The sequence below is a fragment of the Haemaphysalis longicornis genome, unplaced genomic scaffold (assembly GCF_048455015.1).
Source record: "Haemaphysalis longicornis isolate Haplotype H1 unplaced genomic scaffold, Haemaphysalis longicornis Haplotype H1 scaffold_4, whole genome shotgun sequence".
In the NCBI taxonomy this organism is placed as follows: Eukaryota; Metazoa; Arthropoda; class Arachnida; order Ixodida; family Ixodidae; genus Haemaphysalis; species Haemaphysalis longicornis.
Genome location: NW_027526361.1, coordinates 210,164,363 through 210,234,118, shown reverse-complemented (window position 1 = coordinate 210,234,118; position 69,756 = coordinate 210,164,363). Strand labels below are relative to the sequence as shown.

Below are 69,756 nucleotides of genomic sequence, written 5' to 3'. Positions count from 1 at the left end.
GCTACACGCATAGCGAGGGCCTCTGTTCTGGCAGTCTTGGTGCCATTGGGAGCTGAAGAGGCTTGAACGCTGGTTGGCCACTCTCGACATGTCGTAGACGCTCGAGTCACGGCCCGGGGGTTAAAAAGAAGGTCCCCTTCACCCCGAGTAGTCCGAGTGGTGCAGGATACCAGCCCCAAGCGCAGGGAACAAAAACACCTGAACATAAATACCCCAGAAAGTGGAGGCGAAAGTAGCCCCGCCGGTAGCGTAGTGGTTATCGCACAAGACCGGTATTCTTGGGGTCGTGGGTTCATATCCCACCTGGCGGTCATTTCTTCTCAGCTTTCTTGTTTTCCAAATTCTTTATCTTCAGCTACTACATCCTCCCCTTTGCTTTCCGAGGTATTCTTGACTGCCAATTCTTATTTCTGTCTTGTTTTGAACTAGCCCCTCATTTCCTATTCTGATTCGCTACATGCATAACGAGGGCCTCTGTTCTGGGAGTCTTGGTGCAATAGGGAGCTTAAGAGGGTTCAACGCTGGTCGACCACTCTTGACATGTCGTAGAAGCTCGAGTCACGGCCCGGGGGTTAAAAAGAAGGTCCCCTTCACCCCGAGTAGTCCGAGTGGCGCTGGCTACCAGCCGCAAGCGCAGGAAACAAAAACACCTGAACCTAAATACCCCAGAAAGTGGAGGCGAAAGTAGCCCCGCCGGTAGCGTAGTGGTTATTGCACCAGACTGGTATTCTGGAGGTCGTGGCTTCAGATCCCACCTGGCGGGTATTTTTTCTCCACTTTCTTATTTTGCAAATTCTTTATCTTGAGGTACTACATCCTTCCCTTTGCTTTCCAAGGCCTTCTTGACTGCCAAATCTTTTTTCTGTGTTATTTTCAACTAGCCCCTCATTCCCTATTCTGATTCGCTACATGCATAGCAAGGGCCTCTGTTCTGGCAGTCTTGGTGCCATAGGGAGCTTAAGAGGGTTCAACACTGGTCGACCACTCTCGACATGTCGTAGACGCTCGAGTCATGGCCCGGGGGTTAAAAAGAAGGTCCCCTTCACCCCGAGTAGTCCGAGTGGCGCTGGCTACCACCCCCAAGTGCAGCAAACCAAAACACCTGAACATAAATACCCCAGAAAGTGGAGGCTAAAGTAGCCCCGCCGGTAGCGTAGTGGTTATCGCACCAGACCGGTATTCTGGAGGTCGTGGTTTCGGATCTCTCCGGGCGGCCATTTTTTTCTCCACTTTCTTATTTTCCAAATTCTTTATCTCGAGCTACTACATCCTCCCCTTTGCTTTCCGAGGTCTTCTTGATTGCCAATTCTTATTTCTGTCTTATTTTCAACGAGCCCCTCGTTTCCTATTCGGATTCACTACACGCATAGCGAGGGCCTCTGTTCTGGCAGTCTTGGTGCCATAGGGAGCTGAAGAGGGTTGAACGCTGGTTTGCCACTCTCGACATGTCGTAGACGCTCGAGTCACGGCCTGGGGGTTAAAAAGAAGGTCCCCTTCACCCTGAGTAGTCCGAGTGGCGCTGGCTACCACCCCCAAGTGCAGAAAACCATAACACCTGAACATAAATACCCCAGAAAGTTTAGGCTGAAGTAGCCCCGCCGGTAGCGTAGTGGTTATCGCATGAGACCGGTATTCTGGAAGTCGTGTTATCGGATCCCACCTGGCGGGCATTTTTTCTCCACTTTCTTATTTTCCAAATTCTTTATCTTGAGCTACAACATCCTCCCCTTTGCTTTCGGAGGTCTTCTTGACTGCCAATTCTTATTTCTGTCTTATTTTCAACTAGCCCCTCATTTCCAATTCGGATTCGCTACATGCATAGCGAGGGCCTCTGTTCTGGCAGTCTTTGTGCCATTGGGAGCTTAAGAGGGTTCAACGCTGGTTGGCCACTCTCGACATGTCGTAGACGCTCGAGTCACGGCCCGGCAGTTAAAAAGAAGGTCCCCTTCACCCCGAGTAGTCCGAGTGGCGCTGGCTACCACCCCCAAGGGGAGTAAACCAAAACACCTGAACATAAATACCCCAGAAAAAGGAGGCTAAAGTAGCCACGCCGGTAGCGTAGTGGTTATCGCACCAGACCGGTATTCTGGAGGTCATGGCTTTGGATCCCTCCTGGCGGGCATTTTTTCTCGACTTTCTTATTTTCCAAATTCTTTATCTTGAGCTACTACATCCACCCCTTTGCTTTCCGAGGTCTTCTTGATTGCCAATTCTTATTTCTGTCTTATTTTCAACGAGCCCCTCATTTCCAATTCGGATTCGCTACATGCATAGCGAGGGCCTCTGTTCTGGCAGTCTTGGTGCCATAGGGAGCTTAAGAGGGTTCAACGCTGGTTGGCCACTCTCGACATGTCGTAGACGTTCGAGTCACGGCCCGGCGGTTAAAAGAAGGTCCCCTTCACCCCGAGTAGTCCGAGTGGCGCTGGCTACCACCCCTAAGCCCACGAAACAAAAACACGTGAACATGAATACCCCAGAACGTGGAGGCTACAGTAACCATGCCGGTAGCGTTGTGGTTATCGCACCAGACCGGTATTCTGGATGTCGTGGGTTCAGATTCCACCTTGCGGGCATTTTTTCTCACCTTTCTTATTTTTCAAATTCTTTATCTTGAGCTACTACATCCTCCCCTTGGCTTTCCGAGGTCTTCTTGACTGCCAATTCTTATTTCTGTCTTATTTTCAACGAGACCCTCATTTCCTATTCGGATTCGCTACACGCATAGCGAGGGCCTCTGTTCTGGAAGTCTTGGTGCCATAGGAAGCTGAAGAGGGTTGAACGCTGGTTGGCCATTCTAGACATGTCATAGACGCTCGAGCCACGGCCCGGGGGTTGAAAAGAAGGTCCCCTTCACCCCGAGTAGTCCGAGTGGCGCTGGCTACCACCCCTAAGCGCACGAAACAAAAACACGTTAACATGAATACCTCAGAACGTGGAGGCTAAAGTAACCATGCCGGTAGCGCAGTGGTTATCGCACCAGACCGGTATTCTGGATGTCGTGGGTTCAGATCCCACCTGGCCGGCATATTTTCTCCACTTTCGTATTTTCCAAATTCTTTATCTTGAGCTACTACATCCTCCCCTTGGCTTTCCGAGGTCTTCTTGACGGCCAATTTCTATTTCTGTCTTATTTTCAAGGAGCCCCTCATTTCCTATTCTGACTGGCTACATGCATAGCGAGGGCCTCTGTTCTGGCCTTCTTGGTGCCATTGGGACCTTAAAAGGGTTCAACGCTGGTCGACCACTCTCGACATGTCGTAGACGCTCGAGTCACGCCCCGGGGGTTAAAAAGGTCCCCTTCGCACCGAGTAGTCCGAGTGGTGCTGGCTACCACCCCCAAGCGCAGGAAACACAAAAGACCTGAACATAAATACCCCAGAAATTGGAGGCTAAAGTAGCCCCGCTGGTAGCGTAGTGGTTACGGCACAAGACCGGTATTCTGGAGGTCGTGGGCTCGGATCCCACCTGGCGGGCATTTTTTGTCAGCTTTCCTGTTTTCCAAGTTCTTTATCTTCAGCTACTACATCCTCCCCTTTGCTTTCCGAGGTATTCTTGACTGCCAATTCTTATTTCTGTCTTATTTTCAACGAGCCCCTCATTTCCAATTCGGATTCGCTACATGCATAGCGAGGGCCTCTGTTCTGGCAGTCTTGGTGCCATAGGGAGCTTAAGAGGGTTCAACGCTGGTTGGCCACTCTCGACATGTCGTAGACGCTCGAGTCACGGCCCGGCGGTTAAAAGAAGGTCCCCTTCACCCCGAGTAGTCCGAGTGGCGCTGGCTACCACCCCTAAGCGCACGACACAAAAACACGTGAACATAAATACCTCAGAACGTGGAGGCTAAAGTAACCATGCCGGTAGCTTAGTGGTTATCGCACCAGACCGGTATTCTGGATGTCGTGGGTTCAGATTCCACCTGGCGGGCATTTTTTCTCCCCTTTCTTATTTTCCAAATTCTTTATCTCGAGCTACTACATCCTCGCCTTGGCTTTCCGAGGTCTTCTTGATTGCTAATACTTATTTCTGTCTTATTTTCAACGAGCCCCTCATTTCCTATTCTGATTCGGTACTTGCATAGTGATGGCCTCTGTTCTGGCAGTCTTGGTGCCATAGGGAGCTTAAGAGGGTTCAACGCTGGTTGACTACTCTCGACATGTCGTAGACGCTCGAGTCACGGCCTGGGGGTTAAAAAGAAGTTCCCCTTCACCCCGAGTAGTCCGAGTGGCGCTGGCTACCACCCCCAAGCGCAGGAAACACAAAAGACCTGAACATAAATACCCCAGAAATTGGAGGCTAAAGTAGCCCCGCTGGTAGCGTAGTGGTTATGGCACAAGACCGGTATTCTGGAGGTCGTGGGATCGGATTTCACCTGGCGGGCATTTTTTCTCAGCTTTCTTATTTTCCAAATTCTTTATCTTTAGCTACTACATCCTCCCCTTTTCTTTCCGAGGTATTCTTGACTGGCAATTCTTATTTCTGTCCTATTTTCAACAAACCCCTCAATTCATATTCTGATTCGCTACATGCATAGCGAGGGCCTGTGTTCTGGCAGTCTTGGTGCCATAGGGAGCTTAAGAGTGTTCAACGCTGGTTGACCACTCTCGACATGTCGTAGACGCTCGAGTCACGGCCCGGCGGTAACAAAGAAGGTCCCCTTCAATCCGAGTAGTCCGAGTGGCGCTGGCTACCCCCCCAAGCGCAGGAAACAAATACACATGAACATAAATACCCCAGAAAGTGGAGGCTAAAGTAGCCCCGCTGGAAGCGTAGTGGTTACGGCACCAGACTGGTATTCTGAAGGTCATGGCTTTGGATCCCTCCTGGCGGGCATTTTTTCTCGACTTTCTTATTTTCCAAATTCTTTATCTTGAGCTACTACATCCTCCCCTTTGCTTTCCGAGGTCTTCTTGATTGCCAATTCTTATTTCTGTCTTATTTTCAACGAGCCCCTCATTTCCAATTCGGATTCGCTACATGCATAGCGAGGGCCTCTGTTCTGGCAGTCTTGGTGCCATAGGGAGCTTAAGAGGGTTCAACGCTGGTTGGACACTCTCGACATGTCGTAGACGCTCGAGTCACGGCCCGGCGAATAAAAAGAAGGTCCCCTTCACCCCGAGTAGTCCGAGTGGCGCTGGCTACCACCCCTAAGCGCACGAAACAAAAACACCTGAACATAAATACCTCAGAAAGTGGAGGCTAAAGTAACCATGCCGGTAGCGTAGTGGTTATCGCACCAGACCGGTATTCTGGATGTCGTGGGTTCAGATCCCACCTGGCGGGCATTTTTTCTCCACTTTCTTATTTTCCAAATTCTTTATCTTGAGCTACTACATCCTACCCTTGGCTTTCCGAAGTCTTCTTGACTGCCAATTATTATTTCTGTCTTATTTTCAACGAGCCCCTCATTTCCTATTCTGATTCGCTACTTGCATAGCGAGGGCCTCTGTTCTGGCAGTCTTGGTGCCATAGGGAGCTTAAGAGTGTTCAACGCTGGTTGACCACTCTCGACATGTCGTAGACGCTCGAGTCACGGCCCGGGGGTTTAAAAGAAGGTCCCCTTCACCCCGAGTGGTCCGAGTGGCGCTGGCTACCACCCCCAAGGGGAGTAAACCAAAACACCTGAACATAAATACCCCAGAAAAAGGAGGCTAAAGTAGCCCCGCCGGTAGCGTAGTGGTTATCGCACCAGACCGGTATTCTGGAGGTCATGGCTTTGGATCCCTCCTGGCGGGCATTTTTTCTCGACTTTCTTATTTTCCAAATTCTTTATCTTGAGCTACTACATCCTCCCCTTTGCTTTCCGAGGTCTTCTTGATTGCCAATTCTTATTTCTGTCTTATTTTCAATGAGCCCCTCATTTCCAATTCGGATTCGCTACATGCATAGCGAGGGCCTCTGTTCTGGCAGTCTTGGTGCCATAGGGAGCTTAAGAGGGTTCAACGCTGGTTGGCCACTCTCGACATGTCGTAGACGCTCGAGTCACGGCCCGGCGGTTAAAAGAAGGTCCCCTTCACCCCGAGTAGTCCGAGTGGCGCTGGCTACCACCCCTAAGCGCACGAAACAAAAACACGTGAACATAAATACCTCAGAACGTGGAGGCTAAAGTAACCATGCCGGTAGCGTAGTGGTTATCGCACCAGACCGGTATAATGGATGTCGTGGGTTCAGATTCCACCTTGCGGGCATTTTTTCTCCCCTTTCTTATTTTCCAAATTCTTTATCTTGAGCTACTACATCCTCCCCTTGGCTTTCCGAGGTCTTCTTGACTGGCAATTCTTATTTCTGTCGTATTTTCAAGGAGCCCCTCAATTCATATCTGATTTGCTACATGCATAGCGATGGCCTCTTTTCTGGTAGTGTTGGTGCCATAGGGAGCTTAAGAGGGTTCAACGCTGGTCGACCACTGTCGACATGTCGTAGACGCTCGAGTCACAGCCCGGGGGTTAAAAAGAAGGTCCCCTTCACCTCGAGTAGTCCGAGTAGCGCTGGCTACCACCCCCAAGCGCAGGAAACCGACACACCTGAACATCAATACCCCAGAAAGTGGAGGCTAAAGTAGCCCCGCCGGTAGCATAGTGGTTATCGCACCAGACCAGTATTCTGGAGGTCGTGGTTTCGGATCTCTCCTGGCGGCCATTTTTTTCTCCACTTTATTATTTTCCAAATTCTTTATCTTGAGCTACCACATCCTCCCCTTTGCTTTCCGAGGTCTTCTTGATTGCCAGTTCTTATTTCTGTCTTATTTTCAACGAGCCCCTCATTTCCTAATCGGATTCGCTACACGCATAGCGAGGGCCTCTGTTCTGGCAGTCTTGGTGCCATTGGGAGCTGAAGAGGCTTGAACGCTGGTTGGCCACTCTCGACATGTCGTAGACGCTCGAGTCACGGCCCGGGGGTTAAAAAGAAGGTCCCCTTCACCCCGAGTAGTCCGAGTGGTGCAGGATACCAGCCCCAAGCGCAGGGAACAAAAACACCTGAACATAAATACCCCAGAAAGTGGAGGCGAAAGTAGCCCCGCCGGTAGCGTAGTGGTTATCGCACAAGACCGGTATTCTTGGGGTCGTGGGTTCATATCCCACCTGGCGGTCATTTCTTCTCAGCTTTCTTATTTTCCAAATTCTTTATCTTCAGCTACTACATCCTCCCCTTTGCTTTCCGAGGTATTCTTGACTGCCAATTCTTATTTCTGTCTTGTTTTGAACTAGCCCCTCATTTCCTATTCTGATTCGCTACATGCATAACGAGGGCCTCTGTTCTGGGAGTCTTGGTGCAATAGGGAGCTTAAGAGGGTTCAACGCTGGTCGACCACTCTTGACATGTCGTAGAAGCTCGAGTCACGGCCCGGGGGTTAAAAAGAAGGTCCCCTTCACCCCGAGTAGTCCGAGTGGCGCTGGCTACCAGCCGCAAGCGCAGGAAACAAAAACACCTGAACCTAAATACCCCAGAAAGTGGAGGCGAAAGTAGCCCCGCCGGTAGCGTAGTGGTTATTGCACCAGACTGGTATTCTGGAGGTCGTGGCTTCAGATCCCACCTGGCGGGTATTTTTTCTCCACTTTCTTATTTTGCAAATTCTTTATCTTGAGGTACTACATCCTTCCCTTTGCTTTCCAAGGCCTTCTTGACTGCCAAATCTTTTTTCTGTGTTATTTTCAACTAGCCCCTCATTCCCTATTCTGATTCGCTACATGCATAGCAAGGGCCTCTGTTCTGGCATTCTTGGTGCCATAGGGAGCTTAAGAGGGTTCAACACTGGTCGACCACTCTCGACATGTCGTAGACGCTCGAGTCATGGCCCGGGGGTTAAAAAGAAGGTCCCCTTCACCCCGAGTAGTCCGAGTGGCGCTGGCTACCACCCCCAAGTGCAGCAAACCAAAACACCTGAACATAAATACCCCAGAAAGTGGAGGCTAAAGTAGCCCCGCCGGTAGCGTAGTGGTTATCGCACCAGACCGGTATTCTGGAGGTCGTGGTTTCGGATCTCTCCGGGCGGCCATTTTTTTCTCCACTTTCTTATTTTCCAAATTCTTTATCTCGAGCTACTACATCCTCCCCTTTGCTTTCCGAGGTCTTCTTGATTGCCAATTCTTATTTCTGTCTTATTTTCAACGAGCCCCTCGTTTCCTATTCGGATTCACTACACGCATAGCGAGGGCCTCTGTTCTGGCAGTCTTGGTGCCATAGGGAGCTGAAGAGGGTTGAACGCTGGTTTGCCACTCTCGACATGTCGTAGACGCTCGAGTCACGGCCTGGGGGTTAAAAAGAAGGTCCCCTTCACCCTGAGTAGTCCGAGTGGCGCTGGCTACCACCCCCAAGTGCAGAAAACCATAACACCTGAACATAAATACCCCAGAAAGTTTAGGCTGAAGTAGCCCCGCCGGTAGCGTAGTGGTTATCGCATGAGACCGGTATTCTGGAAGTCGTGTTATCGGATCCCACCTGGCGGGCATTTTTTCTCCACTTTCTTATTTTCCAAATTCTTTATCTTGAGCTACAACATCCTCCCCTTTGCTTTCGGAGGTCTTCTTGACTGCCAATTCTTATTTCTGTCTTATTTTCAACTAGCCCCTCATTTCCAATTCGGATTCGCTACATGCATAGCGAGGGCCTCTGTTCTGGCAGTCTTTGTGCCATTGGGAGCTTAAGAGGGTTCAACGCTGGTTGGCCACTCTCGACATGTCGTAGACGCTCGAGTCACGGCCCGGCAGTTAAAAAGAAGGTCCCCTTCACCCCGAGTAGTCCGAGTGGCGCTGTCTACCACCCCCAAGGGGAGTAAACCAAAACACCTGAACATAAATACCCCAGAAAAAGGAGGCTAAAGTAGCCACGCCGGTAGCGTAGTGGTTATCGCACCAGACCGGTATTCTGGAGGTCATGGCTTTGGATCCCTCCTGGCGGGCATTTTTTCTCGACTTTCTTATTTTCCAAATTCTTTATCTTGAGCTACTACATCCTCCCCTTTGCTTTCCGAGGTCTTCTTGATTGCCAATTCTTATTTCTGTCTTATTTTCAACGAGCCCCTCATTTCCAATTCGGATTCGCTACATGCATAGCGAGGGCCTCTGTTCTGGCAGTCTTGGTGCCATAGGGAGCTTAAGAGGGTTCAACGCTGGTTGGCCACTCTCGACATGTCGTAGACGTTCGAGTCACGGCCCGGCGGTTAAAAGAAGGTCCCCTTCACCCCGAGTAGTCCGAGTGGCGCTGGCTACCACCCCTAAGCCCACGAAACAAAAACACGTGAACATGAATACCCCAGAACGTGGAGGCTAAAGTAACCATGCCGGTAGCGTTGTGGTTATCGCACCAGACCGGTATTCTGGATGTCGTGGGTTCAGATTCCACCTTGCGGGCATTTTTTCTCACCTTTCTTATTTTTCAAATTCTTTATCTTGAGCTACTACATCCTCCCCTTGGCTTTCCGAGGTCTTCTTGACTGCCAATTCTTATTTCTGTCTTATTTTCAACGAGACCCTCATTTCCTATTCGGATTCGCTACACGCATAGCGAGGGCCTCTGTTCTGGAAGTCTTGGTGCCATAGGAAGCTGAAGAGGGTTGAACGCTGGTTGGCCATTCTCGACATGTCATAGACGCTCGAGCCACGGCCCGGGGGTTGAAAAGAAGGTCCCCTTCACCCCGAGTAGTCCGAGTGGCGCTGGCTACCACCCCTAAGCGCACGAAACAAAAACACGTTAACATGAATACCTCAGAACGTGGAGGCTAAAGTAACCATGCCGGTAGCGCAGTGGTTATCGCACCAGACCGGTATTCTGGATGTCGTGGGTTCAGATCCCACCTGGCCGGCATATTTTCTCCACTTTCGTATTTTCCAAATTCTTTATCTTGAGCTACTACATCCTCCCCTTGGCTTTCCGAGGTCTTCTTGACGGCCAATTTCTATTTCTGTCTTATTTTCAAGGAGCCCCTCATTTCCTATTCTGACTGGCTACATGCATAGCGAGGGCCTCTGTTCTGGCCTTCTTGGTGCCATTGGGACCTTAAAAGGGTTCAACGCTGGTCGACCACTCTCGACATGTCGTAGACGCTCGAGTCACGCCCCGGGGGTTAAAAAGGTCCCCTTCGCACCGAGTAGTCCGAGTGGTGCTGGCTACCACCCCCAAGCGCAGGAAACACAAAAGACCTGAACATAAATACCCCAGAAATTGGAGGCTAAAGTAGCCCCGCTGGTAGCGTAGTGGTTACGGCACAAGACCGGTATTCTGGAGGTCGTGGGCTCGGATCCCACCTGGCGGGCATTTTTTGTCAGCTTTCCTGTTTTCCAAGTTCTTTATCTTCAGCTACTACATCCTCCCCTTTGCTTTCCGAGGTATTCTTGACTGCCAATTCTTATTTCTGTCTTATTTTCAACGAGCCCCTCATTTCCAATTCGGATTCGCTACATGCATAGCGAGGGCCTCTGTTCTGGCAGTCTTGGTGCCATAGGGAGCTTAAGAGGGTTCAACGCTGGTTGGCCACTCTCGACATGTCGTAGACGCTCGAGTCACGGCCCGGCGGTTAAAAGAAGGTCCCCTTCACCCCGAGTAGTCCGAGTGGCGCTGGCTACCACCCCTAAGCGCACGAAACAAAAACACGTGAACATAAATACCTCAGAACGTGGAGGCTAAAGTAACCATGCCGGTAGCGTAGTGGTTATCGCACCAGACCGGTATTCTGGATGTCGTGGGTTCAGATTCCACCTGGCGGGCATTTTTTCTCCCCTTTCTTATTTTCCAAATTCTTTATCTTGAGCTACTACATCCTCGCCTTGGCTTTCCGAGGTCTTCTTGACTGCCAATTATTATTTCTGTCTTATTTTCAACGAGCCCCTCATTTCCTATTCTGATTCGCTACTTGCATAGTAAGGGCCTCTGTTCTGGCGGTCTTGGTGCCATAGGGAGCTTAAGAGTGTTCAACGCTGGTTGACCACTCTCGACATGTCGTAGACGCTCGATCACGGCCCGGGGGTTTAAAAGAAGGTCCCCTTCACCCCGAGTGGTCCGAGTGGCTCTGGCTACCACCCCCAAGTGCAGGAAACCAAAACACCTGAACATACATACCCCAGAAAGTGGAGGCTAAAGTAGCCCCGCCGGTAGCGTAGTGGTTATCGCACCAGACTGGTATTCTGGAGGTCGTGGGCTCGGATCCCACCTGGCGGGCATTTTTTCTCCACTTTATTATTTTCCAAATTCTTTATCTTGAGCTACTACATCCTCCCCTTTGCTTTCCGAGGTCTTCTTGATTGCCAGCTCTTATTTCTGTTTTATTTTCAAGGAGCCCCTCAATTCATATCTGATTCGCTACATGCATAGCGATGGCCTCTTTTCTGGCAGTCTTGGTGCCATAGGGAGCTTAAGAGGGTTGAATGCTGGTCAACCACTCTCGACATGTCGTAGACGCTCGAGTCACGGCCCGGGGGTTAAAAAGAAGGTCCCCTTCACCCCGAGTATTCCGAGTGGCGCTGGCTACCACCCCCAAGTGCAGCAAACCAAAAAACCTGAACATAAATACCCCAGAAAGTGGAGGGTAAAGTAGCCCCGCCGGTAGCGTAGTGGTTATCGCACCAGACCGGTATTCTGGAGGTCGGGGTTTCGGATCTCTCCTGGCGGCCATTTTTTCTCCACTTTATTATTTTCCAAATTCTTTATCTTGAGCTACTACATCCTCCCCTTTGCTTTCCGAGGTCTTCTTGATTGCCAGCTCTTATTTCTGTTTTATTTTCAACGAGCCCCTCGTTTCCTATTCGGATTCGCTACACGCTTAGCGAGGGCCTTTGTTCTGGCAGTCTTGGTGCCATAGGAAGCTGAAGAGGGTTGAACGCTGGTTGGCCACTCTCGACATGTCGTAGACGCTCGAGTCACGGCCCGGGGGTTGAAAAGAAGGTCCCCTTGACCCCGAGTAGTCCGAGTGGCGCTCGCTACCACCCCCAAGCGCAGGAAACAAAAACACCTGAACATAAATACCACAGAAAGTGGAGGCGAAAGTATCCCCGCCGGTAGCGTAGTGGTTACCGCACAAGACCGGTATTCTGGGGGTCGTGGGTTCATATCCCACCTGGCGGGCATTTTTTCTGAGCTTTCTTATTTTCCAAATTCTTTATCTTCAGCTACTACATCCTCCCCTTTGCTTTCCGAGGTATTCTTGACTGCCAATTCTTATTTCTGTCTTATTTTCAACGAGCCCCTCATTTCCAATTCGGATTCGCTACATGCATAGCGAGGGCCTCTGTTCTGGCAGTCTTGGTGCCATAGGGAGCTTAAGAGGGTTCAACGCTGGTTGGCCACTCTCGACATGTCGTAGACGCTCGAGTCACGGCCCGGCGGTTAAAAGAAGGTCCCCTTCACCCCGAGTAGTCCGAGTGGCGCTGGCTACCACCCCTAAGCGCACGAAACAAAAACACGTGAACATAAATACCTCAGAACGTGGAGGCTAAAGTAACCATGCCGGTAGCTTAGTGGTTATCGCACCAGACCGGTATTCTGGATGTCGTGGGTTCAGATTCCACCTGGCGGGCATTTTTTCTCCCCTTTCTTATTTTCCAAATTCTTTATCTCGAGCTACTACATCCTCGCCTTGGCTTTCCGAGGTCTTCTTGATTGCTAATACTTATTTCTGTCTTATTTTCAACGAGCCCCTCATTTCCTATTCTGATTCGGTACTTGCATAGTGATGGCCTCTGTTCTGGCAGTCTTGGTGCCATAGGGAGCTTAAGAGGGTTCAACGCTGGTTGACTACTCTCGACATGTCGTAGACGCTCGAGTCACGGCCTGGGGGTTAAAAAGAAGTTCCCCTTCACCCCGAGTAGTCCGAGTGGCGCTGGCTACCACCCCCAAGCGCAGGAAACACAAAAGACCTGAACATAAATACCCCAGAAATTGGAGGCTAAAGTAGCCCCGCTGGTAGCGTAGTGGTTATGGCACAAGACCGGTATTCTGGAGGTCGTGGGATCGGATTTCACCTGGCGGGCATTTTTTCTCAGCTTTCTTATTTTCCAAATTCTTTATCTTTAGCTACTACATCCTCCCCTTTTCTTTCCGAGGTATTCTTGACTGGCAATTCTTATTTCTGTCCTATTTTCAACAAACCCCTCAATTCATATTCTGATTCGCTACATGCATAGCGAGGGCCTGTGTTCTGGCAGTCTTGGTGCCATAGGGAGCTTAAGAGTGTTCAACGCTGGTTGACCACTCTCGACATGTCGTAGACGCTCGAGTCACGGCCCGGCGGTAACAAAGAAGGTCCCCTTCAATCCGAGTAGTCCGAGTGGCGCTGGCTACCCCCCCAAGCGCAGGAAACAAATACACATGAACATAAATACCCCAGAAAGTGGAGGCTAATGAACTCCGCCGGTAGCGTAGTGGTTATCGCACCAGACCGGTATTCTGGAGGTCGTGGTTTCGGATCTCTCCTGGCGGCCATTTTTTCTCCACTTTATTATTTTCCAAATTCTTTGTCTTGAGCTACTACATCCTCCCCTTTGCTTTCCGAGGTCTTCTTGATTGCCAGTTCCTATTTCTGTCTTATTTTCAACGAGCCCCTCATTTCCTATTCGGATTCGCTACACGCATAGCGAGGGCCTTTGTTCTGGCAGTCTTGGTGCCATAGGGAGCTGAAGAGGGTTGAACGCTGGTCGACCACTCTCGACATGTCGTAGACGCTCGAGTCACGGCCCGGGGGTTAAAAAGAAGGTCCCCTTCACCCCGAGTAGTCCGACTGGCGCTGGCTACCAGCCCCAAGCGCAGGAAACAAAAACACGTGAACATAAATACCCCAGAAAGTGGAGGCGAAAGTAGCCCCGCTGGTAGCGTAGTGGTTATCGCACCAGACTGGTATTCTGGAGGTCGTGGGTTGAGATCCCACCTGGCGGGTATTTTTTCTCCACTTTCTTATTTTGCAAATTCTTTATCTTGAGGTACTACATCCTCCCCTTTGCTTTCCAAGGTCTTCTTGACTGCCAATTCTTTTTTCTGTCTTATTTTCAACTAGCCTCTTATTCCCTATTCTGATTCGCTACATGCATAGCAAGGGCCTCTGTTCTGGCAGTCTTGGTGCCATAGGGAGCTTAAGAGTGTTCAACGCTGGTTGACCACTCTCGACATGTCGTAGACGCTCGAGTCACGGCCCGGGGGTTTAAAAGAAGGTCCCCTTCACCCCGAGTGGTCCGAGTGGCTCTGGCTACCACCCCCAAGCGCAGGAAACACAAAAGACCTGAACATAAATACCCCAGAAATTGGAGGCTAAAGTAGCCCCGCTGGTAGCGTAGTGGTTACGGCACAAGACCGGTATTCTGGAGGTCGTGGGATCGGATTTCACCTGGCGGGCATTTCTTCTCAGCTTTCTTATTTTCCAAATTCTTTATCTTTAGCTACTACATCCTCCCCTTTTCTTTCCGAGGTATTCTTGACTGGCAATTCTTATTTCTGTCCTATTTTCAACAAACCCCTCAATTCATATTCTGATTCGCTACATGCATAGCGAGGGCCTGTGTTCTGGCAGTCTTGGTGCCATAGGGAGCTTAAGAGTGTTCAACGCTGGTTGACCACTCTCGACATGTCGTAGACGCTCGAGTCACGGCCCGGGGGTTTAAAAGGAGGTCCCCTTCACCCTGAGTGGTCCGAGTGGCGCTGGCTACCACCCCCAAGTGCAGGAAACCAAAAAACGTGAACATACATACCCCAGAAAGTGGAGGCTAAAGTAGCCCCGCCGGTAGCATAGTGGTTATTGCACCAGACTTGTATTCTGGAGGTCGGGGCTCGGATCCCACCTGGCGGGCATTTTTTCTCACCCTTCATTTTTTTCCAAATTCTTTATCTTCAGCTACTACATCCTCCCCTTTGCTTTGCGAGGTCTTCTTGACTGCCAATTCTTATTTCTGCCTTATTTTCAAGGAGCCCCTCAATTCATATCTGATTCGCTACATGCATAGCGATGGCCTCTTTTCTGGCAGTCTTGGTGCCATAGGGAGCTGAAGACGGTTGAACGCTGGTTGGCCACTCTCGACATGTCGTAGACGCTCGAGTCACAGCCCGGGGGTTAAAAAGAAGGTCCCCTTCACCCCGAGCAGTCCGAGTGGAGCTGGATAATAGCCCCAAGCGCAGGGAACAAAAACACCTGAACATAAATACCCCAGAAAGTGGAGGCGAAAGTAGCCCCGCCGGTAGCGTAGTGGTTATCGCACAAGACCGGTATTCTTGGGGTCGTGGGTTCATATCCCACCTGGCGGTCATTTCTTCTCAGCTTTCTTATTTTCCCAAATTCTTTATCTTCAGCTACTACATCCTCCCCTTTGCTTTCCGAGGTATTCTTGACTGCCAATTCTTATTTCTGTCTTGTTTTGAACTAGCCCCTCATTTCCTATTCTGATTCGCTACACGCATAACGAGAGCCTCGGTTCTGGGAGTCTTGGTGCCATAGGGAGCTGAAGAGGGTTGAACGCTGGTTTGCCACTCTCGACATGTCGTAGACGCTCGAGTCACGGCCCGGCGGTAACAAAGAAGGTCCCCTTCAATCCGAGTAGTCCGAGTGGCGCTGGCTACCCCCCAAGCGCAGGAAACAAATACACATGAACATAAATACTCCAGAAAGTGGAGGCTAATGAACTCCGCCGGTAGCGTAGTGGTTATCGCACCAGACCGGTATTCTGGAGGTCGTGGTTTCGGATCTCTCCTGGCGGCCATTTTTTCTCCACTTTATTATTTTCCAAATTCTTTGTCTTGAGCTACTACATCCTCCCCTTTGCTTTCCGAGGTCTTCTTGATTGCCAGTTCTTATTTCTGTCTTATTTTCAACGAGCCCCTCATTTCCTATTCGGATTCGCTACACGCATAGCGAGGGCCTTTGTTCTGGCATTCTTGGTGCCATAGGGAGCTGAAGAGGGTTGAACGCTGGTCGACCACTCTCGACATGTCGTAGACGCTCGAGTCACGGCCCGGGGGTTAAAAAGAAGGTCCCCTTCACCCCGAGTAGTCCGACTGGCGCTGGCTACCAGCCCCAAGCGCAGGAAACAAAAACACCTGAACATAAATACCCCAGAAAGTGGAGGCGAAAGTAGCCCCGCTGGTAGCGTAGTGGTTATCGCACCAGACTGGTATTCTGGAGGTCGTGGGTTGAGATCCCACCTGGCGGGTATTTTTTCTCCACTTTCTTATTTTGCAAATTCTTTATCTTGAGGTACTACATCCTCCCCTTTGCTTTCCAAGGTCTTCTTGACTGCCAATTCTTTTTTCTGTCTTATTTTCAACTAGCCCCTTATTCCCTATTCTGATTCGCTACATGCATAGCAAGGGCCTCTGTTCTGGCAGTCTTGGTGCCATAGGGAGCTTAAGAGTGTTCAACGCTGGTTGACCACTCTCGACATGTCGTAGACGCTCGAGTCACGGCCCGGGGGTTTAAAAGAAGGTCCCCTTCACCCCGAGTGGTCCGAGTGGCTCTGGCTACCACCCCCAAGTGCAGGAAACCAAAACACCTGAACATACATACCCCAGAAAGTGGAGGCTAAAGTAGCCCCGCCGGTAGCGTAGTGGTTATCGCACCAGACTGGTATTCTGGAGGTCGTGGGCTCGGATCCCACCTGGCGGGCATTTTTTCTCCACTTTATTATTTTCCAAATTCTTTATCTTGAGCTACTACATCCTCCCCTTTGCTTTCCGAGGTCTTCTTGATTGCCAGCTCTTATTTCTGTTTTATTTTCAAAGAGCCCCTCAATTCATATCTGATTCGCTACATGCATAGCGATGGCCTCTTTTCTGGCAGTCTTGGTGCCATAGGGAGCTTAAGAGGGTTGAATGCTGGTCAACCACTCTCGACATGTCGTAGACGCTCGAGTCACGGCCCGGGGGTTAAAAAGAAGGTCCCCTTCACCCCGAGTATTCCGAGTGGCGCTGGCTACCACCCCCAAGTGCAGCAAACCAAAACACCTGAACATAAATACCCCAGAAAGTGGAGGGTAAAGTAGCCCCGCCGGTAGCGTAGTGGTTATCGCACCAGACCGGTATTCTGGAGGTCGGGGTTTCGGATCTCTCCTGGCGGCCATTTTTTCTCCACTTTATTATTTTCCAAATACTTTATCTTGAGCTACTACATCCTCCCCTTTGCTTTCCGAGGTCTTCTTGATTGCCAGCTCTTATTTCTGTTTTATTTTCAACGAGCCCCTCTTTTCCTATTCGGATTCGCTACACGCATAGCGAGGGCCTTTGTTCTGGCAGTCTTGGTGCCATAGGAAGCTGAAGAGGGTTGAACGCTGGTTGGCCACTCTCGACATGTCGTAGACGCTCGAGTCACGGCCCGGGGGTTGAAAAGAAGGTCCCCTTGACCCCGAGTAGTCCGAGTGGCGCTGGCTACCACCCCCAAGCGCAGGAAACAAAAACACCTGAACATAAATACCACAGAAAGTGGAGGCGAAAGTAGCCCCGCCGGTAGCGTAGTGGTTACCGCACAAGACCGGTATTCTGGGGGTCGTGGGTTCATATCCCACCTGGCGGGCATTTTTTCTCAGCTTTCTTATTTTCCAAATTCTTTATCTTCAGCTACTACATCCTCCCCTTTGCTTTCCGAGGTATTCTTGACTGCCAATTCTTATTTCTGTCCTATTTTCAACTAGCCCCTCATTTCCTATTCTGATTCGCTACATGCATAACGAGGGCCTCTGTTCTGGGAGTCTTGGTGCCATAGGGAGCTTAAGAGGGTTCAACGCTGGTCGACCACTCTCGACATGTCGTAGACGCTCGAGTCACGGCCCGAGGGTTAAAAAGAAGGTCCCCTTCACCCCGAGTATTCCGAGTGGCGCTGGCTACCACCCCCAAGTGCAGCAAACCAAAACACCTGAACATAAATACCCCAGAAAGTGGAGGCTAAAGTAGCCCCGCCGGTAGCGTAGTGGTTATCGCACTAGACCGGTATTCTGGAGGTCGTGGTTTCGGATCTCTCCGGGCGGCCATTTTTTCCCCACTTTCTTATTTTCCAAATTCTTTATCTCGAGCTACTATATCCTCCCCTTTGCTTTGCGAGGTCTTCTTGATTGCTAATACTTATTTCTGTCTTATTTTCAACGAGCCCCTCATTTCCTATTCTGATTCGGTACTTGCATAGTGATGGCCTCTGTTCTGGCAGTCTTGGTGCCATAGGGAGCTTAAGAGGGTTCAACGCTGGTTGACTACTCTCGACATGTCGTAGACGCTCGAGTCACGGCCTGGGGGTTAAAAAGAAGTTCCCCTTCACCCCGAGTAGTCCGAGTGGCGCTGGCTACCACCCCCAAGCGCAGGAAACACAAAAGACCTGAACATAAATACCCCAGAAATTGGAGGCTAAAGTAGCCCCGCTGGTAGCGTAGTGGTTACGGCACAAGACAGGTATTCTGGAGGTCGTGGGATCGGATTTCACCTGGCGGGCATTTTTTCTCAGCTTTCTTATTTTCCAAATTCTTTATCTTTAGCTACTACATCCTCCCCTTTTCTTTCCGAGGTATTCTTGACTGGCAATTCTTATTTCTGTCCTATTTTCAACAAACCCCTCAATTCATATTCTGATTCCCTACATGCATAGCGAGGGCCTGTGTTCTGGCAGTCTTGGTGCCATAGGGAGCTTAAGAGTGTTCAACGCTGGTTGACCACTCTCGACATGTCGTAGACGCTCGAGTCACGGCCCGGGGGTTTAAAAGGAGGTCCCCTTCACCCTGAGTGGTCCGAGTGGCGCTGGCTACCATCCCCAAGTGCAGGAAACCAAAACACCTGAACATACATACCCCAGAAAGTGGAGGCTAAAGTAGCCCCGCCGGTAGCATAGTGGTTATTGCACCAGACTTGTATTCTGGAGGTCGGGGCTCGGATCCCACCTGGCGGGCATTTTTTCTCACCATTCATTTTTTTCCAAATTCTTTATCTTCAGGTACTACATCCTCCCCTTTGCTTTGCGAGGTCTTCTTGACTGCCAATTCTTATTTCTGCCTTATTTTCAAAAAGCCCCTCAATTCATATCTGATTCGCTACATGCATAGCGATGGCCTCTTTTCTGGCAGTCTTGGTGCCATAGGGAGCTGAAGACGGTTGAACGCTGGTTGGCCACTCTGGACATGTCGTAGACGCTCGAGTCACGGCCCGGGGGTTAAAAAGAAGGTCCCCTTCACCCCGAGTAGTCCGAGTGGCGCTGGATACTAGCCCCAAGCGCAGGGAACAAAAACACCTGAACATAAATACCCCAGAAAGTGGAGGCGAAAGTAGCCCCGCCGGTAGCGTAGTGGTTATCGCACAAGACCGGTATTCTTGGGGTCGTGGGTTCATATCCCACCTGGCGGTCATTTCTTCTCAGCTTTCTTATTTTCCCAAATTCTTTATCTTCAGCTACTACATCCTCCCCTTTGCTTTCCGAGGTATTCTTGACTGCCAATTCTTATTTCTGTCTTGTTTTGAACTAGCCCCTCATTTCCTATTCTTATTCGCTACATGCATAACGAGGGCCTCTGTTCTGGGAGTCTTGGTGCCATAAGGAGCTTAAGAGGGTTCAACGCTGGTCGACCACTCTCGACATGTCGTAGAAGCTCGAGTCACGGCCCGGGGGTTAAAAAGAAGGTCCCCTTCACCCCGAGTAGTCCGAGTGGCGCTGGCTACCAGCCGCAAGCGCAGGAAACAAAAACACCTGAACATAAATACCCCAGAAATTGGAGGCGAAAGTAGCCCCGCCGGTAGCGTAGTGGTTATCGCACCAGACCGGTATTCTGGAGGTCGTGGTTTCGGATCTCTCCGGGCGGCCATTTTTTTCTCCACTTTCTTATTTTCCAAATTCTTTATCTCGAGCTGCTACAACCTCCCCTTTGCTTTCCGAGGTCTTCTTGATTGCCAATTCTTATTTCTGTCTTATTTTTAACGAGCCCCTCATTTCCTATTCTGATTCGGTACTTGCATAGTGATGGCCTCTGTTCTGGCAGTCTTGGTGCCATAGGGAGCTTAAGAGGGTTCAACGCTGGTTGACTACTCTCGACATGTCGTAGACGCTCGAGTCACGGCCTGGGGGTTAAAAAGAAGTTCCCCTTCACCCCGAGTAGTCCGAATGGCGCTGGCTACCACCCCCAAGCGCAGGAAACACAAAAGACCTGAACATAAATACCCCAGAAATTGGAGGCTAAAGTAGCCCCGCTGGTAGCGTAGTGGTTACGGCACAAGACCGGTATTCTGGAGGTCGTGGGATCGGATTTCACCTGGCGGGCATTTTTTCTCAGCTTTCTTATTTTCCAAATTCTTTATCTTTAGCTACTACATCCTCCCCTTTTCTTTCCGAGGTATTCTTGACTGGCAATTCTTATTTCTGTCCTATTTTCAACAAACCCCTCAATTCATATTCTGATTCGCTACATGCATAGCGGGGGCCTGTGTTCTGGCAGTCTTTCTGCCATAGGGAGCTTAAGAGTGTTCAACGCTGGTTGACCACTCTCGACATGTCGTAGACGCTCGAGTCACGGCCCGGGGGTTTAAAAGGAGGTCCCCTTCACCCTGAGTGGTCCGAGTGGCGCTGGCTACCACCCCCAAGTGCAGGAAACCAAAACACCTGAACATACATACCCCAGAAAGTGGAGGCTAAAGTAGCCCCGCCAGTAGCATAGTGGTTATTGCACCAGACTTGTATTCTGGACGTCGGGGCTCGGATCCCACCTGGCGGTAATTTCTTCTCAGCTTTCTTATTTTCCCAAATTCTTTATCTTCAGCTACTACATCCTCCCCTTTGCTTTCCGAGGTATTCTTGACTGCCAATTCTTATTTCTGTCTTGTTTTGAACTAGCCCCTCATTTCCTATTCTGATTCGCTACATGCATAACGAGGGCCTCTGTTCTGGGAGTCTTGGTGCCATAGGGAGCTTAAGAGGGTTCAACGCTGGTCGACCACTCTCGACATGTAGAAGCTCGAGTCACGGCCCGGGGGTTAAAAAGAAGGTCCCCTTCACCCCGAGTAGTCCGAGTGGCGCTGGCTACCAGCCGCAAGCGCAGGAAACAAAAACACCTGAACATAAATACCCCAGAAAGTGGAGGCTAATGAACTCCGCCGGTAGCGTAGTGGTTATCGCACCAGACCGGTATTCTGGAGGGCGTGCTTTCGGATCTCTCCTGGCGGCCATTTTTTCCTCCACTTTATTATTTTCCAAATTCTTTGTCTTGAGCTACTACATCCTCCCCTTTGCTTTCCGAGGTCTTCTTGATTGCCAGTTCTTATTTCTGTCTTATTTTCAACGAGCCCCTCATTTCCTATTCGGATTCGCTACACGCATAGCGAGGGCCTCTGTTCTGGCAGTCTTGGTGCCATAGGGAGCTGAAGAGGGTTGAACGCTGGTTGGCCACTCTCGACATGTCGTAGACGCTCGAGTCACGGCCCGGGGGTTGAAAAGAAGGTCCCCTTGACCCCGAGTAGTCCGAGTGGCGCTGGCTACCACCCCCAAGCGCAGGAAACAAAAACACCTGAACATAAATACCACAGAAAGTGGAGGCGAAAGTAGCCCCGCCGGTAGCGTAGTGGTTACCGCACAAGACCGGTATTCTGGGGGTCGTGGGTTCATATCCCACCTGGCGGGCATTTTTTCTCACCTTTCATATTTTCCAAATTCTTTATCTTCAGCTACTACATCCTCCCCTTTGCTTTCCGAGGTATTCTTGATTGCCAATTCTTATTTCTGTCTTATTTTCAACTAGCCCCTTATTTCCTATTCTGATTCGCTACATGCATAACGAGGGCCTCTGTTCTGGGAGTCTTGGTGCCATAGGGAGCTTAAGAGGGTTCAACGCTGGTCGACCACTCTCGACATGTCGTAGACGCTCGAGTCACGGCCCGGGGGTTAAAAAGAAGGTCCCCTTCACCCCGAGTAGTCCGAGTGGCGCTGGCTACCAGCCCCAAGCGCAGGAAACAAAAACACCTGAACATAAATACCCCAGAAAGTGGAGGCGAAAGTAGCCCCGCTGGTAGCGTAGTGGTTATCGCACCAGACTGGTATTCTGGAGGTCGTGGGTTGAGATCCCACCTGGCGGGTATTTTTTCTCCACTTTCTCATTTTGCAAATTCTTTATCTTGAGGTACTACATCCTCCCCTTTGCTTTCCAAGGTCTTCTTGACTGCCAATTCTTTTTTCTGTCTTATTTTCAACTAGCCCCTTATTCCCTATTCTGATTCGCTACATGCATAGCAAGGGCCTCTGTTCTGGCAGTCTTGGTGCCATAGGGAGCTTAAGAGTGTTCAACGCTGGTTGACCACTCTCGACATGTCGTAGACGCTCGAGTCACGGCCCGGGGGTTTAAAAGAAGGTCCCCTTCACCCCGAGTGGTCCGAGTGGCTCTGGCTACCCCCCCAAGTGCAGGAAACCAAAACACCTGAACATACATACCCCAGAAAGTGGAGGCTAAAGTAGCCCGCCGGTAGCGTAGTGGTTATCGCACCAGACTGGTATTCTGGAGGTCGTGGGCTCGGATCCCACCTGGCGGGCATTTTTTCTCCACTTTATTATTTTCCAAATTCTTTATCTTGAGCTACTACATCCTCCCCTTTGCTTTCCGAGGTCTTCTTGATTGCCAGCTCTTATTTCTGTTTTATTTTCAAGGAGCCCCTCAATTCATATCTGATTCGCTACATGCATAGCGATGGCCTCTTTTCTGGCAGTCTTGGTGCCATAGGTAGCTTAAGAGGGTTGAATGCTGGTCAACCACTCTCGACATGTCGTAGACGCTCGAGTCACGGCCCGGGGGTTAAAAACAAGGTCCCCTTCACCCCGAGTATTCCGAGTGGCGCTGGCTACCACCCCCAAGTGCAGCAAACCAAAACACCTGAACATAAATACCCCAGAAAGTGGAGGGTAAAGTAGCCCCGCCGGTAGCGTAGTGGTTATCGCACCAGACCGGTATCTGGAGGTCGGGGTTTCGGATCTCTCCTGGCGGCCATTTTTTCTCCACTTTATTATTTTCCAAATTCTTTATCTTGAGCTACTACATCCTCCCCTTTGCTTTCCGAGGTCTTCTTGATTGCCAGCTCTTATTTCTGTTTTATTTTCAACGAGCCCCTCTTTTCCTATTCGGATTCGCTACACGCATAGCGAGGGCCTTTGTTCTGGCAGTCTTGGTGCCATAGGAAGCTGAAGAGGGTTGAACGCTGGTTGGCCACTCTCGACATGTCGTAGACGCTCGAGTCACGGCACGGGGGTTGAAAAGAAGGTCCCCTTGACCCCGAGTAGTCCGAGTGGCGCTGGCTACCACCCCCAAGCGCAGGAAACAAAAACACCTGAACATAAATACCACAGAAAGTGGAGGCGAAAGTAGCCCCGCCGGTAGCGTAGTGGTTACCGCACAAGACCGGTATTCTGGGGGTCGTGGGTTCATATCCCACCTGGCGGGCATTTTTTCTCAGCTTTCTTATTTTCCAAATTCTTTATCTTCAGCTACTACATCCTCCCCTTTGCTTTCCGAGGTATTCTTGATTGCCAATTCTTATTTCTGTCTTATTTTCAACTAGCCCCTTATTTCCTATTCTGATTCGCTACATGCATAACGAGGGCCTCTGTTCTGGGAGTCTTGGTGCCATAGGGAGCTTAAGAGGGTTCAACGCTGGTCGACCACTCTCGACATGTCGTAGACGCTCGAGTCACGGCCCGGGGGTTAAAAAGAAGGTCCCCTTCACCCCGAGTAGTCCGAGTGGCGCTAGCTACCAGCCCCAAGCGCAGGAAACAAAAACACCTGAACATAAATACCCCAGAAAGTGGAGGCGAAAGTAGCCCCGCCGGTAGCGTAGTGGTTATCGCACCAGACTGGTATTCTGGAGGTCGTGGGTTGAGATCCCACCTGGCGGGTATTTTTTCTCCACTTTCTTATTTTGCAAATTCTTTATCTTGAGGTACTACATCCTCCCCTTTGCTTTCCAAGGTCTTCTTGACTGCCAATTCTTTTTTCTGTCTTATTTTCAACTAGCCCCTTATTCCCTATTCTGATTCGCTACATGCATAGCAAGGTTCTCTGTTCTGGCAGTCTTGGTGCCATAGGGAGCCTAAGAGGGTTCAACACTGGTCGACCACTCTCGACATGTCGTAGACGCTCGAGTCATGGCCCGGGGGTAAAAAGAAGGTCCCCTTCACTCCGAGTCGTCCGAGTGGCGCTGGCTACCACCCCCAAGTGCAGCAAACCAAAACACCTGAACATAAATACCCCAGAAAGTGGAGGCTAAAGTAGCCCCGCCGGTAGCGTAGTGGTTATCGCACCAGACCGGTATTCTGGAGATCGTGGTTTCAGATTTCTCCGTGCGGCCATTTTTTTCTCCACTTTCTTATTTTCCAAATTCTTTATCTCGAGTTACTACATCCTCCCCTTTGCTTTCCGAGGTCTTCTTGATTGCCAATTCTTATTTCTGTCTTATTTTTAACGAGCCCCTCGTTTGCTATTCGGATTCACTACACGCATAGCGAGGGACTCTGTTCTGGCAGTCTTGGTGCCATAGGGAGCTGAAGAGGGTTGAACGCTGGTTTGCCACTCTCGACATGTCGTAGACGCTCGAGTCACGGCCCGGCGGTAACAAAGAAGGTCCCCTTCAATCCGAGTAGTCCGAGTGGCGCTGGCTACCGCCCCAAGCGCAGGAAACAAATACACATGAACATAAATACCCCAGAAAGTGGAGGCTAATGAACTCCGCCGGTAGCGTAGTGGTTATTGCACCAGACCGGTATTCTGGAGGTCGTGGTTTCGGATCTCTCCTGGCGGCCATTTTTTTCTCCACTTTATTATTTTCCAAATTCTTTGTCTTGAGCTACTACATCCTCCCCTTTGCTTTCCGAGGTATTCTTGACTGCCAATTCTTATTTCTGTCTTGTTTTGAACTAGCCCCTCATTTCCTATTCTGATTCGCTACACGCATAGCGAGGGCCTCTGTTCTGGCAGTCTTGGTGCCATAGGGATCTCAAGAGGGTTGAACGCTGGTTGGCCACTCTCGACATGTCGTAGACACTCGAGTCACGGCCCGGCGGTTAAAAAGAAGGTCCCCTTCACCCCGAGTAGTCAGAGTGGCGCTGGCTACCACCCCAAGCGCAGGAAACAAAAACACCTGAACATAAATACCTCAGAATGTGGAGGCTAAAGGTACCATGCCGTTGCATAGTGGTTATCGCACCAGACCGGTATTGTGGAGGTCGTTGGTTCAGATCCCACCTGGCGGGGATTTTTTCTCCACTTTCTCATTTTCCAAATTCTTTATCTTCAGCTACTACATCCTCCCCTTTGCTTTCCGAGGTCTTCTTGATTTCCAATTCTTTTTCTGTCTTATTTTCAATGAGCCCCTCATTTCCTATTCGGATTCGCTACATGCATAGCGAGGGCCTCTGTTCTGGGAGTCTTGGTGCCATAGGGAGCTTAAGAGTGTTCAACGCTGGTCGACCACTCTCGACATGTCTTAGACGCTCGAGTCATAGCCCGGGGGTTAAAAAGAAGGTCCCCTTCACCCCGAGTAGTCCGAGTGGCGCTGGCTACCAGCCCCAAGCGCAGGGAACAAAAACACCTGAACATAAATACCCCAGAAAGTGGAGGCGAAAGTAGCCCCGCCGGTAGCGTAGTGGTTATCGCACCAGACCGGTATTCTGGAGGTCGTGGGTTCAGATCCCACCTGGCGGGCATTTTTTCTCCACTTTCTTATTTTCCAAATTCTTTATCTTCAGCTACTACATCCTCCCCTTTGCTTTCCGAGGTATTCTTGACTGCCAATTCTTATTTCTTTCTTATTTTCATCTAGCCCCTAATTCCCTATTCTGATTCGCTACATGCATAGCGTGGGCCTCTGTTCTGGCAGTCTTGGTGCAATAGGGTGCCTAAGAGGGTTCAACGCTGGTCGACCACTCTCGACATGTCGTAGAAGCTCGAGTCACGGCCCGGGGGTTAAAAAGAAGGTCCCCTTCACCCCGAGTGGTCCGAGTGGCGCTGGCTACCAGCCGCAAGCGCAGGAAACAAAAACACCTGAACATAAATACCCCAGAAATTGGAGGCGAAAGTAGCCTCGCCGGTAGCGTAGTGGTTATCGCACCAGACCGGTATTCTGGAGGTTGGGGTTTCGGATCTCTCCTGGCGGCCATTTTTTTCTCCACTTTATTATTTTCCAAATTCTTTATCTTCAGCTACTACATCCTCCCCTTTGCTTTCCGAGGTCTTCTTGATTGCCAGCTCTTATTTCTGTTTTATTTTCAATGAGCCCCTCATTTCCTATTCGGATTCGCTACACGCATAGCGAGGGCCTCTGTTCTGGCAGTCGTGGTGCCATAGGAAGCTGAAGAGGGTTGAACGCTGGTCGACCACTCTCGACATGTCGTTGACGCTCGAGTCACGACCCGGGGGTTAAAAAGAAGGTCCCCTTCACCCCGAGTAGTCCGAGTGGCGCTGGCTACCACCCCCAAGTGCAGGAAACAAAAACACCTGAACATAAATACCACAGAAAGTGGAGGCGAAAGTAGCCCCGCCTGTAGTGTAGTGGTTATCGCACCAGACTGGTATTCTAGAGGTCGTGCGTTCGGATCCCTCGTGGCGGCTATTTTTTTCTCCACTTTCTTATTTTCCAAACTCTTTATCTTGAGCTACTACATCCTCCCCTTTGCTTTCCGAGGTCTTCTTGATTTCCAATTCTTTTTTCTGTCTTATTTTCAATGAGCCCCTCATTTCCTATTCGGATTCGCTACATGCATAGCGAGGGCCTCTGTTCTGGGAGTCTTGGTGCCATAGGGAGCTTAAGAGGGTTCAACGCTGGTCGACCACTCTCGACATGTAGTAGACGCTCGAGTCACGGCCCGGGGGTTAAAAAGAAGGTCCCCTTCACCCCGAGTAGTCCGAGTGGCGCTGGCTACCACCCCCAAGAACAGGAAACAAAAACACCTGAACATAAATACCTCAGAAAGTGGAGGCTAAAGTAACCATGCCGGTAGCATAGTGGTTGTCGCACCAGCCCGGTATTCTGGAGGTCGTGGGTTCAGATCCCACCTGGCGGGCATTTTTTCTCCACTTTCCTATTTTCCAAATTCTTCATCTTGAGCTACTACATCCTCCCCTTTGCTTTACGAGGTCTTCTTGACTAGCAATTCTTATTTCTGTCTTATTTTCAACGAGCCCCTCAGTTCCTTTCGTATTCACTACATGCATAGCGAGGGCCTCAGTTCTGGCAGTCTTGGTGCCATGGGGAGCTTAAGAGGGTTCAACGCTGGTCGACCACTCTCGACATGTCGTAGACGCTCGAGTCACGGTCGGGGGTCAAAAGAAGGTCCCCTTCACCCCGAGTAGTCCGAGCGGCGCTGGCTAACACCCCCAAGCGCAGGAAACAAATACACCTGAACATAAATACCTCAGAAAGTGGAGGCTAAAGTAACTATGCCGGTAGCGTAGTGGTTATCGCACCTGACCGGTATTCTGGAGGTCGTGGTTTCGGATCTCTCCGGGCGGCCATTTTTTTCTCCACTTTCTTATTTTCCAAATTCTTTATCTTGAGCTACTACATCCTCCCCTTTGCTTTCCGAGGTCTTCTTGATTGCCAATTCCTATTTCTGTGTTATTTTCAACAAGCCCCTCATTTCCCATTCGGATTCGCTACATGCATAGCGAGGGCCTCTGTTCTGGCAGTCTTGGTGCCATAGGGATCTCAAGAGGGTTGAACGCTGGTTGGCCACTCTCGACATGTCGTAGACGCTCGAGTCACGGCCCGGCGGTTAAAAAGAAGGTCCCCTTCACCCCGAGTAGTCAGAGTGGCGCTGGCTACCACCCCAAGCGCAGGAAACAAAAACACCTGAACATAAATACCTCAGAATGTGGAGGCTAAAGGTACCATGCTGGTAGCATAGTGGTTATCGCACCAGACCGGTATTGTGGAGGTCGTTGGTTCAGATCCCACCTGGCGGGCATTTTTTCTCCACTTTCTCATTTTCCAAATTCTTTATCTTCAGCTACTACATCCTCCCCTTTGCTTTCCGAGGTCTTCTTGATTTCCAATTCTTTTTCTGTCTTATTTTCAATGAGCCCCTCATTTCCTATTCGGATTCGCTACATGCATAGCGAGGGCCTCTGTTCTGGGAGTCTTGGTGCCATAGGGAGCTTAAGAGTGTTCAACGCTGGTCGACCACTCTCGACATGTCTTAGACGCTCGAGTCATAGCCCGGGGGTTAAAAAGAAGGTCCCCTTCACCCCGAGTAGTCCGAGTGGCGCTGGCTACCAGCCCCAAGCGCAGGGAACAAAAACACCTGAACATAAATACCCCAGAAAGTGGAGGCGAATGTAGCCCCGCCGGTAGCGTAGTGGTTATCGCACCAGACCGGTATTCTGGAGGTCGTGGGTTCAGATCCCACCTGGCGGGCATTTTTTCTCCACTTTCTTATTTTCCAAATTTTTTATCTTCAGCTACTACATCCTCCCCTTTGCTTTCCGAGGTATTCTTGACTGCCAATTCTTATTTCTTTCTTATTTTCATCTAGCCCCTAATTCCCTATTCTGATTCGCTACATGCATAGCATGGGCCTCTGTTCTGGCAGTCTTGGTGCAATAGGGTGCCTAAGAGGGTTCAACGCTGGTCGACCACTCTCGACATGTCGTAGACGCTCGAGTCACGGCCCGGGGGTTGAAAACAAGGTCCCCTTCACACCGAGTAGTCCGAGTGGCGCTGACTACAACCTCCAAGCGCAGGAAACAAAAACACCTGAACATAAATACCACAGAAAGTGGAGGCGAAAGTAGCCCCGCCGGTAGCGTAGTGGTTATCGCACCAGACTGGTATTCTGGAGGTCGTGGGTTCGGATCCCTCGTGGCTGCTATTTTTTTCTCCTCTTTCTTATTTTCCAAATTCTTTATCTTGAGCTACTACATCCTCCCCTTTGCTTTCCGAGGTCTTCTTGATTGCCAATTCTTTTTTCTGCCTTATTTTCAACGAGCCCCTCATTTCCTAATCGGATTCGCTACATGAATAGCGAGGGCCTCAGTTATGGCAGTCTTGGTGCCATAGGGAGCTTAAGAGGGTTCAACACTGGTTGACCACTCTCGACATGTCGTAGACGCTCGAGTCACGGCCCGGGGGTTAAAAAGAAGTTCCCCTTCACCCCGAGTAGTCCGAGTGGCGCTGGCTACCAGCCCCATGCGCAGGAAACAAAAACACCTGAACATAAATACCCCAGAAAGTGGAGGCGAAAGTTGCCCCTCCGGTAGCGTAGTGGTTATCGCACCAGACTGGTATTCTGGAGGTCGTGGGTTCGGATCCCTCCTGGCGGCTATTTTTTCTCCACTTTCTTATTTTCTAAATTCTTTATCTTCAGCTGCTTCATCCTCCCCTTTGCTTTCCGAGGTCTTCTGGATTGCCAATTCTTATTTCTGTCTTATTTTAAACGAGCCCCTCATTTCCTATTCGGATTCGCTACATACACAGCGAGGGCCACTGTTCTGGCAGTCTTGGTGCCATAGGGAGATTAAGAGGGTTCAACGCTGCTTGACCACTCTCCACATATCGTAGACGCTCGAGTCACAGCCCGGCGGTTAAAAAGAAGGTCCCCTTCACCCCGAGTAGTCCGAGTGGCGCTGGCTACCACCCCCAAGCAAAGGAAACAAAAACACCTGAACATAAATACCTCAGAAAGTGGAGGCTAAAGTAATCATGCCGGTAGCATAGTGGTTATCGCACCAGACCGGTATTCTGGAGGTCGTGGGTTCAAATCCCACCTGGCGGGCATTTTTTCTCCACTTTCCTATTTTCCAAATTCTTTATCTTGAGCTACTAAATCCTCCCCTTTGCTTTACGAGGTCTTCTTGACTGGCAATTCTTATTTCGGTCTTATTTTCAACGAGCCCCTCATTTCCTATTCTGATTCGCTACTTGAGGAGCGAGGGCCACTGTTCTGGCAGTCTTGGTGCCATAGGAAGCTTAAGAGGGTTCAACGCTGGTCGACCACCATCGACATATTGTAGACGCTCGAGTCACGGCCCGGGGGATAAAAAGAAGGTCCCCTTCATACCGAGTAGTCCGAGTGGCGCTGGCTACCAGCCCCAAGCGCAGGAAACACAAAAGACCTGAACATAAATACCCCATAAATTGGAGGCTAAAGTAGCCCCGCTGGTAGTGTAGTGATTATCACACCAGATAAGTATTCTGAAGGTCGTTGGTTCGGATCCCACCTGGCGGGCATTTTTTCTCAGCTTTCCTATTTTCCAAATTCTTTATCTTCATCTACAACATCCTCCCCTTTGCTTTCCGAGGTATTCTTGACTGCAAATTCTTATTTCTGTCTTATTTTCAACGAGCCCCTCAATTAATATCTGATTCGCTACATGCATAGCGAGGGCCTCTGTTCTGGCAGTCTTGGTGCCATAGGGAGCTTAAGAGGGTTCAACGCTGGTCGACCACTCTCGACATGTCGTAGACGCTCGAGTCACAGCCCGGGGGTAGAAAAGAAGGTCCCCTTCACCCCGAGTAGTCCGAGTGGCGCTGGCTACCACCCCCAAGCGCAAGAAACAAAAACACCTGAACATAAATACCACAGAAAGTGGAGGCGAAAGTAGCCCCGCCGGTAGTGTAGTGGTTATCGCACCAGACTGGTATTCTGGAAGTCGTGGGTTCGGATCCCTCGTGGCGGCTATTTTTTTCTCCACTTTATTTTTCCAAATTCTTTATCTCGAGCTACTACATCTTCCCCTTTGCTTTCCGAGCTCTTCTTGATTGCCAATTCTTATTTCTGTCTTATTTTCAACGAGCCCCTCATTTCCTATTCGGATTCGCTACACGCATAGCGAGGGCCTCTGTTCTGGCAGTCTTGGTGCCATAGGGAGGTGAAGAGGGTTGAACGCTGGTTGGCCACTCTCGACATGTCGTAGACGCTCGAGTCACGGCCCGGCGGTTAAAAAGAAGGTCCCCTTCACCCCGAGTAGTCCGAGTGGCGCTGGCTAAAACCCCAAGCGCAGGAAACAAAAACACCTGAACATAAATACCACAGAAAGTGGAGGCGAAAGTAGCCCCGCCGGTAGCGTAGGGGTTATCGCACCAGACTGGTATTCTGGAGGTCGTGGGTACGGATTCCTCGTGGCGGCTATTTCTTTCTCCACTTTCTTATTTTCCAAATTCTTTATCTTGAGCTACTAAATCCTCCCCTTTGCTTTCCGAGGTCTTCTTGATTGCCAATTCTTTTTTCTGTCTTATTTTCAACGAGCCCCTCATTTCCTAATCGGATTCCCTACATGCATAGCGATGGCCTCTTTTCTGGCAGTCTTGGTGCCATTGGGAGCTTAAGAGGGTTTAACGCTGGTTGACTATTCTCGACATGTCGTCGACGCTCGAGTCACGGCCTGGGGATGAAAGAAGGTCCCCTTCACCCTGAGTAGTCCGAGTGGCGCTGGCTACCACCCCCAAGTGCAGGAAACCATAACACCTGAACATAAATACCCCAGAAAGTGGAGGCTAATGTAGCCCCGCCGGTAGCGTAGTGGTTATCGCACCAGACTGGTATTCTGGAGGTCGTGGGTTCGGATCTCTCCTGGCGGCCATTTTTTCTCCACTTTCTTATTTTCCAAATTCTTTATCTTGAGCTACTACATCCTCCCCTTTGCTTTCCGAGGTCTTCTTGATTGCCAATTCTTATTTCTGTCCTATTTTCAACGAGCCCCTTATTTCCTATTCTGATTCGCTACATGCATAGCGAGGGCCTCTGTTCTCGCAGTCTTGGTGCCATAGGAAGCTTAAGAGGGTTCAACGCTGGTCGACCACTCTCGACATGTCGTAGACGCTCGAGTCACGGCCCGGGGGTTAAAAAGGAGGTCCCCTTCACTCCGAGTAGTCCGAGTGGTGCTGCCTACCAACACCAAGCGCAGGTAACAATAACACCTGAACATAAATACCCCAGAAAGTAGAGGCTAAAGTAGCCCCGCAGGTTGCGTAGTGGGTATCGCACCAGACTAATATTCTGGAGGTCGTGGGTTCGGATCTCTCCTGGCGGCCATTTTTTCTCCACTTTCTTATTTTCCAAATTCTTTATCTTGAGCTACTACATCCTCCCCTTTGCTTTCGGAGGTCTTCTTGATTGCCAATTCTTATCTCTGTCTTATTTTCAACGAGCCCCTCATTTCCTATTCTGGTTCGCTACATGCATAGCGAGGGCCTCTGTTCTGGCAGTCTTGGTTCCATAGGGAGCTTAAGAGGGTTCAACGCTGGTCGACCACTCTCGACATGTCGTAGACGCTCGTGTCACGGCCCAGGGGTTAAAAAGGAGGTCCCCTTCACCCCGAGTAGTCCTAGTGGCGCTGGCTACCACCCCCAAGCGCAGGAAACAAAAACACCTGAACATAAATACCCCAGAAAGTGGGGGCTAAAGTAGCCCCGCAGGTAGCGTAGTGGTTATCGCACCAGACTGGTATTCTGGAGATCGTAGGTTCGGATCTCTCCTGGCGGCCAATTTTTTCTCCACTTTCTTATTTTCCAAATTCTTTATCTTGAGCTACTACATCCTCCCCTTTGCTTTCCGAGGTATTCTTGACTGCCAATTTTTTTTTCTGTCTTATTTTCAACGAGCCCCTCATTTCCTAATTGGATTCGCTACATGCATAGCGGGGGCCTTAGTTCTGGCAGTCTTGGTGCCATAGGGAGCTTAAGAGGGTTCAACTCTGGTTGACCACTCTCGACATGTCGCAGACGCTCGAGTCACGGCCCGGCGGTAAAAAAGAAGGTCCCCTTCAACCCGAGTAGTCCGAGAGGCGCTGGCTAACAGCCCCAAGCGCAGGAAACAAAAACACCTGAACATAAATACCCCAGAAAGTGGAGGCGAAAGTAGCCCCGCCGGTAGCGTAGTGGTTATCGCACCAGACTGGTATTCTTGAGGTTTTGGGTTCGGATCCCTCCTGGCGGCTATTTTTTTCTCAACTTTCTTATTTTCCAAATTCTTTATCTTGAGCTACACATCCTCCCCTTTGCTTTCCGAGGTCTTCTTGATTGCCAATTCTTATTTCTGTCTTATTTTAAACGAGCCCCTTATTTCCTATTCTGAATCGCTACATGCATTGCAAGGGCCTCTGTTCTGGCAGTCTTGGTGCAATAGGGAGCTTAAGAGGGTTCAACGCTGGTCGACCACTCTCGACATGTCGTAGACGCTCGAGTCACGGCCCGGGGTTTAAAAGAAGGTCCCCTTCACCCCGAGTAGTCCGATTGGCGCTGGCTACCACCCCCAAGTGCAGGAAACCAAAACACCTGAACATAAATACCTCAGAAAGTGGAGGCTAAAGTAGCCCTGCCGGTAGCGTAGTGGTTATCGCACCAGACCGGTATTCTGGTGGTTGTGGTTTCGCATCCCACCTAGCGGGCATTTTTTCTCCACTTCCTTATTTTCCAAATTCTTCGTCTTGAACTACTTATTTTTCCCCTTGGCTTTCCGAGGTCTTTTTGACTGCCAATTCTTATTTCTGTCTTATTTTCAACGAGCCCCTCATTTCCTATTCTGATTCGCTACATGCATAGCGAGGGCCTCTGTTCTGGCAGCCTTGGTGCCATAGAGAGCTTAAGAGGGTTCAACGCTGGTCGACCACTCTCGACATGTCGTAGACGCTCGAGTCACGGCCCGGGGTTTAAAAGAAGGTCCCCTTCACCCCGAGTAGTCCGATTGGCGCTGGCTACCACCCCCAAGCGCAGGAAACAAAAACACCTGAACATAAATACTCCAGAAAGTGGAGGCGAAAGTAGCCCCGCCGGTAGCGTAGTGGTTATCGCACCAGACCGGTATTCTGGAGGTCGGGGTTTCGGATCTGTCCTGGCGGCCATTTTTTTCTCCACTTTATTATTTTCCAAATTCTTTATCTTGAGCTACTACATCCTCCCCTTTGCTTTCCGAGGTCTTCTTGATTGCCAGCTCTTATTTCTGTTTTATTTTCAACGAGCCCCTCATTTCCTATTCGGATTCGCTACACGCATAGCGAGGGCCTCTGTTCTGGCAGTCTTGGTGCCATAGGAAGCTGAAGAGGATTGAACGCTGGTTGGCCACTCTCGACATGTCGTAGACGCTCGAGTCACGGCCCGGGGGTTGAAAAGAAGGTCCCCTTCACCACGAGTAGTACGAGTGGCGCTGGCTACCACCCCCAATCGCAGGAAACAAAAACACCTGAACATAAATACCACAGAAAGTAGAGGCGAAAGTAGCCCCGCCGGTAGCGTAGTGGTTACCGCACAAGACCGGTATTCTGGGGGTCGTGGGTTCATATCCCAACTGGCGGGCATTTTTTTCTCAGCTTTCTTATTTTCCAAATTCTTTATCTTCAGCTACTACATCCTCCCCTTTGCTTTCCGAGGTATTCTTGACTGCCAATTCTTTTTTCGGTCTTATTTTCAACTAGCCCCTTATTCCCTATTCTGATTCGCTACATGCATAGCAAGGGCCTCTGTTCTGGCAGTCTTGGTGCCATAGGGAGCTTAAGAGGGTTCAACAGTGGTCGACTACTCTCGACATGTCGTAGACGCTCGAGTCATGGCCCGGGGGTTAAAAAGAAGGTCCCCTTCACCCAGAGTAGTCCGAGTGGCGCTGGCTACCACCCCCAAGCGCAGGAAACAAAAACACCTGAACATAAATACCACAGAAAGTGGAGGCGAAAGTAGCCCCGCCGGTAGCGTAGGGGTTATCGCACCAGACTGGTATTCTGGAGGTCGTGCGTTCGGATCCCTCGTGGCGGCTATTTTTTCTCCACTTTCTTATTTTCCAAATTCTTTATCTTGAGCTACTACATCCTCCCCTTTGCTTTCCAAGGTCTTCTTGATTGCCAATTCTTTTTTCTGTCTTATTTTCAACGAGCCCCTCATTTCCTAATCGGATTCGCTACATAAATAGCGAGGGCCTCAGTTCTGGCAGTCCTGGTGCCATAGGGAGCTTAAGAGGGTTCAACGCTGGTAGACCACTCTCGACATGTCGTAGACGCTCGAGTCACGGCCCGGGGGTTAAAAAGAAGGTCCCCTTCACCCCCAGTAGTCCGAGTGGCGCTGGCTACCAGCCCCAAGCGCAGGAAACAAAAACACCTGAACATAAATACCCCAGAAAGTGGAGGCGAAAGTTGCCCCGCCGGTAACGTAGTGGTTATCGCACCAGACTGGTATTCTGGAGGTCGTGGTTAGGATCCCCCCTGGCGGCTATTTTTTTCTCAACTTTCTTATTTTCCAAATTCTTTATCTTGAGCTACACATCCTCCCCTTTGCTTTCCGAGGTCTTCTTGATTGCCAATTCTTATTTCTGTCTTATTTTAAACGAGCCCCTTATTTCCTATTCTGAATCGCTACATGCATTGCAAGGGCCTCTGTTCTGGCAGTCTTGGTGCAATAGGGAGCTTAAGAGGGTACAACGCTGGTCGACCACTCTCGACATGTCGTAGACGCTCGAGTCACGGCCCGGGGTTTAAAAGAAGGTCCCCTTCACCCCGAGTAGTCCGATTGGCGCTGGCTACCACCCCCAAGTGCAGGAAACCAAAACACCTGAACATAAATACCTCAGAAAGTGGAGGCTAAAGTAGCCCTGCCGGTAGCGTAGTGGTTATCGCACCAGACCGGTATTCTGGTGGTTGTGGTTTCGCATCCCACCTAGCGGGCATTTTTTCTCCACTTCCTTATTTTCCAAATTCTTCGTCTTGAACTACTTATTTTTCCCCTTGGCTTTCCGAGGTCTTTTTGACTGCCAATTCTTATTTCTGTCTTATTTTCAACGAGCCCCTCATTTCCTATTCTGATTCGCTACATGCATAGCGAGGGCCTCTGTTCTGGCAGCCTTGGTGCCATAGAGAGCTTAAGAGGGTTCAACGCTGGTCGACCACTCTCGACATGTCGTAGACGCTCGAGTCACGGCCCGGGGTTTAAAAGAAGGTCCCCTTCACCCCGAGTAGTCCGATTGGCGCTGGCTACCACCCCCAAGCGCAGGAAACAAAAACACCTGAACATAAATACTCCAGAAAGTGGAGGCGAAAGTAGCCCCGCCGGTAGCGTAGTGGTTATCGCACCAGACCGGTATTCTGGAGGTCGGGGTTTCGGATCTGTCCTGGCGGCCATTTTTTTCTCCACTTTATTATTTTCCAAATTCTTTATCTTGAGCTACTACATCCTCCCCTTTGCTTTCCGAGGTCTTCTTGATTGCCAGCTCTTATTTCTGTTTTATTTTCAACGAGCCCCTCATTTCCTATTCGGATTCGCTACACGCATAGCGAGGGCCTCTGTTCTGGCAGTCTTGGTGCCATAGGAAGCTGAAGAGGATTGAACGCTGGTTGGCCACTCTCGACATGTCGTAGACGCTCGAGTCACGGCCCGGGGGTTGAAAAGAAGGTCCCCTTCACCACGAGTAGTACGAGTGGCGCTGGCTACCACCCCCAATCGCAGGAAACAAAAACACCTGAACATAAATACCACAGAAAGTAGAGGCGAAAGTAGCCCCGCCGGTAGCGTAGTGGTTACCGCACAAGACCGGTATTCTGGGGGTCGTGGGTTCATATCCCAACTGGCGGGCATTTTTTTCTCAGCTTTCTTATTTTCCAAATTCTTTATCTTCAGCTACTACATCCTCCCCTTTGCTTTCCGAGGTATTCTTGACTGCCAATTCTTTTTTCGGTCTTATTTTCAACTAGCCCCTTATTCCCTATTCTGATTCGCTACATGCATAGCAAGGGCCTCTGTTCTGGCAGTCTTGGTGCCATAGGGAGCTTAAGAGGGTTCAACAGTGGTCGACTACTCTCGACATGTCGTAGACGCTCGAGTCACGGCCCGGGGGTTAAAAAGAAGGTCCTCTTCACCCAGAGTAGTCCGAGTGGCGCTGGCTACCACCCCCAAGCGCAGGAAACAAAAACACCTGAACATAAATACCACAGAAAGTGGAGGCGAAAGTAGCCCCGCCGGTAGCGTAGGGGTTATCGCACCAGACTGGTATTCTGGAGGTCGTGCGTTCGGATCCCTCGTGGCGGCTATTTTTTCTTCACTTTCTTATTTTCCAAATTCTTTATCTTGAGCTACTACATCCTCCCCTTTGCTTTCCAAGGTCTTCTTGATTGCCAATTCTTTTTTCTGTCTTATTTTCAACGAGCCCCTCATTTCCTAATCGGATTCGCTACATAAATAGCGAGGGCCTCAGTTCTGGCAGTCCTGGTGCCATAGGGAGCTTAAGAGGGTTCAACGCTGGTTGACCACTCTCGACATGTCGTAGACGCTCGAGTCACGGCCCGGGGGTTAAAAAGAAGGTCCCCTTCACCCCCAGTAGTCCGAGTGGCGCTGGCTACCAGCCCCAAGCGCAGGAAACAAAAACACCTCAACATAAATACCCCAGAAAGTGGAGGCGAAAGTTGCCCCGCCGGTAACGTAGTGGTTATCGCACCAGACTGGTATTCTGGAGGTCGTGGTTCGGATCCCCCCTGGCGGCTATTTTTTTCTCAACTTTCTTATTTTCCAAATTCTTTATCTTGAGCTACACATCCTCCCCTTTGCTTTCCGAGGTCTTCTTGATTGCCAATTCTTATTTCTGTCTTATTTTAAACGAGCCCCTTATTTCCTATTCTGAATCGCTACATGCATTGCAAGGGCCTCTGTTCTGGCAGTCTTGGTGCAATAGGGAGCTTAAGAGGGTACAACGCTGGTCGACCACTCTCGACATGTCGTAGACGCTCGAGTCACGGCCCGGGGTTTAAAAGAAGGTCCCCTTCACCCCGAGTAGTCCGATTGGCGCTGGCTACCACCCCCAAGTGCAGGAAACCAAAACACCTGAACATAAATACCTCAGAAAGTGGAGGCTAAAGTAGCCCTGCCGGTAGCGTAGTGGTTATCGCACCAGACCGGTATTCTGGTGGTTGTGGTTTCGCATCCCACCTAGCGGGCATTTTTTCTCCACTTCCTTATTTTCCAAATTCTTCGTCTTGAACTACTTATTTTTCCCCTTGGCTTTCCGAGGTCTTTTTGACTGCCAATTCTTATTTCTGTCTTATTTTCAACGAGCCCCTCATTTCCTATTCTGATTCGCTACATGCATAGCGAGGGCCTCTGTTCTGGCAGCCTTGGTGCCATAGAGAGCTTAAGAGGGTTCAACGCTGGTCGACCACTCTCGACATGTCGTAGACGCTCGAGTCACGGCCCGGGGTTTAAAAGAAGGTCCCCTTCACCCCGAGTAGTCCGATTGGCGCTGGCTACCACCCCCAAGCGCAGGAAACAAAAACACCTGAACATAAATACTCCAGAAAGTGGAGGCGAAAGTAGCCCCGCCGGTAGCGTAGTGGTTATCGCACCAGACCGGTATTCTGGAGGTCGGGGTTTCGGATCTGTCCTGGCGGCCATTTTTTTCTCCACTTTATTATTTTCCAAATTCTTTATCTTGAGCTACTACATCCTCCCCTTTGCTTTCCGAGGTCTTCTTGATTGCCAGCTCTTATTTCTGTTTTATTTTCAACGAGCCCCTCATTTCCTATTCGGATTCGCTACACGCATAGCGAGGGCCTCTGTTCTGGCAGTCTTGGTGCCATAGGAAGCTGAAGAGGATTGAACGCTGGTTGGCCACTCTCGACATGTCGTAGACGCTCGAGTCACGGCCCGGGGGTTGAAAAGAAGGTCCCCTTCACCACGAGTAGTACGAGTGGCGCTGGCTACCACCCCCAATCGCAGGAAACAAAAACACCTGAACATAAATACCACAGAAAGTAGAGGCGAAAGTAGCCCCGCCGGTAGCGTAGTGGTTACCGCACAAGACCGGTATTCTGGGGGTCGTGGGTTCATATCCCAACTGGCGGGCATTTTTTTCTCAGCTTTCTTATTTTCCAAATTCTTTATCTTCAGCTACTACATCCTCCCCTTTGCTTTCCGAGGTATTCTTGACTGCCAATTCTTTTTTCGGTCTTATTTTCAACTAGCCCCTTATTCCCTATTCTGATTCGCTACATGCATAGCAAGGGCCTCTGTTCTGGCAGTCTTGGTGCCATAGGGAGCTTAAGAGGGTTCAACAGTGGTCGACTACTCTTGACATGTCGTAGACGCTCGAGTCACGGCCCGGGGGTTAAAAAGAAGGTCCTCTTCACCCAGAGTAGTCCGAGTGGCGCTGGCTACCACCCCCAAGCGCAGGAAACAAAAACACCTGAACATAAATACCACAGAAAGTGGAGGCGAAAGTAGCCCCGCCGGTAGCGTAGGGGTTATCGCACCAGACTGGTATTCTGGAGGTCGTGCGTTCGGATCCCTCGTGGCGGCTATTTTTTCTCCACTTTCTTATTTTCCAAATTCTTTATCTTGAGCTACTACATCCTCCCCTTTGCTTTCCAAGGTCTTCTTGATTGCCAATTCTTTTTTCTGTCTTATTTTCAACGAGCCCCTCATTTCCTAATCGGATTCGCTACATAAATAGCGAGGGCCTCAGTTCTGGCAGTCCTGGTGCCATAGGGAGCTTAAGAGGGTTCAACGCTGGTTGACCACTCTCGACATGTCGTAGACGCTCGAGTCACGGCCCGGGGGTTAAAAAGAAGGTCCCCTTCACCCCCAGTAGTCCGAGTGGCGCTGGCTACCAGCCCCAAGCGCAGGAAACAAAAACACCTCAACATAAATACCCCAGAAAGTGGAGGCGAAAGTTGCCCCGCCGGTAACGTAGTGGTTATCGCACCAGACTGGTATTCTGGAGGTCGTGGTTCGGATCCCCCCTGGCGGCTATTTTTTTCTCAACTTTCTTATTTTCCAAATTCTTTATCTTGAGCTACACATCCTCCCCTTTGCTTTCCGAGGTCTTCTTGATTGCCAATTCTTATTTCTGTCTTATTTTAAACGAGCCCCTTATTTCCTATTCTGAATCGCTACATGCATTGCAAGGGCCTCTGTTCTGGCAGTCTTGATGCAATAGGGAGCTTAAGAGGGTACAACGCTGGTCGACCACTCTCGACATGTCGTAGACGCTCGAGTCACGGCCCGGGGTTCAAAAGAAGGTCCCCTTCACCCCGAGTAGTCCGATTGGCGCTGGCTACCACCCCCAAGTGCAGGAAACCAAAACACCTGAACATAAATACCTCAGAAAGTGGAGGCTAAAGTAGCCCTGCCGGTAGCGTAGTGGTTATCGCACCAGACCGGTATTCTGGTGGTTGTGGTTTCGCATCCCACCTAGCGGGCATTTTTTCTCCACTTCCTTATTTTCCAAATTCTTCGTCTTGAACTACTTATTTTTCCCCTTGGCTTTCCGAGGTCTTTTTGACTGCCAATTCTTATTTCTGTCTTATTTTCAACGAGCCCCTCATTTCCTATTCTGATTCGCTACATGCATAGCGAGGGCCTCTGTTCTGGCAGCCTTGGTGCCATAGAGAGATTAAGAGGGTTCAACGCTGGTCGACCACTCTCGACATGTCGTAGACGCTCGAGTCACGGCCCGGGGTTTAAAAGAAGGTCCCCTTCACCCCGAGTACTCCGATTGGCGCTGGCTACCACCCCCAAGCGCAGGAAACAAAAACACCTGAACATAAATACTCCAGAAAGTGGAGGCGAAAGTAGCCCCGCCGGTAGCGTAGTGGTTATCGCACCAGACCGGTATTCTGGAGGTCGGGGTTTCGGATCTGTCCTGGCGGCCATTTTTTTCTCCACTTTATTATTTTCCAAATTCTTTATCTTGAGCTACTACATCCTCCCCTTTGCTTTCCGAGGTCTTCTTGATTGCCAGCTCTTATTTCTGTTTTATTTTCAACGAGCCCCTCATTTCCTATTCGGATTCGCTACACGCATAGCGAGGGCCTCTGTTCTGGCAGTCTTGGTGCCATAGGAAGCTGAAGAGGATTGAACGCTGGTTGGCCACTCTCGACATGTCGTAGACGCTCGAGTCACGGCCCGGGGGTTAAAAAGAAGGTCCCCTTCACCCAGAGTAGTCCGAGTGGCGCTGGCTACCACCCCCAATCGCAGGAAACAAAAACACCTGAACATAAATACCACAGAAAGTGGAGGCGAAAGTAGCCCCGCCGGTAGCGTAGGGGTTATCGCACCAGACTGGTATTCTGGAGGTCGTGCGTTCGGATCCCTCGTGGCGGCTATTTTTTCTCCACTTTCTTATTTTCCAAATTCTTTATCTTGAGCTACTACATCCTCCCCTTTGCTTTCCAAGGTCTTCTTGATTGCCAATTCTTTTTTCTGTCTTATTTTCAACGAGCCCCTCATTTCCTAATCGGATTCGCTACATAAATAGCGAGGGCCTCAGTTCTGGCAGTCCTGGTGCCATAGGGAGCTTAAGAGGGTTCAACGCTGGTTGACCACTCTCGACATGTCGTAGACGCTCGAGTCACGGCCCGTGGGTTAAAAAGAAGGTCCCCTTCACCCCCAGTAGTCCGAGTGGCGCTGGGTACCACCCCCAAGTGCAGCAAACAGAAACACCTGAACATAAATACCCCAGGAGGCTAAAGTAGCCCCGCCAGTAGCGTAGTGGTTATCGCACCTGACCGGTATTCTGGAGGTCGTGGTTTCGGATCTCTCCGGGCGGGCATTTTTTCTCCACTTTCTTATTTTCCAAATTTTTATCTCGAGCTACTACATCCTCCCCTTTGCTTTCCGAGGTCTTCTTGATTTCCAAGTCTTTTTTCTGTCTTATTTTCAATGAGCCCCTCATTTCCTATTCGGATTCGCTACATGCATAGCGAGGGCCTCTGTTCTGGGAGTCTTGGTGCCATAGGGAGCTTAAGAGGCTTCAACGCTGGTCGACCACTCTCGACATGTAGTAGACGCTCGAGTCACGGCCCGGGGGTTAAAAAGAAGGTCCCCTTCACCCCGAGTAGTCCGAGTGGCGCTGGCTACCAGCCCCAAGCGCAGGGAACACAAACACCTCAACAGAAATACCCCAGAAAGTGGAGGCGAAAGTTGCCCCGCCGGTAGCGTAGTGGTTATCGCACCAGACTGGTATTCTGGAGGTCGTGGGTTCGGATCCCTCCTGGGGCTGTTTTTTTCTTCACTTTCTTATTTTCCAAATTCTTTATCTTGAGCTACTACATCCTCCCCTTTGCTTTCCGAGGTCTTCTTGATTGCCAATTCTTATTTCTGTCTTATTTTAAACGAGCCCCTCATTTCCTATTCGGATTCGCTACATGCACAGCGAGGGCCTCTGTTCTGGCAGTCTTGGTGCCGTAGGGAGATTAAGAGGGTTAAACGCTGCTTGACCGTTCTCGACGTATCGTAGACGCTCGAGTCACAGCCCGGCGGTTAAAAAGAAGGTCCCCTTCACCCCGAGTAGTCCGAGTGGCGCTGGCTACCACCCCCAAGCACAGGAAACAAAAACACCTGAACATAAATACCTCAGAAAGTGGAGGCTAAAGTAACCATGCCGGTAGCATAGTGGTTGTCGCACCAGACCGGTATTCTGTAGGTCGTGGGTTCAGATCCCACCTGGCGGGCATTTTTTCTCCACTTTCCTTTTTTCCAAATTCTTTATCTTGAGGTACTACATCCTCCCCTTTGCTTTACGAGGTCTTCTTGACTGGCAATTCTTATTTCTGTCTTATTTTCAACGAGCCCCTCATTTACTATTCTGATTCGCTACTTGAGGAGCGAGGGCCTCTGTTCTGGCAGTCTTGGTGCCATAGGAAGCTTAAGAGGGTTCAACGCTGGTCGACCACTCTCGACATATTGTAGACGCTCGAGTCACGGCCCGGGGGAAAAAAACAAGGTCCCCTTCATACCGAATAGTCCGAGTGGCGCTGGCTACCAGCCCCAAGCGCAGGAAACACAAAAGACCTCAACATAAATACCCCAGAAATTGGAGGCTAAAGTAGCCCCGCTGGTAGTGTAGTGGTTATCACACCAGACCAGTATTCTGAAGGTCGTGGGTTCGGATCCCACCTGGCGGGCATTTTTTCTCAGCTTTCCTATTTTCCAAATTCTTTATCTTCATCTACAACATCCTCTCCTTAGCTTTCCGAGGTATTCTTTACTGCAAATTCTTATTTCTGTCTTATTTTCAACGAGCCCCTCAATTCATATCTGATTCGCTACATGCATAGCGAGGGCCTCTGTTCTGGCAGTCTTGGTGCCATAGGGAGCTTAAGAGGGTTCAACGCTGGTCCACCACTCTTGACATGTCGTAGACGCTCGAGTCACGGCCCGGGGGTCAAAAGAAGGTCCCCTTCACCCCGAGTAGTCCGAGCGGCGCTGGCTAACACCCCCAAGCGCAGGAAACAGAAACACCTGAACATAAATACCTCAGAAAGTGGAGGATAAAGTAACTATGCCGGTAGCGTAGTGGTTATCGCACCAGACCGGTATTCTGGGGGTCGTGGGTTAGTATCCCACCTGGCGGGCATTTTTTCTCAGCTTTCTTATTTTCCAAATTCTTTATCTTCAGCTACTACATCCTCCCCTTTGCTTTCCGAGGTATTCTTGACTGCCAATTCTTATTTCTGTCTTATTTTCAACTAGCCCCTCATTTCCTATTCTGATTCGCTACATGCATAACGAGGGCCTCGGTTCTGGAGTCTTGGTGCCATAGGGAGCTGAAGAGGATTGAACGCTGGTTTGCCACTCTCGACATGTCGTAGACGCTCGAGTCACGGCCCGGCGGTAAAAAAGAAGGTCCCCTTCACCCCGAGTAGTCCGAATGGCGCTGGCTACCATCCCAAGCGAAGGACACAAAAACACCTGAACATAAATACCTCAGAATGTGGAGGCTAAAGGTACCATGCCGGTAGCGTAGTGGTTATCGCACCAGACCGGTATTCTGGAGGTCGTGGGTTCAGATCCCACCTGGCGGGCATTTTTTCTCCACTTTCTTATTTTCCAAATTCTTTATCTTCAGCTACTACATCCTCCCCTTTGCTTTCCGAGGTATTCTTGACTGCCAATTCTTATTTCTGTCTTATTTTCAACTAGCCTCTCATTTCCTATTCTGATTCGCTACATGCATAGCGAGGGCCTCTGTTCTGGCAGTCTTGGTGCCATAGGGAGCTTAAGAGGGTTCAACGCTGGTCGACCACTCTCGACATGTCGTAGACGGTCGAGTTTCGGCCCGTAGGTTGAAAACAAGGTCCCCTTCACCCCGAGTAGTCCGAGTGGCGCTGGCTACCACCCCCAAGCGCAGGAAACAAAAACACCTGAACATAAATACCACAGAAAGTGGAGGCGAAAGTAGCCCCGCTGGTAGCGTAGTGGTTATCGCACCAGACTGGTATTCTGGACGTCGTGATTCGGATCCCTCGTGGCGGCTATTTTTTTCTCCACTTTCTTATTTTCCAAATTCTTTATCTTGAGCTACTACATCCTCCCCTTTGCTTTCCAAGGTCTTCTTGATTGCCAATTCTTTTTTCTGTCTTATTTTCAACGAGCCCCTCATTTCCTAATCGGATTCGCTACATGAATAGCGAGGGCCTCAGTTCTGGCAGTCTTGGTTCCATAGGGAGCTTAAGAGGGTTCAACGCTGGTTGACCACTATCGACATGTTGTAGACGCTCGAGTCACGGCCCGAGGGTTCAAAAGAAGGTCCCCTTCACCCCGAGTAGTCCGAGTGGCGCTGGCTACCAGCCCCAAGCGCAGGAAACAAAACACCTGAACATAAATACCCCAGAAAGTGGAGGCGAAAGTTGCCCCGCCGGAAGCGCAGTGGTATCGCACCAGACTGGTATTCTGGAGGTCGTGGTTTGGATCCCTCCTGGCGGCTATTTTTTTCTCCACTTTCTTATTTTCCAAATTCTTTATCTTGAGCTACTACATCCTCCCCTTTGCTTTACGAGGTCTTCTTGACTGGCAATTCTTATTTCTGTCTTATTTTCATCGAGCCCCTGATTTCCTATTCTGATTCGCTACTTGCAGAGCGAGGGCCTCTGTTCTGGCAGTCAGGTGCCATAGGAAGCTTAAGAGGGTTCAACGCTGGTCGACCACTCTCGACATGTCGTAGATGCTCGAGTCACGGCCCGGGGGTTAAAAAGAAGGTCCCTTCACCCCGAGTAGTCCGAGTGGCGCTGGCTACCAGCCCCAAGCGCAGGAAACAAAAACACCTGAACGTAAATAACCCAGAAAGTGGAGGCGAAAGTAGCCCCGCCAGTAGCGTAGTGGTTATCGCACCAGACTGGTATTCTGGAGGTCGTGGGTTCAGATCCCACCTGGCGGGTATTTTTTCTTCACTTTCTTATTTTGCAAATTCTTTATCTTGAGCTACTACATCCTCCCCTTTGCTTTCCTAGGTCTGCTTGACTGACAATTCTTTTTTGTGTCTTATTTTCAACGAGCCCCTCATTTCCTATTCGGATTCGCTACACGCATAGCGAGGGCCTCTGTTCTGGCAGTCTTCGTGCCATAGGGATCTGAAGAGGGTTGAACGCTGGTTGGCCACTCTCGACATGTCGTAGACGCTCGAGTCACGGCCCGGAGGTTAAAAAGAAGGTCCCCTTCACCCCGAGTAGTCCGAGTGGCGCTGGCTACCAGCCCCAAGCGCAGGGAACAAAAACACCTGAACATAAATACCCCAGAAAGTGGCGGCGAAAGTAGCCCCGCCGGTAGCGTAGTGGTTATCGCACCAGACCGGTATTCTGGAGGTCGTGGGTTCAGATCCCACCTGGCGGGCATTTTTTCTCCACTTTCTTATTTTCCAAATTCTTTATTTTCAGCTACTACATCCTCCCCTTTGCTTTCCGAGGTCTTCTTGATTGCCAATTCTTTTTTCTGTCTTATTTTCAACGAGCCCCTCATTTCCTAATCGGATTCGCTACATGAATAGCGAGGGCCTCAGTTCTGGCAGTCTTGGTGCCATAGGGAGCTTAAGAGGGTTCAACGCTGGTTGACCACTCTCGACATGTCGTAGACGCTCGAGTCACGGCCCGGGGGTTAAAAAGAAGGTCCCCTTCACCACGAGTAGTCCGAGTGGCGCTGGCTACCAGCCCCAAGCGCAGGAAACAAAAACACCCGAACATAAATACCCCAGAAAGTGGAGGCTAAAGTAGCCCCGCTGGTAGTATAGTGGTTATCACACCAGACCAGTATTCTGAAGGTCGTGGGTTCGGATCCCACCTGGCGAGCATTTTTTCTCAGCTTTCCTATTTTCCAAATTCTTTATCTTCATCTACAACATCCTCCCCTTTGCTTTCCGAGGTATTCTTGACTGCAAATTCTTATTTTTGTCTCATTTTCAACGAGCCCCTCAATTCATATCTGATTTGCTACATGCATAGCGAGGGCCTCAGTTCTGGCAGTCTTGGTGCCATAGGGAGCTTAAGAGGGTTCAACGCTGGTCGACCACTCTCGACATATCGTAGACGCTCGAGTCACGGCCCGGGGGTTGAAAAGAAGGTCCCCTTCACCGCGAGTAGTCCGAGTGGCGCTGGCTACCACCCCCAAGCGCAGGAAACAAAAACACCTGAACATAAATACCACAGAAAGTGGAGGCGAAAGTAGCCCCGCCGGTAGCGTAGTGGTTATCGCACCAGACTGGTATTCTGGAGGTCGTGGGTTCGGATCCCTCCTGGCGGCTATTTTTTTCTCCACTTTCTTATTTTCCAACTTCTTTATCTTGAGCTACTACATCCTCCCCTTTGCTTTCCGAGGTCTTCTTGATTGCCAATTCTTTTTTCTGTCTTATTTTCAACGAGCCCCTCATTTCCTATTCGGATTCGCTACATGCACAGTGAGGGCCTCTGTTCTGGCAGTCTTGGTGCCCTAGGGAGCTTAAGAGGGTTCAACGCTGGTTGACCACTCTCGACATGTCGTAGACGCTCGGGTCACGGCCTGGGGGTTAAAAAGAAGGTCCCCTTCACACTGAGTAGTCCGAGTGGCGCTGGCTACCACCCCCAAGTGCAGGAAACAATAACACCTGAACATAAATACCCCAGAAAGTGGAGGCTAAAGTACCCCGCCGGTAGCGTAGTGGTTATCCAACCAGACTGCTATTCTGGAGGTCGTGGGCTCGAATCCCACCTGGCGGGGATTTTTTCTCAGCCTTCATTTTTTTCCAAATTCTTTATCTTCAGCTACTACATCCTCCCCTTTGCTTTGCGAGGTCTTCTTGACTGCCAATTCTTATTTCTGTCTTATTTTCAAGGAGCCCCTCAATTCATATCTGATTCGCTACATGCATAGCGATGGCCTCTTTTCTGGCAGTCTTGGTGCCATTGGGAGCTTAAGAGGGTTTAACGCTGGTTGACTACTCTCGACATGTCGTCGACGCTCGAGTCACGGCCTGGGGAGGAAAGAAGGTCCCCTTCACCCTGAGTAGTCCGAGTGGCGCTGGCTACCACCCCCAAGTGCAGGAAACCATAACACCTGAACATAAATACCCCAGAAAGTGGAGGCGAAAGTAGCCCCGCCGGTAGCGTAGTGGTTATCGCACCAGACTGGTATTCTGGAGGTCGTGGGTTGAGATCTCACCTGGCGGGTATTTTTTCTCCACTTTCCTATTTTGCAAATTCTTTATCTTGAGCTACTGCATCCTCCCCTTTGCTTTCCAAGGTCTTCTTGACTGCCAATTCTTTTTTCGGTCTTATTTTCAACTAGCCCCTTATTCCCTATTCTGATTCGCTACATGCATAGCAAGGGCCTCTGTTCGGGCAGTCTTGGTGCCATAGGGAGCCTAAGAGGGTTCAACACTGGTCGACCACTCTCGACATGTCGTAGACGCTCGAGTCACGGCCCGGGGGTTAAAAAGAAGGTCCCCTTCACCCCGCGTAGTCCGAGTGGCGCTGGCTACCACCCCCAAGCGCAGGAAACAAAAACACCTGAACATAAATACCACAGAAAGTGGAGGCGAAAGTAGCCCCGCCGGTAGCGTAGTGGTTATCGCACCAGACCGGTATTCTGGGGGTCGTGGGTTCGTATCCCACCTGGCGGGCATTTTTTCTCAGCTTTCTTATTTTCCAAATTCTTTATCTTCAGCTACTACATCCTCCCCTTTGCTTTCCGAGGTATTCTTGACTGCAAATTTTTATTTCTGTCTCTTTTTCAACGAGCCCCTCAATTCATATCTGATTTGCTACATGCATAGCGAGGGCCTCTGTTCTGGCAGTCTTGGTGCCATAGGGAGATTAAGAGGGTTCAACGCTGGTCGACCACTCTCGACATGTCATCGACGCTCGAGGCACGGCCTGGGGGTTAAAAAGAAGGTCCCCTTCACCCTGAGTAGTCCGAGTGGCGCTGGCTACCACCCCCAAGTGTAGGAAACCATAACACCTGAACATATATACCCCAGAAAGTTAAGGCTAAAGTAGCCCCGCCAGTAGCGTAGTGGTTGTCGCACCAGGCCGGTATTCTGAAGATCGTGGTTTCGGATCCCACCTGGCGGGCATTTTTTCTCCACTTTCTTATTTTCCAAATTCTTTATCTCGAGCTACTACATCTTCTCCTTTGCTTTCCGAGCTCTTCTTGATTGCCTATTCTTATTTCTGTCTTATTTTCAACGAGCACCTCATTTCCTATTCGGATTCGCTACACGCATAGCGAGGGCCTCTGTTCTGGCAGTCTTGGTGCCATAGGGAGCTGAAGAGGGTTGAACGCTGGTTGGCCACTCTCGACATGTCGTAGACGCTCGAGTCACGGCCCGGCGGTTAAAAAGAAGGTCCCCTTCACCCCCAGTAGTCCGAGTGGCGCTGGCTACCACCCCCAAGCGCAGGAAACAAAAACACCTGAACATAAATACCCCAGAAAGTGGAGGCGAAAGTTGCCCCACCGGTAGCGTAGTGGTTATCGCACCAGACTGGTATTCTGGAGGTCGTGGGCTCGGATCCCACCTGGCGGGCATTTTTTCTCAGCCTTCATTTTTTTCCAAATTCTTTATCTTCAGCTACTACATCCTCCCCTTTGCTTTGCGAGGTCTTCTTGACTGCCAATTCTTATTTCTGTCTTATTTTCAAAGAGCCCCTCAATTCATATCTGATTCGCTACATGCATAGCGATGGCCTCTTTTCTGGCAGTCTTGGTGCCATTGGGAGCTTAAGAGGGTTTAACGCTGGTTGACTACTCTGGACATGTCGTCGACGCTCGAGTCACGGCCTGGGGAGGAAAGAAGGTCCCCTTCACCCTGAGTAGTCCGAGTGGCGCTGGCTACCACCCCCAAGTGCAGGAAACCATAACACCTGAACATAAATACCCCAGAAAGTGGAGGCGAAAGTAGCCCCGCCGGTAGCGTAGTGGTTATCGCACCAGACTGGTATTCTGGAGGTCGTGGGTTGAGATCTCACCTGGCGGGTATTTTTTCTCCACTTTCCTATTTTGCAAATTCTTTATCTTGAGCTACTGCATCCTCCCCTTTGCTTTCCAAGGTCTTCTTGACTGCCAATTCTTTTTTCGGTCTTATTTTCAACTAGCCCCTTATTCCCTATTCTGATTCGCTACATGCATAGCAAGGGCCTCTGTTCTGGCAGTCTTGGTGCCATAGGGAGCCTAAGAGGGTTCAACACTGGTCGACCACTCTCGACATGTCGTAGACGCTCGAGTCACGGCCCGGGGGTTAAAAAGAAGGTCCCCTTTACCCCGCGTAGTCCGAGTGGCGCTGGCTACCACCCCCAAGCGCAGGAAACAAAAACACCTGAACATAAATACCACAGAAAGTGGAGGCGAAAGTAGCCCCGCCGGTAGCGTAGTGGTTATCGCACCAGACCGGTATTCTGGGGGTCGTGGGTTCGTATCCCACCTGGCGGGCATTTTTTCTCAGCTTTCTTATTTTGCAAATTCTTTATCTTCAGCTACTACATCCTCCCCTTTGCTTTCCGAGGTATTCTTGACTGCCAATTTTTATTTCTGTCTTATTTTCAACTAGCCCATCATTTCCTATTCTGATTCGCTACATGCATAACGAGGGCCTCGGTTCTGGAGTCTTGGTGCCATAGGGAGCTTAAGTGGTTTCAACGCTGGTCGACCACTCTCGAAATGTCGTAGACGCTCGAGTCACGGCCCGGGGGTTAAAAAGAAGGTCCCCTTCACCCCGAGTAGTCCGAGTGGCGCTGGCTACCAGCCCCAAGCCAGGAAACAAAAACACCTGAACGTAAATAACCCAGAAAGTGGAGGCGAAAGTAGCCCCGCCAGTAGCGTAGTGGTTATCGCACCAGACTGGTATTCTGGAGGTCGTGGGTTCAGATCCCACCTGGTGGGTATTTTTTCTCCACTTTCTTATTTTGCAAATTCTTTATCTTGAGCTACTACATCCTCCCCTTTGCTTTCCTAGGTCTTCTTGACTGCCAATTCTTTTTTCTGTCTTATTTTCAACTAGCCCCTTATTTCCTATTCTGATTCGCAACATGCATAGCAAGGGCCTCTGTTCCGGCAGTCTTGGTGCCATAGGGAGCTTAAGAGGGTTCAACACTGGTCGACCACTCTCGACATGTCGTAGACGCTCGAGTAACGGCCCGGGGGTTAAAAAGAAGGTCCCCTTCACCCCGAGTAGTCCGAGTGGCGCTGGGTACCACCCCCAAGTGGAGCAAACCAAAACAAGTGAACATAAATACCCCAGGAGGCTAAAGTAGCCCCGCCGGTAGCGTAGTGGTTATCGCACCTGACCGGTATTCTGGAGGTCGTGGTTTCGGATCTCTCCGGGCGGCCATTTTTTTCTCCACTTTCTTATTTTCCAAATTCTTTATCTCGAGCTACTACATTTTCCCCTTTGCTTTCCGAGGTCTTCTTGACTGCAAATTCTTATTTCTGTCTTATTTTCAATGAGCCCCTCATTTCCTATTCGGATTCGCTACATGCATAGCGAGGGCCTCTTCTGGGAGTCTTGGTGCCATAGGGAGCTTATGAGGGTTCAACGCTGGTCGACCACTCTCGACATGTCGTAGACGCTCGAGTCACGGCCCGGGGGTTAAAAAGAAGGTCGCCTTCACCCCGAGTAGTCCGAGTGGCGCTGGCTACCAGCCCCAAGCGCCGGGAACAAAAACACCTGAACATAAATACCCCAGAAAGTGGAGGCGAAAGTAGCCCCGCCGGTAGCGTAGTGGTTATCGCACCAGACCGGTATTCTGGAGGTCGTGGGTTCAGATCCCACCTGGCGGGCATTTTTTCTCCAATTTCTTATTTTCCAAATTCTTTATCTTCAACTACTACATCCTCCCCTTTGCTTTCCGAGGTATTCTTGACTGCCAATTCTAATTTCTTTCTTATTTTCATCTAGCCCCTAATTTCCTCTTCTGATTCGCTACATGCATAGCGTGGGCCTCTGTTCTGGCAGTCTTGGTGCCATAGGGTGCTTAAGAGGGTTCAACGCTGGTCGACCACTCTCGAAATGACGTAGACGCTCGAGTCACGCCCCGGGGGTTGAAAACAAGGTCCCCTTCACCCCGAGTAGTCTGAGTGGCGCTGACTACAACCTCCAAGCGCAGGAAACAAAAACACCCAAACACAAATACCCCAGAAAGTGGAGGCGAAAGTTGCCCCTCCGGTAGCGTAGTAGTTATCGCACCATTCTTGTATTCTGGAGGTCGTGGGTTCGGATCCCTCCCGGCGGCTTTTTTTTCTCCACTTTCTTATCTTCTAAATTCTTTATCTTGAGCTACTTCATCCTCCCCTTTGCTTTACGAGGTCTTCTTGATTGCCAATTCTTATTTCTGTCTTATTTTAAACGAGCCCCTCATTTCCTAATCGGATTCGCTACATACAAAGCGAGGGCCTCTGTTCTGGCAGTCTTGGTGCCATAGGGAGATTAAGAGGGTTCAACGCTGCTTGACCACTCTCGACATATCGTAGACGCTCGAGTCACAGCCCGGCGGTTAAAAAGAAGGTCCCCTTCACCCCGAGTAGTCCGAGTGGCGCTGGCTACCACCCCCAAGCACAGGAAACAAAAACACCTGAACATAAATACCTCAGAAAGTGGAGGCTAAAGTAACCATGCCGGTAGCATAGTGGTTATCGCACCAGACTGGTATTCTGGAGGTCGTGGGTTCAGATCCCACCTGGCGGGCATTTTTTCTCCACTTTCCTATTTTCCAAATTCTTTATCTTGAGCTACTAAATCCTCCCCTTTGCTTTACGAGGTCTTCTTGACTGGCAATTCTTATTTCGGTCTTATTTTCAACGAGCCCCTCATTTCCTATTCTGATTCGTTACTTGAGGAGCGAGGGCCACTGTTCTGGCAGTCTTGGTGCCATAGGAAGCTTAAGAGGGTTCAACGCTGGTCGACCACCATCGACATATTGTAGACGCTCGAGTCACGGCCCGGGGGATAAAAGGAAGGTCCCCTTCATACCGAGTAGTCCGAGTGGCGCTGGCTACCAGCCCCAAGCGCAGGAAACACAAAAGACCTGAACATAAATACTCCAGAAATTGGAGGCTAAAGTAGCCCCGCTGGTAGTGTAGTGGTTATCACACCAGACCAGTATTCTGAAGGTCGTGGGTTCGGATCCCACCTGGCGGGCATTTTTTCTCAGCTTTCCTATTTTCCAAATTCTTTATCTTCATCTACAACATCCTCCCCTTTGCTTTCCGAGGTATTCTTGACTGCAAATTCTTATTTCTGTCTCATTTTCAACGAGCCCCTCAATTCATATCTGATTCGCTACATGCATAGCGAGGGCCTCTGTTCTGGCAGTCTTGGTGCCATAGGGAGCTTAAGAGGGTTCAACGCTGGTCGACCACTCTCGACATGTCGTAGACGCTCGAGTCACGGCCCGGGGTTTGAAAAGAAGGTCCTCTTCACCGCGAGTAGTCCGAGTGGCGCTGGCTACCACCCCCAAGCGCAAGAAACAAAAACACCTGAACATAAATACCACAGAAAGTGGAGGCGAAAGTAGCCCCGCCGGTAGTGTAGTGGTTATCGCACCAGACTGGTATTCTGGAGGTCGTGGGTTCGGATCCCTCGTGGCGGCTATTTTTTTCTCCACTTTATTTTTCCAAATTCTTCATCTTGAGCTACTACATCCTCCCCTTTGCTTTCCGAGGTCTTCTTGATTGCCAATTCTTTTTTCTGTCTTATTTTCAACGAGCCCCTCATTTCCTTTCGGATTCACTACATGCATAACGAGGGCCTCGGTTCTGGAGTCTTGGTGCCATAGGACGCTTAAGAGGGTTCAACGCTGGTCGACCACTCTCGACATGTCATCGACGCTCGAGGCACGGCCTGGGGGTTAAAAAGAAGGTCCCCTTCACCCTGAGTAGTCCGAGTGGCGCTGGCTACCACCCCGTAGGAAACCATAACACCTGAACATATATACCCCAGAAAGTTAAGGCTAAAGTAGCCCCGCCAGTAGCGTAGTGGTTATCGCACCAGGCCGGTATTCTGGAGATCGTGGTTTCGGATCCCACCTGGCGGGCATTTTTTCTCCACTTTCTTATTTTCCAAATTCGTTATCTCGAGCTACATCTTCCCCTTTGCTTTCCGAGCTCTTCTTGATTGCCAATTCTTATTTCTGTCTTATTTTCAACGAGCACCTCATTTCCTATTCGGATTCGCTACACGCATAGCGAGGGCCTCTGTTCTGGCAGTCTTGGTGCCATAGGGAGCTGAAGAGGGTTGAACGCTGGTTGGCCACTCTCGACATGTCGTAGACGCTCGAGTCACGGCCCGGGGGTTAAAAAGAAGGTCCCCTTCACCCCGAGTAGTCCGAGTGGCGCTGGCTACCAGCCCCAAGCCAGGAAACAAAAACACCTGAACGTAAATAACCCAGAAAGTGGAGGCGAAAGTAGCCCCGCTGGTAGTGTAGTGGTTATCACACCAGACCAGTATTCTGAAGGTCGTGGGTTCGGATCCCACCTGGCGGGCATTTTTTCTCAGCTTTCCTATTTTCCAAATTCTTTATCTTCATCTACAACATCCTCCCCTTTGCTTTCCGAGGTATTCTTGACTGCAAATTCTTATTTCTGTCTCATTTTCAACGAGCCCCTCAATTCATATCTGATTCGCTACATGCATAGCGAGGGCCTCTGTTCTGGCAGTCTTGGTGCCATAGGGAGCTTAAGAGGGTTCAACGCTGGTCGACCACTCTCGACATGTCATCGACGCTCGAGGCACGGCCTGGGGGTTAAAAAGAAGGTCCCCTTCACCCCGAGTAGTCCGAGTGGCGCTGGCTACCACCCCCAAGCACAGGAAACAAAAACACCTGAACATAAATACCTCAGAAAGTGGAGGCTAAAGTAACCATGCCGGTAGCATAGTGGTTATCGCACCAGACTGGTATTCTGGAGGTCGTGGGTTCAGATCCCACCTGGCGGGCATTTTTTCTCCACTCTCCTATTTTCCAAATTCTTTATCTTGAGCTACTAAATCCTCCCCTTTGCTTTACGAGGTCTTCTTGACTGGCAATTCTTATTTCTGTCTTATTTTCAATGAGCCCCTCATTTCCTATTCTGATTCGCTACTTGAGGAGCGAGGGCCACTGTTCTGGCAGTCTTGGTGCCATAGGAAGCTTAAGAGGGTTCAACGCTGTTCGACCACCATCGACATATTGTAGACGCTCGAGTCACGGCCCAGGGGATAAAAAGAAGGTCCCCTTCATACCGAGTAGTCCGAGTGGCGCTGGCTACCAGCCCCAAGCGCAGGAAACACAAAAGACCTGAACATAAATACCCCAGAAATCGGAGGCTAAAGTAGCCCCGCTGGTAGTGTAGTGGTTATCACACCAGACCAGTATTCTGAAGGTCGTGGGTTCGGATCCCACCTGGCGGGCATTTTTTCTCAGCTTTCCTATTTTCCAAATTCTTTATCTTCATCTACAACATCCTCCCCTTTGCTTTCCGAGGTATTCTTGACTGCAAATTCTTATTTCTGTCTCATTTTCAACGAGCCCCTCAATTCATATCTGATTCGCTACATGCATAGCGAGGGCCTCTGTTCTGGCAGTCTTGGTGCCATAGGGAGCTTAAGAGGGTTCAACGCTGGTCGACCACTCTCGACATGTCGTAGACGCTCGAGTCACGGCCCGGGGGTTGAAAAGAAGGTCCCCTTCACCGCGAGTAGTCCGAGTGGCGCTGGCTACCACCCCCAAGCGCAGGAAACAAAAACACCTGAACATAAATACCACAGAAAGTGGAGGCGAAAGTAGCCCCGCCGGTAGTGTAGTGGTTATCGCACCAGACTGGTATTCTGGAGGTCGTGGGTTCGGATCCCTCCTGGCGGCTATTTTTTTCTCCACTTTATTTTTCCAAATTCATTATCTTGAGCTACTACATCCTCCCCTTTGCTTTCCGAGGTCTTCTTGATTGCCAATTCTTTTTTCTGTCTTATTTTCAACGAGCCCCTCATTTCCTTTCGGATTCACTACATGCATAACGAGGGCCTCGGTTCTGGAGTCTTGGTGCCATAGGAAGCTTAAGAGGGTTCAACGCTGGTCGACCACTCTCGACATGTCATCGACGCTCGAGGCACGGCCTGGGGGTTAAAAAGAAGGTCCCCTTCACCCTGATTAGTCCGAGTGGCGCTGGCTACCACCCCCAAGTGTAGGAAACCATAACACCTGAACATATATACCCCAGAAAGTTAAGGCTAAAGTAGCCCCGCCAGTAGCGTAGTGGTTATCGCACCAGGCCGGTATTCTGGAGGTCGTTGTTCGGATCCCTCCTGGCGGCTATTTTTTTCTCCACTTTCTTATTTTCCAAATTCTTTATCTCGAGCTACTACATCTTCCCCTTTGCTTTCCGAGCTCTTCTTGATTGCCAATTCTTATTTCTGTCTTATTTTCAACGAGAGCCTCATTTCCTATTCGGATTCGCTACACGCATAGCGAGGGCCTCTGTTCTGGCAGTCTTGGTGCCATAGGGAGCTGAAGAGGGTTGAACGCTGGTTGGCCACTCTCGACATGTCGTAGACGCTCGAGTCACGGCCCGGGGGTTAAAAAGAAGGTCCCCTTCACCCCGAGTAGTCCGAGTGGCGCTGGCTACCAGCCCCAAGCCAGGAAACAAAAACACCTGAACGTAAATAACCCAGAAAGTGGAGGCGAAAGTAGCCCCGCTGGTAGTGTAGTGGTTATCACACCAGACCAGTATTCTGAAGGTCGTGGGTTCGGATCCCACCTGGCGGGCATTTTTTCTCAGCTTTCCTATTTTCCAAATTCTTTATCTTCATCTACAACATCCTCCCCTTTGCTTTCCGAGGTATTCTTGACTGCAAATTCTTATTTCTGTCTCATTTTCAACGAGCCCCTCAATTCATATCTGATTCGCTACATGCATAGCGAGGGCCTCTGTTCTGGCAGTCTTGGTGCCATAGGGAGCTTAAGAGGGTTCAACGCTGGTCGACCACTCTCGACATGTCATCGACGCTCGAGGCACGGCCTGGGGGTTAAAAAGAAGGTCCCCTTCACCCCGAGTAGTCCGAGTGGCGCTGGCTACCACCCCCAAGCACAGGAAACAAAAACACCTGAACATAAATACCTCAGAAAGTGGAGGCTAAAGTAACCATGCCGGTAGCATAGTGGTTATCGCACCAGACTGGTATTCTGGAGGTCGTGGGTTCAGATCCCACCTGGCGGGCATTTTTTCTCCACTTTCCTATTTTCCAAATTCTTTATCTTGAGCTACTAAATCCTCCCCTTTGCTTTACGAGGTCTTCTTGACTGGCAATTCTTATTTCTGTCTTATTTTCAATGAGCCCCTCATTTCCTATTCTGATTCGCTACTTGAGGAGCGAGGGCCACTGTTCTGGCAGTCTTGGTGCCATAGGAAGCTTAAGAGGGTTCAACGCTGGTCGACCACCATCGACATATTGTAGACGCTCGAGTCACGGCCCAGGGGATAAAAAGAAGGTCCCCTTCATACCGAGTAGTCCGAGTGGCGCTGGCTACCAGCCCCAAGCGCAGGAAACACAAAAGACCTGAACATAAATACCCCAGAAATTGGAGGCTAAAGTAGCCCCGCTAGTAGTGTAGTGGTTATCACACCAGACCAGTATTCTGAAGGTCGTGGGTTCGGATCCCACCTGGCGGGCATTTTTTCTCAGCTTTCCTATTTTCCAAATTCTTTATCTTCATCTACAACATCCTCCCCTTTGCTTTCCGAGGTATTCTTGACTGCAAATTCTTATTTCTGTCTCATTTTCAACGAGCCCCTCAATTCATATCTGATTCGCTACATGCATAGCGAGGGCCTCTGTTCTGGCAGTCTTGGTGCCATAGGGAGCTTAAGAGGGTTCAACGCTGGTCGACCACTCTCGACATGTCGTAGACGCTCGAGTCACGGCCCGGGGGTTGAAAAGAAGGTCCCCTTCACCGCGAGTAGTCCGAGTGGCGCTGGCTACCACACCCAAGCGCAGGAAACAAAAACACCTGAACATAAATACCACAGAAAGTGGAGGCGAAAGTAGCCCCGCCGGTAGTGTAGTGGTTATCGCACCACACTGGTATTCTGGAGGTCGTGGGTTCGGATCCCTAGTGGCGGCTATTTTTTTCTCCACTTTATTTTTCCAAATTCTTTCTCTTGAGCTACTACAGCCTCCCCTTTGCTTTCCGAGGTCTTCTTGATTGCCAATTCTTATTTCTGTCTTATTTCCAACTAGCCCATCATTTCCTATTCTGATTCGCTACATGCATAACGAGGGCCTCGGTTCTGGAGTCTTGGTGCCATAGGGAGCTTAAGTGGGTTCAACGCTGGTCGACCACTCTCTACATGTCGTAGACGCTCGAGTAACGGCCCGGGGGTTAAAAAGAAGGTCCCCTTCACCCCGAGTAGTCCGAGTGGCGCTGGCTACCAGCCACAAGCGCAGGAAACAAAAACACCTGAACATAAATACCCCAGAAAGTGGAGGCGAAAGTTGCCCCGCCGGTAGCGCAGTGGTTATCGCACCAGACTGGTATCCTGGAGGTCGTGGTTCGGATCCCTCCTGGCGGCTATTTTTTTCTCCACTTTCTTATTTTCCAAATTCTTTATCTTGAGCTACTACATCCTCCCCTTTGCTTTACGAGGTCTTCTTGACTGGCAATTCTTATTTCTGTCTTATTTTCAACGAGCCCCAGATTTCCTATTCTGATTCGCTACTTGCAGAGCGAGGGCCTCTGTTCTGGCAGTCAGGTGCCATAGGAAGCTTAAGAGGGTTCAACGCTTGTCGACCACTCTCGACATGTCGTAGACGCTCGAGTCACGGCCCGGGGGTTAAAAAGAAGGTCCCCTTCACCCCGAGTAGTCCGAGTGGCGCTGGCTACCGGCCCCAAGCGCAGGAAACAAAAACACCTGAACGTAAATAACCCAGAAAGTGGAGGCGAAAGTAGCCCCGCCAGTAGCGTAGTTGTTATCGCACCAGACTGGTATTCTGGAGGTCGTGGTTTCGGATCTCTCCGGGCGGCCATTTTTTCTCCACTTTCTTATTTTGCAAATTCTTTATCTCGAGCTACTACATCCTCCCCTTTGCTTTCCGAGGTCTTCTTGATTGCCAATTCTTATTTCTGTCTTATTTTCAATGAGCCCCTCATTTCCTTTTCGGATTCGCTACATGCATAGCGAGGGCCTCTGTTCTGGGAGTCTTGGTGCCATAGGGAGCTTAAGAGGGTTCAACGCTGGTCGACCACTCTCGACATGTCGTAGACGCTCGAGTCACGGCCCGGGGTTAAAAAGAAGGTCCCCTTCACCCCGAGTAGTCCGAGTGGCTCTGGCTACCAGCCCCAAGCGCAGGGAACAAAAACACCTGAACATAAATACCCCAGAAAGTGGAGGCGAAAGTAGCCCCGCCGGTAGCGTAGTGGTTATCGCACCAGACCGGTATTCTGGAGGTCGTGGGTTCAGATCCCACCTGGCGGGCATTTTTTCTCCACTTTCTTATTTTCCAAATTCTTTATCTCGAGCTACTACATCTTTCCCTTTGATTTCCGAGCTCTTCTTGATTGCCAATTCTTATTTCTGTCTTATTTTCAACGAGCCCCTCATTTCCTATTCGGATTCGCTACACGCATAGCGAGGGCCTCTGTTCTGGCAGTCTTGGTGCCATAGGGAGCTGAAGAGGGTTGAACGCTGGTTAGCCACTCTCGACATGTCGTAGACGCTCGAGTCACGGCCCGGGGGTTGAAAAGAAGGTCCCCTTCACCGCGAGTAGTCCGAATGGCGCTGGCTACCACCCCCAATCGCAGGAAACAAAAACACCTGAACATAAATACCACAGAAAGTGGAGGCGAAAGTAGCCCCGCCGGTAGCGTAGTGGTTATCGCACCAGACTGGTATTCTGGAGGTCGTGCGTTCGGATCCCTCGTGGCGGCTATTTTTTTCTCCACTTTCTTATTTTCCAAATTCTTTATCTTAAGCTACTACATCCTCGCCTTTGCTTTCCGAGGTCTTCTTGATTGCCAATTCTTATTTCTGCCCTATTTTCAACGAGCCCCTCATTTCCTATTCGGATTCGCTACATGCATAGCGAGGGCCTCTGTTCTGGCAGTCTTGGTGCCATAGGGAGCTTAAGAGGGTTCAACGCTGGTGGACCACTCTCGACATGTCGTAGACGCTCAAGTCACGGCCCGGGGGTTGAAAAGAAGGTCCCCATCACCCCGAGTATTTCGAGTGGCGCTGGCTACCACCCCCAAGCGCAGGAAACAAAAACACCTGAACATAAATACCACAGAAAGTGGAGGCGAAAGTAGCCCCGCCGGTAGCGTAGTGGTTATCGCACCAGACCGGTATTCTGGGGGTCGTGGGTTCGTATCCCACCTGGCGGGCATTTTTTCTCAGCTTTCTTATTTTCCACATTCTTTATCTTCAGCTACTACATCCTCCCCTTTGCTTTCCGAGGTATTCTTGACTGCCAATTCTTATTCCTGTCTTATTTCCAACTAGCCCATCATTTCCTATTCTGATTCGCTACATGCATAACGAGGGCCTCGGTTCTGGAGTCTTGGTGCCATAGGGAGCTTAAGTGGGTTCAACGCTGGTCGACCGCTCTCTACATGTCGTAGACGCTCGAGTCACGGCCCGGGGGTTAAAAAGAAGGTCCCCTTCACCCCGAGTAGTCCGAGTGGCGCTGGCTACCAGCCACAAGCGCAGGAAACAAAAACACCTGAACATAAATACCCCAGAAAGTGGAGGCGAAAGTTGCCCCGCCGGTAGCGCAGTGGTTATCGCACCAGACTGGTATCCTGGAGGTCGTGGTTCGGATCCCTCCTGGCGGCTATTTTTTTCTCCACTTTCTTATTTTCCAAATTCTTTATCTTGAGCTACTACATCCTCCCCTTTGCTTTACGAGGTCTTCTTGACTGGCAATTCTTATTTCTGTCTTATTTTCAACGAGCCCCAGATTTCCTATTCTGATTCGCTACTTGCAGAGCGAGGGCCTCTGTTCTGGCAGTCAGGTGCCATAGGAAGCTTAAGAGGGTTCAACGCTGGTCGACCACTCTCGACATATCGTAGACGCTCGAGTCACGGCCCGGGGGTTAAAAAGAAGGTCCCCTTCACCCCGAGTAGTCCGAGTGGCGCTGGCTACCAGCCCCAAGCGCAGGAAACACAAAAGACCTGAACATAAATACCCCAGAAATTGGAGGCTAAAGTAGCCCCGCTGGTAGTGTAGTGGTTATCACACCAGACCAGTATTCTGAAGGTCGTGGGTTCGGATCCCACCTGGCGGGCATTTTTTCTCAGCTTTCCTATTTTCCAAATTCTTTATCTTCATCTACAACATCCTCCCCTTTGCTTTCTGAGGTATTCTTGACTGCAAATTCTTATTTCTGTCTCATTTTCAACGAGCCCCTCAATTCATATCTGATTCGCTACATGCATAGCGAGGGCCTCTGTTCTGGCAGTCTTGGTGCCATAGGGAGCTTAAGAGGGTTCAATGCTGGTCGACCACTCTCGACATGTCGTAGACGCTCGAGTCACGGCCCGGGGGTTGAAAAGAAGGTCCCCTTCACCGCGAGTAGTCCGAATGGCGCTGGCTACCACCCCCAATCGCAGGAAACAAAAACACCTGAACATAAATACCACAGAAAAAGGAGGCGAAAGTAGCCCCGCCGGTAGCGTAGGGGTTATCGCACCAGACTGGTATTCTGGAGGTCGTGGGATCGGATCCCTCGTGGCGGCTATTTTTTTCTCCACTTTCTTATTTTCCAAATTCTTTATCTTGAGCTACTACATCCTCCCCTTTGCTTTCAGAGGTCTTCTTGATTGCCAATTCTTTTTTCTGTCTAATTTTCAACGAGCCCCTCATTTCCTAATCGGATTCGCTACATGAATAGCGAGGGCCTCAGGTCTGGCAGTCTTGGTGCCATAGGGAGCTTAAAAGGGTTCAACGCTGGTTGACCACTCTCAACATGTCGTAGACGCTCGAGTCCCGGCCCGGGGGTTAAAAAGAAGGTGCCCTTCACCCCGAGTAGTCCGAGTGGCGCTGGCTACCAGCCCCAAGCGCAGGAAACAAAAACACCTGAACATAAATACCCCAGAAAGTGGAGGCGAAAGTTGCCCCACCGGTAGCGTAGTGGGTATCGCACCAGACTGGTATTCTGGAGTTCGTGGGTTCGGATCCCTCGTGGTGGCTATTTTTTTCTCCACTTTATTTTTCCAAATTCTTTATCTTGAGCCACTACATCCTCCCCTTTGCTTTCCGAGGTCTTCTTGATTGCCAATTCTTTTTTCTGTCTTATTTTCAACGAGCCCCTCATTTCTTTTCGGATTCACTACATGCATAACGAGGGCCTCGGTTCTGGAGTCTTGGTGCCATAGGAAGCTTAAGAGGGTTCAACGCTGGTCGACCACTCTCGACATGTCATCGACGCTCGAGGCACGGCCGGGGGGTTAAAAAGAAGGTCCCCTTCACCCTGAGTAGTCCGAGTGGCGCTGGCTACCACCCCCAAGTGTAGGAAACCATAACACCTGAACATATATACCCCAGAAAGTTAAGGCTAAAGTAGCCCCGCCAGTAGCGTAGTGGTTATCGCACCAGGCCGGTATTCTGGAGATCGTGGTTTCGGATCCCACCTGGCGGGCATTTTTTCTCCACTTTCTTATTTTCCAAATTCTTTATCTCGAGCTACTACATCTTTCCCTTTGCTTTCCGAGCTCTTCTTGATTGCCAATTCTTATTTCTGTCTTATTTTCAATGAGCCCCTCATTTCCTATTCGGATTCGCTACACGCATAACGAGGGCCTCTGTTCTGGCAGTCTTGGTGCCATAGGGAGCTGAAGAGGGTTGAACGCTGGTTAGCCACTCTCGACATGTCGTAGACGCTCGAGTCACGGCCCGGCGGTTAAAAAGAAGGTCCCCTTCACCCCGAGTAGTCCGAGTGGCGCTGGCTAAAACCCCAAGCGCAGGAAACAAAAACACCTAAACATAAATACCACAGAAAGTGGAGGCGAAAGTAGCCCCGCCGGTAGCGTAGGGGTTATCGCACCAGACTGGTATTCTGGAGGTCGTGGGATCGGATCCCTCGTGGCGGCTATTTTTTTCTCCACTTTCTTATTTTACAAATTCTTTATCTTGAGCTACTACATCCTCCCCTTTGCTTTCAGAGGTCGTCTTGATTGCCAATTCTTTTTTCTGTCTAATTTTCAACGAGCCCCTCATTTCCTAATCGGATTCGCTACATGAATAGCGAGGGCCTCAGGTCTGGCAGTCTTGCTGCCATAGGGAGCTTAAGAGGGTTCAACGCTGGTCGACCACTCTCGACATGTCATCGACGCTCGAGGCACGGCCTGGGGGTTAAAAAGAAGGTCCCCTTCACCCTGAGTAGTCCGAGTGGCGCTGGCTACCACCCCCAAGTGTAGGAAACCATAACACCTGAACATATATACCCCAGGAAGTTAAGGCTAAAGTAGCCCCGCCAGTAGCGTAGTGGTTATCGCACCAGGCCGGTATTCTGGAGATCGTGGTTTCGGATCCCACCTGGCGGGCATTTTTTCTCCACTTTCTTATTTTCCAAATTCTTTATCTCGAGCTACTACATCTTTCCCTTTGCTTTCCGAGCTCTTCTTGATTGCCAATTCTTATTTCTGTCTTATTTTCAACGAGCCCCTCATTTCCTATTCGGATTCGCTACACGCATAGCGAGGGCCTCTGTTCTGGCAGTCTTGGTGCCATAGGGAGCTGAAGAGGGTTGAACGCTGGTTAGCCACTCTCGACATGTCGTAGACGCTCGAGTCACGGCCCGGCGGTTAAAAAGAAGGTCCCCTTCACCCCGAGTAGTCCGAGTGGCGCTGGCTAAAACCCCAAGCGCAGGAAACAAAAACACCTAAACATAAATACCACAGAAAGTGGAGGCGAAAGTAGCCCCGCCGGTAGCGTAGGGGTTATCGCACCAGACTGGTATTCTGGAGGTCGTTGGATCGGATCCCTCGTGGCGGCTATTTTTTTCTCCACTTTCTTATTTTATAAATTCTTTATCTTCATCTACAACATCCTCCCCTTTGCTTTCTGAGGTATTCTTGACTGCAAATTCTTATTTCTGTCTCATTTTCAACGAGCCCCTCAATTCATATCTGATTCGCTACATGCATAGCGAGGGCCTCTGTTCTGGCAGTCTTGGTGCCATAGGGAGCTTAAGAGGGTTCAATGCTGGTCGACCACTCTCGACATGTCGTAGACGCTCGAGTCACGGCCCGGGGGTTGAAAAGAAGGTCCCCTTCACCGCGAGTAGTCCGAATGGCGCTGGCTACCACCCCCAATCGCAGGAAACAAAAACACCTGAACATAAATACCACAGAAAAAGGAGGCGAAAGTAGCCCCGCCGGTAGCGTAGGGGTTATCGCACCAGACTGGTATTCTGGAGGTCGTGGGATCGGATCCCTCGTGGCGGCTATTTTTTTCTCCACTTTCTTATTTTCCAAATTCTTTATCTTGAGCTACTACATCCTCCCCTTTGCTTTCAGAGGTCTTCTTGATTGCCAATTCTTTTTTCTGTCTAATTTTCAACGAGCCCCTCATTTCCTAATCGGATTCGCTACATGAATAGCGAGGGCCTCAGGTCTGGCAGTCTTGGTGCCATAGGGAGCTTAAGAGGGTTCAACGCTGGTTGACCACTCTCAACATGTCGTAGACGCTCGAGTCCCGGCCCGGGGGTTAAAAAGAAGGTGCCCTTCACCCCGAGTAGTCCGAGTGGCGCTGGCTACCAGCCCCAAGCGCAGGAAACAAAAACACCTGAACATAAATACCCCAGAAAGTGGAGGCGAAAGTTGCCCCACCGGTAGCGTAGTGGGTATCGCACCAGACTGGTATTCTGGAGTTCGTGGGTTCGGATCCCTCGTGGTGGCTATTTTTTTCTCCACTTTATTTTTCCAAATTCTTTATCTTGAGCTACTACATCCTCCCCTTTGCTTTCCGAGGTCTTCTTGATTGCCAATTCTTTTTTCTGTCTTATTTTCAACGAGCCCCTCATTTTTTTTCGGATTCACTACATGCATAACGAGGGCCTCGGTTCTGGAGTCTTGGTGCCATAGGAAGCTTAAGAGGGTTCAACGCTGGTCGACCACTCTCGACATGTCATCGACGCTCGAGGCACGGCCGGGGGGTTAAAAAGAAGGTCCCCTTCACCCTGAGTAGTCCGAGTGGCGCTGGCTACCACCCCCAAGTGTAGGAAACCATAACACCTGAACATATATACCCCAGAAAGTTAAGGCTAAAGTAGCCCCGCCAGTAGCGTAGTGGTTATCGCACCAGGCCGGTATTCTGGAGATCGTGGTTTCGGATCCCACCTGGCGGGCATTTTTTCTCCACTTTCTTATTTTCCAAATTCTTTATCTCGAGCTACTACATCTTTCCCTTTGCTTTCCGAGCTCTTCTTGATTGCCAATTCTTATTTCTGTCTTATTTTCAACGAGCCCCTCATTTCCTATTCGGATTCGCTACACGCATAACGAGGGCCTCTGTTCTGGCAGTCTTGGTGCCATAGGGAGCTGAAGAGGGTTGAACGCTGGTTAGCCACTCTCGACATGTCGTAGACGCTCGAGTCACGGCCCGGCGGTTAAAAAGAAGGTCCCCTTCACCCCGAGTAGTCCGAGTGGCGCTGGCTAAAACCCCAAGCGCAGGAAACAAAAACACCTAAACATAAATACCACAGAAAGTGGAGGCGAAAGTAGCCCCGCCGGTAGCGTAGGGGTTATCGCACCAGACTGGTATTCTGGAGGTCGTGGGATCGGATCCCTCGTGGCGGCTATTTTTTTCTCCACTTTCTTATTTTACAAATTCTTTATCTTCAGCTACTACATCCTCCCCTTTGCTTTCCGAGGTATTCTTGACTGCCAATTCTTATTTCTGTCTTATTTCCAACTAGCCCATCATTTCCTATTCTGATTCGCTACATGCATAACGAGGGCCTCGGTTCTGGAGTCTTGGTGCCATAGGGAGCTTAAGTGGGTTCAACGCTGGTCGACCGCTCTCTACATGTCGTAGACGCTCGAGTCACGGCCCGGGGGTTAAAAAGAAGGTCCCCTTCACCCCGAGTAGTCCGAGTGGCGCTGGCTACCAGCCACAAGCGCAGGAAACAAAAACACCTGAACATAAATACCCCAGAAAGTGGAGGCGAAAGTTGCCCCGCCGGTAGCGCAGTGGTTATCGCACCAGACTGGTATCCTGGAGGTCGTGGTTCGGATCCCTCCTGGCGGCTATTTTTTTCTCCATTTTCTTATTTTCCAAATTCTTTATCTTGAGCTACTACATCCTCCCCTTTGCTTTACGAGGTCTTCTTGACTGGCAATTCTTATTTCTGTCTTATTTTCAACGAGCCCCAGATTTCCTATTCTGATTCGCTACTTGCAGAGCGAGGGCCTCTGTTCTGGCAGTCAGGTGCCATAGGAAGCTTAAGAGGGTTCAACGCTGGTCGACCACTCTCGACATATCGTAGACGCTCGAGTCACGGCCCGGGCGTTAAAAAGAAGGTCCCCTTCACCCCGAGTAGTCCGAGTGGCGCTGGCTACCAGCCCCAAGCGCAGGAAACACAAAAGACCTGAACATAAATACCCCAGAAATTGGAGGCTAAAGTAGCCCCGCTGGTAGTGTAGTGGTTATCACACCAGACCAGTATTCTGAAGGTCGTGGGTTCGGATCCCACCTGGCGGGCATTTTTTCTCAGCTTTCCTATTTTCCAAATTCTTTATCTTCATCTACAACATCCTCCCCTTTGCTTTCTGAGGTATTCTTGACTGCAAATTCTTATTTCTGTCTCATTTTCAACGAGCCCCTCAATTCATATCTGATTCGCTACATGCATAGCGAGGGCCTCTGTTCTGGCAGTCTTGGTGCCATAGGGAGCTTAAGAGGGTTCAATGCTGGTCGACCACTCTCGACATGTCGTAGACGCTCGAGTCACGGCCCGGGGGTTGAAAAGAAGGTCCCCTTCACCGCGAGTAGTCCGAATGGCGCTGGCTACCACCCCCAATCGCAGGAAACAAAAACACCTGAACATAAATACCACAGAAAAAGGAGGCGAAAGTAGCCCCGCCGGTAGCGTAGGGGTTATCGCACCAGGCCGGTATTCTGGAGATCGTGGTTTCGGATCCCACCTGGCGGGCATTTTTTCTCCACTTTCTTATTTTCCAAATTCTTTATCTCGAGCTACTACATCTTTCCCTTTCCTTTCCGAGCTCTTCTTGATTGCCAATTCTTATTTCTGTCTTATTTTCAACGAGCCCCTCATTTCCTATTCGGATTCGCTACACACATAGCGAGGGCCTCTGTTCTGGCAGTCTTGGTGCCATAGGGAGCTGAAGAGGGTTGAACGCTGGTTAGCCACTCTCGACATGTCGTAGACGCTCGAGTCACGGCCCGGCGGTTAAAAAGAAGGTCCCCTTCACCCCGAGTAGTCCGAGTGGCGCTGGCTAAAACCCCAAGCGCAGGAAACAAAAACACCTAAACATAAATACCACAGAAAGTGGAGGCGAAAGTAGCCCCGCCGGTAGCGTAGGGGTTATCGCACCAGACTGGTATTCTGGAGGTCGTGGGATCGGATCCCTCGTGGCGGCTATTTTTTTCTCCACTTTCTTATTTTACAAATTCTTTATCTTGAGCTACTACATCCTCCCCTTTGCTTTCAGAGGTCGTCTTGATTGCCAATTCTTTTTTCTGTCTAATTTTCAACGAGCCCCTCATTTCCTAATCGGATTCGCTACATGAATAGCGAGGGCCTCAGGTCTGGCAGTCTTGCTGCCATAGGGAGCTTAAGAGGGTTCAACGCTGGTCGACCACTCTCGACATGTCATCGACGCTCGAGGCACGGCCGGGGGGTTAAAAAGAAGGTCCCCTTCACCCTGAGTAGTCCGAGTGGCGCTGGCTACCACCCCCAAGTGTAGGAAACCATAACACCTGAACATATATACCCCAGAAAGTTAAGGCTAAAGTAGCCCCGCCAGTAGCGTAGTGGTTATCGCACCAGGCCGGTATTCTGGAGATCGTGGTTTCGGATCCCACCTGGCGGGCATTTTTTCTCCACTTTCTTATTTTCCAAATTCTTTATCTCGAGCTACTACATCTTTCCCTTTGCTTTCCGAGCTCTTCTTGATTGCCAATTCTTATTTCTGTCTTATTTTCAACGAGCCCCTCATTTCCTATTCGGATTCGCTACACGCATAACGAGGGCCTCTGTTCTGGCAGTCTTGGTGCCATAGGGAGCTGAAGAGGGTTGAACGCTGGTTAGCCACTCTCGACATGTCGTAGACGCTCGAGTCACGGCCCGGCGGTTAAAAAGAAGGTCCCCTTCACCCCGAGTAGTCCGAGTGGCGCTGGCTAAAACCCCAAGCGCAGGAAACAAAAACACCTAAACATAAATACCACAGAAAGTGGAGGCGAAAGTAGCCCCGCCGGTAGCGTAGGGGTTATCGCACCAGACTGGTATTCTGGAGGTCGTGGGATCGGATCCCTCGTGGCGGCTATTTTTTTCTCCACTTTCTTATTTTACAAATTCTTTATCTTGAGCTACTACATCCTCCCCTTTGCTTTCAGAGGTCGTCTTGATTGCCAATTCTTTTTTCTGTCTAATTTTCAACGAGCCCCTCATTTCCTAATCGGATTCGCTACATGAATAGCGAGGGCCTCAGGTCTGGCAGTCTTGCTGCCATAGGGAGCTTAAGAGGGTTCAACGCTGGTCGACCACTCTCGACATGTCATCGACGCTCGAGGCACGGCCTGGGGGTTAAAAAGAAGGTCCCCTTCACCCTGAGTAGTCCGAGTGGCGCTGGCTACCACCCCCAAGTGTAGGAAACCATAACACCTGAACATATATACCCCAGGAAGTTAAGGCTAAAGTAGCCCCGCCAGTAGCGTAGTGGTTATCGCACCAGGCCGGTATTCTGGAGATCGTGGTTTCGGATCCCACCTGGCGGGCATTTTTTCTCCACTTTCTTATTTTCCAAATTCTTTATCTCGAGCTACTACATCTTTCCCTTTGCTTTCCGAGCTCTTCTTGATTGCCAATTCTTATTTCTGTCTTATTTTCAACGAGCCCCTCATTTCCTTTTCGGATTCGCTACACGCATAGCGAGGGCCTCTGTTCTGGCAGTCTTGGTGCCATAGGGAGCTGAAGAGGGTTGAACGCTGGTTAGCCACTCTCGACATGTCGTAGACGCTCGAGTCACGGCTCGGCGGTTAAAAAGAAGGTCCCCTTCACCCCGAGTAGTCCGAGTGGCGCTGGCTAAAACCCCAAGCGCAGGAAACAAAAACACCTAAACATAAATACCACAGAAAGTGGAGGCGAAAGTAGCCCCGCCGGTAGCGTAGGGGTTATCGCACCAGACTGGTATTCTGGAGGTCGTGGGATCGGATCCCTCGTGGCGGCTATTTTTTTCTCCACTTTCTTATTTTACAAATTCTTTATCTTGAGCTACTACATCCTCCCCTTTGCTTTCAGAGGTCGTCTTGATTGCCAATTCTTTTTTCTGTCTAATTTTCAACGAGCCCCTCATTTCCTAATCGGATTCGCTACATGAATAGCGAGGGCTTCAGGTCTGGCAGTCTTGGTGCCATAGGGAGCTTAAGAGGGTTCAACGCTGGTCGACCACTCTCGACATGTCATCGACGCTCGAGGCACGGCCTGGGGGTTAAAAAGAAGGTCCCCTTCACCCTGAGTAGTCCGAGTGGCGCTGGCTACCACCCCCAAGTGTAGGAAACCATAACACCTGAACATATATACCCCAGAAAGTTAAGGCTAAAGTAGCCCCGCCAGTAGCGTAGTGGTTATCGCACCAGGCCGGTATTCTGGAGATCGTGGTTTCGGATCCCACCTGGCGGGCATTTTTTCTCCACTTTCTTATTTTCCAAATTCTTTATCTCGAGCTACTACATCTTTCCCTTTCCTTTCCGAGCTCTTCTTGATTGCCAATTCTTATTTCTGTCTTATTTTCAACGAGCCCCTCATTTCCTATTCGGATTCGCTACACACATAGCGAGGGCCTCTGTTCTGGCAGTCTTGGTGCCATAGGGAGCTGAAGAGGGTTGAACGCTGGTTAGCCACTCTCGACATGTCGTAGACGCTCGAGTCACGGCCCGGCGGTTAAAAAGAAGGTCCCCTTCACCCCGAGTAGTCCGAGTGGCGCTGGCTACCAGCCCCAAGCGCAGGAAACAAAAACACCTGAACATAAATACCCCAGAAAGTGGAGGCGAAAGTTGCCCCACCGGTAGCGTAGTGGTTATCGCACCAGACTGGTATTCTGGAGGTCGTGCGTTCGGATCCCTCGTGGCGGCTATTTTTTTCTCCACTTTCTTATTTTCCAAATTCTTTATCTTGAGCTACTACATCCTCCCCTTTGCTTTCAGAGGTGGTCTTGATTGCCAATTCTTTTTTCTGTCTAATTTTCAACGAGCCCCTCATTTCCTAATCGGATTCGCTACATGAAGAGCGAGGGCCTCAGGTCTGGCAGTCTTGGTGCCATAGGGAGCTTAAGAGGGTTCAACGCTGGTCGACCACTCTCGACATGTCATCGACGCTCGAGGCACGGCCTGGGGGTTAAAAAGAAGGTCCCCTTCACCCTGAGTAGTCCGAGTGGCGCTGGCTACCACCCCCAAGTGTAGGAAACCATAACACCTGAACATATATACCCCAGAAAGTTAAGGCTAAAGTA

General features: G+C 50.2%; 11 non-coding genes across 11 annotated transcripts; all 11 read left to right on the top strand.

Annotated features, from left to right (window-relative positions):
• Window positions 1-42,691: 42,691 nt before the first annotated feature.
• Trnat-agu (transfer RNA threonine (anticodon AGU)) lies at window positions 42,692-42,764 on the top strand. Its single transcript has one exon. It is a non-coding gene; the product is annotated as a tRNA-Thr (tRNA).
• Window positions 42,765-44,943: 2,179 nt separating this feature from the next.
• Window positions 44,944-45,016, top strand: Trnat-ggu (transfer RNA threonine (anticodon GGU)). Its single transcript has one exon. It is a non-coding gene; the product is annotated as a tRNA-Thr (tRNA).
• Window positions 45,017-46,750: 1,734 nt separating this feature from the next.
• Trnas-gcu (transfer RNA serine (anticodon GCU)) lies at window positions 46,751-46,823 on the top strand. The gene has a single exon. It is a non-coding gene; the product is annotated as a tRNA-Ser (tRNA).
• Window positions 46,824-49,907: 3,084 nt separating this feature from the next.
• On the top strand, window positions 49,908-49,980 carry Trnat-ggu (transfer RNA threonine (anticodon GGU)). Its single transcript has one exon. It is a non-coding gene; the product is annotated as a tRNA-Thr (tRNA).
• A 2,181-nt stretch (window positions 49,981-52,161) lies between these two features.
• Trnat-agu (transfer RNA threonine (anticodon AGU)) lies at window positions 52,162-52,234 on the top strand. The gene has a single exon. It is a non-coding gene; the product is annotated as a tRNA-Thr (tRNA).
• Window positions 52,235-53,504: 1,270 nt separating this feature from the next.
• On the top strand, window positions 53,505-53,577 carry Trnat-agu (transfer RNA threonine (anticodon AGU)). Its single transcript has one exon. It is a non-coding gene; the product is annotated as a tRNA-Thr (tRNA).
• An 831-nt stretch (window positions 53,578-54,408) lies between these two features.
• Trnat-agu (transfer RNA threonine (anticodon AGU)) lies at window positions 54,409-54,481 on the top strand. Its single transcript has one exon. It is a non-coding gene; the product is annotated as a tRNA-Thr (tRNA).
• Window positions 54,482-55,759: 1,278 nt separating this feature from the next.
• Window positions 55,760-55,832, top strand: Trnat-agu (transfer RNA threonine (anticodon AGU)). The gene has a single exon. It is a non-coding gene; the product is annotated as a tRNA-Thr (tRNA).
• An 831-nt stretch (window positions 55,833-56,663) lies between these two features.
• Window positions 56,664-56,736, top strand: Trnat-agu (transfer RNA threonine (anticodon AGU)). The gene has a single exon. It is a non-coding gene; the product is annotated as a tRNA-Thr (tRNA).
• Window positions 56,737-60,274: 3,538 nt separating this feature from the next.
• Trnat-agu (transfer RNA threonine (anticodon AGU)) lies at window positions 60,275-60,347 on the top strand. The gene has a single exon. It is a non-coding gene; the product is annotated as a tRNA-Thr (tRNA).
• A 5,344-nt stretch (window positions 60,348-65,691) lies between these two features.
• On the top strand, window positions 65,692-65,764 carry Trnat-agu (transfer RNA threonine (anticodon AGU)). Its single transcript has one exon. It is a non-coding gene; the product is annotated as a tRNA-Thr (tRNA).
• Window positions 65,765-69,756: the final 3,992 nt, after the last annotated feature.